The sequence below is a fragment of the Berghia stephanieae genome, chromosome 9 (assembly GCF_034508935.2).
Source record: "Berghia stephanieae isolate SIO BIC M18660-M18661 chromosome 9, UCSD_Bste_1.3, whole genome shotgun sequence".
Classification (NCBI taxonomy): Eukaryota; Metazoa; Mollusca; class Gastropoda; order Nudibranchia; family Aeolidiidae; genus Berghia; species Berghia stephanieae.
In genome coordinates, this window is record NC_088368.1 from 2331061 (window position 1) to 2393452 (window position 62392).

The following is a 62392-nucleotide window of genomic DNA, read 5'->3' on the forward strand; positions in this document are numbered from 1 at the left end:
TGCATGTTAATGGTTGTTGAATAACACTATATCTATGTACATGCTTATTTTTAATACATTTTCCCCCCCATTTTGGAAAGTAGCAAAAAACCCTCTAGGATTGAATGAGTTAAGGCCGTGCAATGTGGATTCGTTTAATTCTTACCAGAATGAGATCTTGTCGTTTTCTTACTACCTACTTAGCCCTTCACTCCAACTGGATCAAAGGCCATCAACGAATCCCCTCCATCTTGTCCGCTTTGTGCCATCTTCTCAGCTTCTCTCCATGTTCAACCTTCAGTTTTTGTGCGGCTATGTGGTCTAGTGGTATGACACTCGCTTTTCGGATCGGTTCGAGTCTCGCTCGGCGCATAGTTGAGTCCTTGGAGAAGGGTCTTTACTCACATTCTCTCGCCGTACTCAGCTGGATAATGAGTATTTGGCCATTAACAGCGTTGTCTCTGTCCGAAAAAAAATGTAATATCGCCTAACAGACGTCACGTCCCGTCCTATAATATGTTAAATATTGCTGATGGCCAGGGACCCCTTATAAATGGCTGTGGCGTAGTTGCACACATATTATGTATTGGCTTATGATCGTATAGTGGCTTTTGGTAGATGGTAATGATATTCCTATGCATTGTGTTGTAGATGTTAATAATGACAAAAGAGTTCAAGGGCCAATGATAATAATTGAATGTACAACATCAAGACAGTCAAATTAAATAAAATTCCCGATTTCAAGTTTCATTTCTTACTGCTTTATTAGTTGTGATAAATTCCAAATCCAAATCAAATAGCATGGTCATAGTTCAATCAGTTTCATAAATTCCAAATCCAAATCAAATAGCATGGTCATAATTCAATCAGTTTCATAAATTCCAAATTCAAATCAAATAGAATGGTCATAATTCAATCAGTTTCATAAATTCCAAATCAAATAGCATGGTCATAATTCAATCAGTTTCATAAATTCCAAATCCAAATCAAATAGCATGGTCATAGTTCAATCAGTTTCATAAATTCCAAATCCAAATCAAATTGCATGGTTATAATTCAATCCGTTTCATAAATTCCAAATTCGTAAAATCAATCCAAATGTAAAGCCATTTTTGCCTAAATAACCATTTTCAATATAAGTGAAATATTTCTAAGTCCGTAAAAGCAAATAAATGATGGTGAGCCCAAAGGGTTTAATGGGCGGTTTGGGTCAAATTATTAGGAAAATCCTTCGAAAAATTGATTTTGAGATTTTGGTGGAAAATGATATTTTATTACCCTAGATATAATATAATTGAAGTCCAAATTCTTAAAGTAGACTATAAAGGCACGAAAAATACAGTCGAAAATGGTACAGGTAGTAAGAAAAGTGTGAAAAACGGGAAGCTACGAGTATTATGCTATTTTCTCAATATGTCATTTTTCTAAGGGTATGGGATACTGTGTCAAACGTTTATCAGAATCTATTCAATGAAATTGTCTGAAAATTTCCACAGTTATCACAGAGATAATGTATTATATCCCTTCTCTCTCTCTCTCTCTCTCTCTCTCTCTCTCTCTCTCTCTCTCTCTCTCTCTCTCTCCCTCTTCACGCAAACACCCACACACACACGCACACACACACACACACACACAGATCAATAAATTGCACCCATTGAATTAATTTTCATGTTCACCTTCCTGAACTTGCCAATAATAGCTAATCACAAATATTTTAGCCTCGTTAGTTTTTCAAGTTCATGTTGCCCTAGATGCACTTTTAGCAAACACACACACACACACATACACAAACACACACTCTCTCTCTCTCTCACACACACACACACACACATTACAACCACCACCACCACATTTTCATCATGACCACTACTACTACAACCACCACCACCACCACATCATCACTACCACTACTACTTCAACCACCACCACCACATCATCATCATCATCATTACCACCACTATTCCTACAACCACCACCGCCACATCATCATTACTAATACAACCACCACCACTACATCATCACTACTACTACTACAACCACCCACACCACATCATCACTACTACTACAACCGCAGCCACTACTACAACAACCACCACCACCACCACCACATCATCATCACTGTCATGGTCTCAAGTGAGTAAAGAGCTACTCGACTATGCATAAAGATCTATGTAGAATGAGGCCCCAGAATTTACTAGTTACTATAAATGAAAAACAATTAACGATTTGTTTACAATGAAATAAAAATAATGATGAAATTTAATTAAAAGAGATAAACAGTGATCGTGGCAGTTACAAATAGAGATATGAATATTTTACGTAACTTATGATAATATGTCAGGTTCATAAGTTTACGTTTCCAGGCAGTTGATGGGCTTGGATGATCTATTCCTCTGATAACAGGATTGGACTCGTAAAATTCCACTTCCAGGCAATTGGAAAGAGGTTATAGTGTAGTACAGCGGGCTTGGGTTTGATCCTTGAAGATTATACAATCAAAGTTAAAAGCTCCGGCGTCTTAATGGTGTAGATATAATATCTACAAAGTCCCAAAAGATAAAAATCTTCCAGTATATATATAGGAATAGAGCGACTGGCCGTCCGGCATAGATTGTGGAGAGAAAGTGAGTGTCAAATGTTAGACCTATCAGCTTTTCTAATAAGTGGCTACGTGACAGAATGTAGAACGAAAAGTATTCACTAATTAGAAATTAATTCGAGGGAAGGCTATAAAAGGAAAGACGATCTAATATTAGAAGGTAAAGTTTATCTAAGCCTACCGAAATATAACTGGAGTGAGATGAATTCAGTTCTTAATAAAATAAAATTTAATAAGATAATTGTGAACAATCTTTACTGTGACACCCCCCACCCACGTTTAAAATATACTCTTTAACCATTATGGGAAAGATAGATTTTACAAACGGAAGTAAATTTACTATCATGATACTCTAGCATTAATCCATTGTTATGATTTGTGCTACAATTAAATTATTTATTAACTAGACATGGAAATGTTTATATTAACGTAGGTATATGAATGGGTGACAATAACAATGAAAGATTGTGATTACAAATCATTGTGATGAACAACATGATGGCAATGTGATTACAAATCATTGTGATAAACAATAGTGATGGCAATGAAGCATGATTTAAGTCGATGATATGAAGGTAATTTACTAAATGAAATGAATGAAAATGTAAATGGAATATTGACATTTCAATTATTAATTATAAATGAGTGAACATTCATAACAATAATAGTAAAGAGAAGATTTCCCAAATCATGAATGGGTATGGTATATATATCCAAACAATACTCAATGTTACATTAAGTTGGGTCATCATGTTTACAAATAAAATTATCGAAATTGTGCGTTCTGATTTGGCATAATTTGCGAGGTAACTAACAGTATGCATGGGAGGTTAAGTTATACCCTTCTCACGTGTTTACACTAATCGAGAAAGTAGGTCGGCGTGAATATTTTCACAGCCTGGTATGTGAGAGATACTGAAAGTGTAATTTTGCAAAAATAGACTCCACCTTAGTACTCTACTATTATTCATTTTGTTATTTCTTATGTACGTGAGTGGTTTATGGTCCGTTTCGACCACAAACTCTTTTAGCAGTAGATATCTGCTGAATGTCTTTAAAGCAAAGACGATGGCCAGTCCTTCACGCTCTATTACAGAGTATCGTGATTCTCTGTCCAATAATTTTCTGCTTGCATATAAGCAAGGCATTAGAGTTCCCTCATGTTCCTGTAATAGTACACCTGCGATGCCCTTATCAGACGCGTCAGTTCTTACAACAAATTCTTTTGATATGTCGGGTAATTTAAGAATTGGTTCTGAACAGAGTAATGCCTTTAACTGGTTAAAGCTATTCTGACACGCTTCTGTCCAAACAATTTTGTTCGGTGACCCATTCTTTGTCAGATTTGTTAGCGGTGTCGCGATGTGCGCGAAGTTGTAAATGTATTTCCTGTAAAAATTTAGGAGCCCAAGTACTTTGCGTACTTCTTTTTTTGTCTTAGGTGGTTGCAATTGTGCGATTTTTGTTTGTTTTTCTGTCTCGGTGTCTGTGTCCCATGACCAACGGTATGATTGATCCTGCATTTGAAGCTTCGATATTAGTAAACATAGGTTGCGACACTGTGTCTCTATCAAAATACTTTTTTAGCATATTTGCATGGAATGTCTTTGTTGTGTTGTAAATTTTAATCTCGTAATTAACATTAGATTTTACTGCTGTTATTTTGAATGGTCCTTTCCATGTAGCTAAAAGTTTACTCGAGTCATCGGGTAAGAGTATTAGTACTTTGTCACCAATCTCAAATTTTCTTGATTTGCTTTTTCGATCGGAGTATTCCTTGTATTTCTCTGCTTTTTTAGTGACGGATTCCTGTGCTAGCTTACATGTATCCTCTATTCTGTCTTTCAGGTTTCTTACATATTCGTAAGCAAACATAATTTCGTTATTGTCCTCCTCATTCCCTTTACAAATGTCGGCTACTATATTGATCGGGCCGCGAGGTGATCGTCCATACATCAACTCATTCTATCTGATTTTGTTAAAGGGCCTATAATGTCGATTGCAACTTTTTGAAAAACTTTTTCAATAACTGGGGTTGTCTCTAATGGCAATCTCGGTATTCTGCCTTTTGCGACTCTTCTTTGGCATGTGTCACAAGATTTCACATATTCTCGGACGTCTTTAGTAATTCCAGGCCATGTGAAATTCTCGGATATTCTCTTCAATGTGGAAGAGCTCCCAAGATGTCCAGAAGTTATTGAATCGTGCGCTATTCCAAGGATTTTGTTTCTGTAAATACTCGGCGTGACCAGTTGTTTAGCTATTTTGTTTCTTTTCCTATGTAACCTGAACAGAATATCTTTTTCAATGATGTATTCAACTTTTGATTTCGTCCCTTTGTTTGCGATATTGAAATATGAAGTTAAAGTCGGGTCCTTTTTCTGTTCTTCAATGAACGTGTTCCTGTCAAATTGTTGTGGTTCAAGAGAAATAGTCATTGGCTTCTCTGTTGTGTTAGTCATCTTTCTTGTTTCTGCTAGACAAGCTGTTTCTTGGGTTAATGACCATTCTTTTACATCTGTTGGGTTGTCTTTAAGACCTTTTATATTGCCAACAATAACATCAGCGACGGGGTTGGGAAGTATACAGCATTCCACTATTCCTGTATAGTATGGGGTTTCTATGTACACGTTAGCTGTTTCAAAGGTTTCGACTGTGCCACTGAATGTGATGCATTGTACCCTTTTTCCAGTTTTGTCTTCGTCATTGATCAAAGATGCTTTTATTCCTACTGTACTGCATCCTGTGTCTCTCAATATTTTGCAATCAGTTCCATTAGCTTTGCCTTCACAAAAAAATAGCGATCCTGATTTGTGAGTTTGTGTTAAAAGTGACATACCTTTCACGCAATACACATTTATATTTTCTCCTGACATTACTCGTGTCTGATTATTTACACTGGTTTGGAGTGATGCATTTGCAGTTTCTTTCGGATATCCCACGATTTTGTAACATTTGTCTGCTGTGTGGCCTTTCATTCCACAATATTGACATTTAATTATAGGTTTGTTGGTTTTCTTATACTCAGTATTATTGTCAGTGCTATTTCTTGTTTTGTTTTGATAGGGTCGGCTATGGTCTCTATTGAACTGTTTGTTCCATGGTTTGTTACTATGGTCATCCTGTTTCACTTGCGTGTTCCGAGTGATTGATCGGCTCGTTCTATTTGAGTACTGAACTTTAGGTGTACCTGGACTCTGAGCAGCGGCAGCGTAGTATGGTTCCTTCAATGTTCTGCTAAGGGGTGTCAATGGATGTGCGCTGTTAAAGTTTTCTGCGTAGATTTTTAATTTGTCCAAGTTTTCTGGCTTTCTCTCTTTAAAGAATGCGACTAAATCGGGGTTGCAAGCTTGATAGATTCGATTCTTCAGCGTGAGATAGTAAAGGCCTGCAAAGTCGTCTTGTTTTACGTTTGCCAACTCAAGCCACCGATTTAGAAATTGAGTAATTCGGTTCACGAATGTATTAAAGTCTTCTCCACTTTCCGGTTTTGCAGTGTGAAACCTTTCCTGGTAACCATCTTCCGTTAATCTAAATCTTTTTAGTAGAGCGTCTTTAATTTTTCCATAGTCATCTGCATCTTCAGTTGTTAAGGTATAGAAAACTTTTAGCGGTTCTCCAGATAAGCAGTTAATCAAGGCTGTGGCCCATTTGCTTTCTGGCCAACGATAACCTTTAGCCTGAACTTCGAATCGGTGTAAGAAGGATTCTAGACAGTCTGAGCGTTCATCGTATGTTGGCATGCGTGGAAGTTTCACGAAAAATTCATCACTATTATTATGTTTTCTTTCATGACCGGTTTTTGTTTTTTCAATTTCCAGCATCATTTGGGTCCTTTTGGTTTCTTCTTCTGCTAAAGCTATTTGTCTTTTTAGTTCCCTTTCTTGGACTCTTTCTTCTCGTTCTTCTCTACGTATTCTTTCTTCATTTTCTTCTCTACGAATTCTTTCTTCATTTTCTTCTCTACGAATTCTTTCTTCATTTTCTTCTCTACGAATTCTTTCTTCGTGTTCTTTTTCTTCTTTACGAATTCTTTCTTCATTTTCTTCTCTACGAATTCTTTCTTCATGTTCTTTTTCTTCTTTTACTTTCTCTTCGCACCATGAAAATATTCTTTCCTGGGTATTTCTAAGTCCTTTGCGAGACTTAAGTATCTTTTATATGCTTCCATGTTGCAATAAATTAGTTACGATATTTTATATATATTATATTGACAGGATACTGTTACTGACTGTTTTATTTATTTACACTTACTGGAATGAACTGTTCTATTTTTAGAAATCTCTCTCTCTCTCTCTTATTTCAACTTATTATGTATGTTGAATTTGATGCCTTTTATCGTTATATCTTATAAAGCAATGTGTCAATACAATGCGCAGTTATTATGACTTGTGTCAATAACAATGTGTCAATCGCGTGTACTCTAAACTATGTTACTACGAAAAATGTATCACCAATGTGTGTGACTCGTCGTTAGTTTGTGTACAATTATTCGCAATGACGCTAATATACTAGAGTGTGATAACAATAATAGGATGCCAAAGTAATCCCAAGTTATCTATCACTAAATATAACACGACGGCTAGTAGACTCCTTTTATTATTATTTAGTTTTTAAAGACTCACTTTTCAGAACATAATATATAAGTGGTTTTCGGTAACAGTAATATGCCAAAAATGCATTTAAAACAAATCACTATGCAAAACAAATTACGATGTCTATAGTTACTATGTGATGCCCAACTCATGTAAAAGAGAATAATGAAGGATATATTTACCAACTCAGTTCGTGGCTGGGACCTCTCTCTTGTTCAATGGTTGTTCAACAATTGTAATTAGGCATTGAAGAGTGTTTAACAGTGATGTCTGAAATACAAAACAATAAAATATCGTAAGATTTACAATAGTTACAAAATGTGTTCACAACACTGAGTGATTGGATGATAGGTGAATGAATCGTTATGGAATGTAAACATATTGAAAACAATTCATGAATGAGGCAAACAACAAAATGAAATGAGTGATATAATAACAAAGTGGACAAGGAATGAATGAATGAATGAAAAACTGAGTGAATAGATGAATGAATGAATGGATAATGTATGAATGAAAGAATGAATGGAGGAATATATGTATGAATGATTGGATAAATTAGTGAATAAACGAATGAATGGATGAATGAATGAATGAATGAATAAATGAATGAACAATGAATGAATGAATAATTTATAAATGAATAAATGAATGAAGGAATGAATCAATAAAATGCTATTCAATTTGAATGAAAGAATGAATGGATAAATTGCTATTCCATTTAAATGAAGAAATGAAAAAGAAAAAAAAATTAATCCTGTAAATAGGGAGTTCAATTAAAATATGATCAAGTGGGGCAATTAAGAGTTTTACAATTTAAACTTTAAGGTTAGATGAAATAGATATAAGTAACTAAATAAATTCAATTCTTTATATGTGTCCCCTCCAAAATGTCATGGTCTCAAGTGAGTAAAGAGCTACTCGACTATGCATAAAGATCTATGTAGAATGAGGCCCCAGAATTTACTAGTTACTATAAATGAAAAACAATTAACGATTTGTTTACAATGAAATAAAAATAATGATGAAATTTAATTAAAAGAGATAAACAGTGATCGTGGCAGTTACAAATAGAGATATGAATATTTTACGTAACTTATGATAATATGTCAGGTTCATAAGTTTACGTTTCCAGGCAGTTGATGGGCTTGGATGATCTATTCCTCTGATAACAGGATTGGACTCGTAAAATTCCACTTCCAGGCAATTGGAAAGAGGTTATAGTGTAGTACAGCGGGCTTGGGTTTGATCCTTGAAGATTATACAATCAAAGTTAAAAGCTCCGGCGTCTTAATGGTGTAGATATAATATCTACAAAGTCCCAAAAGATAAAAATCTTCCAGTATATATATAGGAATAGAGCGACTGGCCGTCCGGCATAGATTGTGGAGAGAAAGTGAGTGTCAAATGTTAGACCTATCAACTTTTATAATAAGTGGCTACGTGACAGAATGTAGAACGAAAAGTATTCACTAATTAGAAATTAATTCGAGGAAGGCTATAAAAGGAAAGACGATCTAATATTAGAAGGTAAAGTTTATCTAAGCCTACCGAAATATAACTGGAGTGAGATGAATTCAGTTCTTAATAAAATAAAATTTAATAAGATAATTGTGAACAATCTTTACTGTGACAATCACTACTACTACTACTACTACTACTACTACTACTACTACTACTACTACTACTACTACTACTACTACTACTACTACTACTACTACTACTACAGCAATTATCACATCGTCATCACTACTACTACTACTACTACTACTACTACTACTACTACTACTACTACTACTACTACTACTACTACTACTACTACTATTACGACGACGACGACGACAACAACAACAACCACCAACACAACATCATCCTCACTACCATCATTACTACAATCACTACCTTTAGGATTTGGAGCTTTACTTCATTTGAAATAAGGAAACTTTGGGGTTGCATTTGGCAATGTGTTTATATATCATAATATAATTCTAATCAGTTATCTATTTAGATCTATACAATATTTAAGCACGATATCAAATATCATCCAAATCCCCTTTTTTGTGTGTGCGGAAATTCCTCTTTCGGCATTGAAATTCCTCCGAGCTGTGCCTGAAATTCCTGTGAGTCAAATTGAAAATTGACGTCTCTGGAAATTTTACTATTCTCGTCAAATTTTCCAATGCCCGGATCTAAGGAGTTATCTTTGCCAAGTGATTTGACTGCGCGTGAAAACGGTGCCTCACTTCAAAGTCGATTTTCTCAAAACTTGTTTTTACACTGTCCCTACTTTAAACGGTTATATCTCGGCAATGAATGATCAGAATTTTATAAATTTGGTATCAAATTTTAAAGCATAAAAGAAGCTAATTGGGTACCAAAAACCCAAAATTGAAAAATCCGACTTTATACCGTTTCGAGGCGGAGGCTCACAAATACCGTAGATGCCCAAATAATAAATACCAACTATAATTTGACGCTTTTATCCCCAAATACCAAGTAACACCAATCAAAGAATGTAATTTTCTAGTATTAAATATAATGACCAAGTTTAATTGATATACAAATATTGTGAACTCATTAAACCCACCTGCTCTCTTACAGCGCTTTGAGCGCGTTTAGTGGATATTGCGCTATATAAAAGCTCAATGTTTTAAAATGTCATCCATCAATGCCCTTCTCCCGCTATTTCTTGTCCGCCTTCTCTTCCTCGTTCCCTGCGTGAGATCTTGTCGTTTGAAAGTAAAACAAAAGGGATAAATGTGTGGCGGGTTCATAAAGTGATGCTATGCGTTTAGTTAAAAAAACTCACATCATCCGACAGGCAGATATAACGTACCAACACACAAAACTATGTGTAACCTTAACACAATGAATTTAGTGACAACTACTCGTAAAAATGACTGGCTAAAAAAAACAATACAAGGAGCTGAGTGACGTCAATTTCGTTCCTTCTAAAACCCAGTATTCATCAGAATTCTTTATTTTATCTCCAGCAGGCTATATGGAATCACATTTCGATTTGGCTTCCTGTTTATGAATCTCTCTTATTCTTATAATATTCATCGCTGCCTGTTGCTAGGTACACATTCCCGCCTGAATCGATTGAGGCAAATTATATAGAGTGTCTTACCCAAGGACAACGCTTGAAACAAAAATAAAAATGACGCCCTTACGGCACCTGGTAGATGGTAAGATGCCGTAGCCTCAGAATTCCACGAAAGACAATGGATGATAATCCATGAAATGTCTGAAATCCACAGGAATCAGCCATGCTGTTTTATTTAAGTGAGCAAACCATAATGTAATTAGGTCTCTGTCAGAAAGTTAGAATCCCCCCCCCCCCCCCTAACCATACAAAACAAAGAGGTCTATTAATAATCTCCCCCATCCCACCGTATCAACGCCCCTCCCCCTCCCCCCTCATACAAAACTAAAGATTTCATTAGACCTCTTTAATTAGTTAAGAATCCCCCCACCCTATTTTTTAAAAAAAAACCCCTCCCCCACCCAATCACATAAAACAAACAAAGATTTCATAAGACCTTTTTCATTAGTTAAGAATCCCCCCCACCCCCACCCTCACCTTTTCACCTTTCCAACTTCCCCCCCCCCCCCCCACCCAACATACAAAACAAACTTCATTAGACCTCTTTCAATACTGAACCACCCCCCCCCCCCCCCTCTCTCTCCCCACCCCACCATACAAAACAAAGATTTCATTAGATCTCTTTCAGTAGTTAAGAATCCCCCCCCCCCCTTCCCCTCCCAATCTTTTCAACACCCTCAACCTCCACACCCCACAAAACAGCTACAAAACTTACTTACTTACTTATCCGAACCAGCGACCACCTGAGCTCTAGCCCTTCGGTTTTGTGCCATGACGTAGAAGTTAGACGTCTTTTGTAGTTGTTCCAGGTGACTATAAAGTGTGTTACTGATGCTTGGATTTGGTGGGGGGAATGTGCATCTCAGGTCTTCAGGACGTTGACATTCAAGCAAGTGGTGTGTTACTGTTTCATTGGGGTGTTGACATAGGGGGCAGGAAGGGGGTGTGTCTTTTGTAATTTTGATTAAATGGTTGTTGAGCGGTATGTGTTGTGTTCTTAGCTCCAAAACATAGATGTCATTAAATCTCAGTCAGTAGGCTAGAGTTTGTGGCCAAAATTAAAATGACAAGATGTATCTGGATTATGTCAAGTCATTGTGATGTCGGTGACAATAAAATAGGTGTGAAATTGCCCCATTGCTGCCAAATTCTGGAAAAAATACGTAATTAACATTTTGGCCATTTAAGCTTGTTCTTCAAATATCGATCGATTAAATGGCCCTCGTCTCGTCAAACGTTCTCAAACCTGAGACTTCCGTGAAGTCCCAGGTTTGAAAGTTTTGGACAAGATGGGGTCCATTTTAATCGACTGATATAATTTGCGCAACGAGTTTTCTTGCCAAATTTTAAATACGTTTTTTAAAAAAACCCAGAGTTTGGCGGTTTTGTACTATGGCCCATTTTGTTACCTACTAAATCAGGATTGCCAGTTTGCATGTTTTATGCCAAATAGGGAAGGCAAGTCATGACATCAAATAGGAACATCGAATATGAAATAGGAACCAGTTTTTTGGCATCTCACTGGTCCTTCCCCTATAGATTAAATGAATACCCAGTCATCAACACATTAGATACAGCAGGATCGCCATGCACAATGCTTTGATCTATTCATTCAGCTTGCAACAAGGAGTGACATTTCCCCTTTATTCAGTACAAGTCACCTGCAAAGCATCATTTTTGTACTTACTTCATTCTCCATGGCCTGCGCTTGATGCACGTTGCCTATCGTACGCCTCCACGACGATCTGTCCTCTGCTTCCCTCATGAACTCGGAGTCTGTAGGGATGTTGCTTGTTGACATCCTCAAACTGATCAGAAACGGCAACCCCTGATGACCACGAGCTCTTTTCCCCATCTATGTATGTCACCACTGAGTGTTAGGCTTTCAATGTGTCCTCGTCGCCACACAAGACAAAGAAAGCCCATTTGCCTTTTTCTGATGGTTTTCACAATTTGGATGGGTTTCCCTATTCTATTGTGCGGCTATGTGGTTTAGTGGTATGACACTCGCTTTCGGATCGGAAGGTCCTGGGTTCGAGCCTCGCGCTCGGCGCATAGTTGAGTCCTTTAAAAAGGCTCTTTACTCCCTTTCTCTCACAGTACTCAGGTGTAAAATGAGTACCTGACAGTTAACAGCGTTGTCTTTGTCCGAAAAATGGTAATATCACTTAACAGGCGACATGCCCCGTCCTACATGTTAAATGTTGCTGTTGACCAGGGACCACTTGTAAAGCGCTTTGAGCACATTTAGTGGATATTGCGCTATATATAGCTCAATTTGTAAAAACAATTATGCAAAAACTTGTACGTTTGTTATTCTATCTGACCATTTGATGTTCAGCTATCTTTTGTCCAACCACATTTCGAAAGATTCTAGTCGGTTTTTTGTACTAGCAGTCTTAAAATACAAGTCCAAGTTTTGAGAGTTCTTTTTCGCCAAGATGAATTCAATCCCTCGTGGGGGCGGGGACGTACACTCCTCTAAGCTTGGTGAGAAGTTGCCAGGCTTTGATACCAGTAAGAGGAGACATTGGGTGGCTGCGAATCGGCTTCGACCGAGGAGCTGCCTAACAGCAAGTGCGCTTCATCAGTGGGGACTTTCCACCTGTCCTACATGTACCCGATGTGGGCAAGAACTCGAAACGGCAGAGCATCTAGTCGAACGGTGTGTTGTGACGATGCTACCAGGCGGGTTCGCGACGGTGACGAATGCGGACCGGACTTTGCTGATTGGGTCGATCGTCATAACATAATAGTGTGAGAACCATAAGAGGCTGCTGCCAAGATGAGGGTCATTTAAATCGATCGATACTTGAAGGACGAGTTTTCTGGCCAAATGTTTAAATATGGGTTTTTCCAGAGTACGGCAGTGTTGCCAGATATTAATTCACATTTGAGTCGACTTGGATGACGTGTGTAAAGTACATCAAAGTTTGTTTTACAACGGGTTCCAAGCCAACAGCAACACTTAACGTCTAGGACAGACATGGCCACAAGGCGATAATATTTTTTTAAAATGTCTCCGACCGAGACACCGCTGTTAATGGCCAAGTACTCATTTTACACCTGAGCATGATGAGACAATGAGAATATAGTGCCATTTTCCAAGGACTCAACTATGCGCAGTTGAGATCAGTACTCGAACCGTAGATTGTTCGACCCCTAGTCGAGTGTCATACCACAAGACAATATAGCCGCGTATCTAACACTAAATATTTATGTGACACGCGGAAGGCTCGGGTTTGAACGTTTGTTTTTGTTTTGTTTTTTTTGACACGGGGGGGGGGGGGGGGGGGGGGGGGGGGGGAGGGGTGTACAGTAAAATTTTCTGTGACTATTTTGGCATATTTTGCTAAAACATCCTGGCAACCAGGACCGAGATGACAAATCGGATGATTGTTTCAAAGCAAATCTGTGCCATAGATATAACACAAAATGTGACACAGGTACTATCTATACGTAAGTTGACTTGTATTAATACATCATGATAGAACTTTGATTTACTTCAATGTTGTTATTTTGAAATATTTTTTTTTTTAAACTGTGTTTGGTTCGGTTTTCCCCTTATCTGCTCGGAAATTACAATAAAAATGTTACTATTGTGATATTGTAAAAAATGGTTATCAATGATTCATAAAAAATTTACCTCTAAACAGCCGTACTCTGGAAATACTCGAACTCGTATTATAAAATTTGGCCAGAAAACTCGTCCTTCAAATATCGATCAATTTTAATGATTCTCATCTCGGCAAAAACTCTCAAACCTGGGACTCAAAGAAGGCTTCACGAAGTCCAAGGTTTGAGAGTTTTTGTTTGTTTGTTTTTTTGCCAAGATGAGGGTCATTTAAATCGATCGATATTTGAAGGACGAGTTTTCTGGCCAAATTTCTAACCATAAGATTTTTCGGACTATGACAGTTAATTGGTGATATGAATTCATCGAAGCGTAACTGAAATTGAAATGGTTGAATACCGGGTTATCACACCTCCCTGTGTGATTCCATTGGCTAGTGAGAGTTGTCAAATCCTTTATTCATGTCTTCGTTTATTTGGATTATTGATTGTCGGTACCTAGGGGTATATATTAGCAGGTCTGAGAACCGAACCCAATTATGGGCCTTATTTAACATTGTTGTTATGGACAATATTTGGTATCGGTTTGAGAGTATTTCCTTTATAAAAATAAGCCCAATTTTTAGCTACGAGTTTTTTTTGTTTTTTTTTTGTTTGTTTTTTGTTTTTTTTTGCTAAATTTTAAAATACGAGATTTCCAGCCAAATTTTAAAATACAAGTTTCCCTAACCATCATCATCATCATCATCATCATCATCATCGTCATCATCATCATTATCATTTTCCCCAATTCCCCAGCACAATGACAACGATCTACAACAAATTGGAGGGCCCAGGTGTCTACCATCGAGAAGTTCCATTCCTGGAGACGAGAGGTACCTTCTATCAAGTCGGTTTTCACATCGGCAAAACATTTTCAGATAGGATTCAAGGGTGAGCCAATATTTGTTTGACAAATCAATGATAAGATGTGAGCAACCCTGACAAATTCAGTCGGATGAAAAACTACCCAAATTGCTTCATATCGAAAACTAAATTTAACAAATTCAGTCCCATGAAAAACTACCCAATTTGCTTCATATCAAAAACTAAATTTAACTAATTCCGTCTCATGAAAAACTACCCAATTTGCTTCATATCAAAAACTAATTTTAACAAATTCAGTCGCATGAAAAACTACCCAATTTGCTTCATATTAAAAACGAAATTTAACACATTCAGTCGCATGAAAAACTACCCAATTTGCTCATATAAAAAACAAAATTTAACAAATTCAGTCGCATGAAAAACTACCCAATTTGCTCATATAAAAAACGAAATTTAACAATTCAGTCGCATGAAAAACTACCCAATTTGCTTCATATTAAAAACGAAATTTAACAAATTCAGTCGCATGAAAAACTACCCAATTTGCTTCATATTAAAAACGAAATTTAACAAATTCAGTCGCATGAAAAACTACCCAATTTGCTTCATATCGAAAACTAAATTTAACAAATTCAGTCACATGAAAAACTACCCAATTTGCTTCATATCGAAAACTAAATTTAACAAATTCAGTCGCATGAAAAACTACCCAATTTGCTTCATATCGAAAACTAAATTTAACAAATTCAGTCGCATGAAAAACTACCCAATTTGCTTCATATCGAAAACTAAATTTAACAAATTCAGTCGCATGAAAAACTACCCAATTTGCTTCATATCGAAAACTAAATTTAACAAATTCAGTCACATGAAAAACTACCCAATTTGCTTCATATCAAAAACTAAATTTAAAAATGGAGAATTTATAGAACGCAATATTATTCACTAAACGCGCTCAAAGCGCCATACAATATGTAACAAGCCAGCAGTAACACTTAACATGTAGGACGAGACACGTGCACTGTAAATTCATAATCTATTTATTAATTTATTTACTTACTGATTTATTTGTTTCATTTTATTTATTTATTTAATTTTATGTAGTTATTAAATGTTATTTATTTATCTAATTTTTATTATTTATTTATTTTTCTGTGTATTTATCCATGTATTTCTTTATCTATTTATTTATTTGTTAATCATATAATTATTTATTTATTGAATTCAATTATGCATTTATCTTTATTCAATGATTTAAACATTGATTAAGTTATTCATTTATTCATTATATATTTTTACGTATATATATATATATATTATATATATATATATATATATATATATATATATATATATATATATATATATATATATATATATATATATATATATATCCATTTTGAAATGTCCCCCAGACACTGGAGGGAGTCCGAAGTTGTACAAGATGTTCTGATTCCCTATGCAGCGACAGCCAGAGGACAGGACTATCTCAAGGCTTGTCTGGAAGTCTGTAGGGCCGCTTTTCCTCAATATATTGACGAGGTTTGTTGACAAAATAAATAAAATAAATTACATAATTTCCCTTTATTCATCCCAAAGGGGACATTTTCTTTAGGATCGATTCCAAGGGAAGACTGGATTAACCCAGGCGTCAGCCGTAGTGCAGCGTCACAAAATGAGCTGAGGCGAGGTGACTTGCTCAAGGCCACACAGCGCGACGGGTAGTCGATCGAACTCGGTACCTTTCGGGTGCGAAGCAAAGACCGTACTGCTGAGCCACGCTGTCCCATGACACATCCACACCCCCCCCCCCCCCCCCCCCCCACACACACACCCAGAAGTGTTAATCTGAAATTTAATAATAAAAATGCTAAAGATATGAATGCATGTTAAAATGCCCTTGATAGGGAAGTTGTTGCTATAAAATACATTCATAACATAGGGGCCTAGTGATTAAGGCATCAAACTCTGACCTGGAAAGTCCGGGATATGACATTGTTTTCTTTTGTTGCCGCGTTAATCAAACGTGTTTATCAGGAAATGAAATCGATAAAAAATATGTATTATAATCTCTTCCTGAATTTATAACTGAAGGCATGTCGTGTCGTGTCTTGTGAGTTTTCTTCATTTGAAATTTTTATAGACATTTGATTCCCGAGTGAGAAGATATCAGCTATGATATTTGATTCTATCTATCTATCTATCTATCTATCTATCTATCTATCTATCTATCTATCTATCTATCTATCTATCTATCTATCTATCTATCTATCTATCTATCTATCTATCTATCTATCTATCTCTATCTATCTATCTATCTATCTATCTATCTATCTATCTATCTATCTATCTATCTATCTATCTATCTATCTATCTATCCATCTGTCAGTTTATCTATATAATATCCATCTATCTATATATTTATGTATCTATATATCCATTCCATCTATCCATCCGTCCATCTATCTATCCATCTATCTATCTAATTTATATATATATATATATATATATATATATATATATATATATATATATATATATATATTATATATATATCTATCTATCTATCTATCTATCTATCTATCTATCTATCTATCCGTCCTTCAATCCATCTACCAATCTATCTATCTATAATATTTGATTCCTTAATATTCCCTGCTTGGAAGATAAATGTTCAAAGTCTTAAAAGCAATCTACAGTTTTATCGGGCATCTTTCGAGTATTTCATTTTCATGTAGGACATTTTCACACTTGACGTGTCCTAATTTGATATTTATCCACTCGCTATTTCTGTTCTCTAGCTTCAAGGAATGGCAGATGGTAGCGGGGTGCCTTTCGAGAACCTTTTTCTGCTGTCCTCCACAAAGGAAATCAAGAACGTTTTGTACCCGAAGGAAAGGGACACGAGTATCGGATGCACTGATGTGTTGGTCAACAGCCCGCAATGCAAAATCATCGCCCATAATGAAGTAAGTTGGATGTTGGAGAAGAGTGGTTGCAATTGGATTCAGTAGTCTGATGTCACGCCGCCCTGCATAGGCGGCCATCTTGGTTCTAAACAAAGAAAATCATTACTTTTTATTCTTCATGCTGGCTAGAACTTTTCATATGCCTTGTGATCAGAATGTGTAAAAGTAAAAACATGATCAAATTTATGTGTTTTTTTCCCCTCTGGATACGCTTTTATGCTCGCCGGAGAAATATTTCATACCGCGTCCGCCATTGTTCCGATAGTTTAGAGCCAGTGTTACTAAGTTACCATGCGTCAATAGGAAGGAAGTGACGTTACGACTGTTGAAGAGTATTTTCGTATTTTGAAAGATAAAATCGATATTTTGTGGAATTTCAGAGCATGAGAAAAGAAAGACTGTCCATAATAAAATGATCGTTTAAACGTGAGGCTATGTGATCTTGTGAGATGACACTCGCTTTCGGATCGGAAGGTCCTGGGTTCGAGCCTCGCTCGGCGCATAGTTGAGTCCTTGGAAAAGACCACATATCTATATATTCTGATGTTATATTTTCAGGACAACTACCACCTCATCGACAAGTTTGGCTACATCATCAAAGTGACGATTGTTGAAGGCGGTAAAGAACTCGAGACCTTCACGTCCTACTGCTTCCCTGGTTGTTTGGCCGGCAATAATACAAGCTTTAACAGGTCAGGAAAACTTGTTGTCATCTAGACACAAAAACCCATAAGCTTATCCCTGTTTCTATAGCGGGCAAAAACAATAGACACTTAGATTACCACGCCTCTCGGAAGTCGTCATTAATGTAAACAATGGCAGTGATTGGTTGACATGGCAAGCTACACAGGTTTTACTATCGATGGTATGTGTCTAAGTAAAATACCCACTGTTGCTTGATCAATAGATAGTATGCAGATGACGTCACTCAGGCCTTTGTTATTGTTTTTGCCATCCGCGTTTGTGAGTTGTTCTCACTAAACTGTATTAACCAGACTATAAAAGTTCATGGTTACACAGAGTTTGTGTGTTGGTCCGTTATACTTCCGGATGGCAATGTTGTGAACTCCTTGGCCAAGCGCATTCTATCTATACGTTTTTATTGTGATCGAGAAAATCGTCTGATATTTAGTCACCGATTTGGCGGTATAAAAACAATAACACTGATAATAGAGATGTCAATTTCTTTCATGTTATTGTTTATAAACAACCAACCATGCTTGTCCGAGCACGTGTGAAGGTGTGTCACAAATTCCATGTTTTGATTGGTCAAAAATCGACTGCTACACTTTGGATAGGATACTTGTCAATCGAAAATACTTTTCGCCAGGTCTTATAGACCCAGCTACCCAAAAATAACTGAGTGACTAAAATGGACATAAACAATTGTCTGCTACTCTTCGGATACGATGCTATTCATTCGATAATACTTTCAGCCATATCTAATAGATCCAGCGACCCAACCACAGCTGGGTGAAAACGTAAAGGAGTCAGAAATAATTTCGCCTGTGACCGGGATCGATACCAGCCTGTTTTTTTTTAAAGGAAGGAAGGAAGGAAGGAAGGAAGGAAGAAAGAAGAAGAAGAAGAAGAAGAAGAAGAAGAAGAAGAAGAAGAAGAAGAAGAAGAAGAAGAAGAAGAAGAGGAAGAAGAGGAAGAAGGAAGAAGAAGAAGAAGAAGAAGAAGAAGATGAAGAAGAAGAAGAAGAAGAAGAAGAAGAAGAAGAAGAAGAAGAAGAAGAAGAAGAAGAAGAAGAAGAAGAAGAAGAAGGAAGAAAGGAAGAAAGGAAGGAATGAATGAGGAAGGTTTAAAAAAAAATCTTTTTTTTATTTCAATGTTATTATCCATATAATTCCAGACATGGCATGGTGTTCACTTCTGATGCTTTGTACCCTAATATAGTTGTGGAAAACACTCCTCCAAGGTAAGTACCGGTTTTTATACCATGCTTACACTCTTGGTTTTTGGAATTGGATTCAATAGTCTGATGTCGCGTCGCCCAGCAACGGCGGCCATATTGGTTCTAAACAAAGAAAATCTGTACTTTTTATTCTTCATGCTGGCTCGACCTTTTCATATGTCTTGTGATCAGAATGTATAAAAGTCAAAACATGATCAGATTTATAATGTTTTTTCCCTCTGGATACGCTTTTATGCTCGCCAGGGAAATATTTCATAAGGGCGTCCGCCATTGTTCCAATAGTTTAGAGCCAGTTACTAAGTTGCTATGCGTCATTACAAGGGAAGTGACGTTACGACTGTTGAAGAGGGACGTGTTTCCAACCACTGCACGAGCTTGTGAGTACACGTTGGGAACAAAGTTCGAATTCCAAAACCCAAGAGTGTAAGAAATCGTTTATTCCACCCCTCCATCGATTACTATTTCGTCATCTTCGAATAAAAGACATCTTCAAAAACACTAAAATGACAGATACCTCTTTTTAAAAGAATCAGATTTTAAAAAGTGAAATTAAGGTTTTCTAATCTGACGTCACACATTATTACCGTAAACATGATATCATTACACCTTACTATTTATGGTGCGGGGCAGAATAATATATTATATTACATTTTAAAACAATTGCATTTCGTAATCAGAACTGTTTGAAATTTCAGGGACTTTCTTAGTCGATCTGTCATCAAAGCTAAAAGTTTTGACGAAGCCATAGCGCTGGCAAAGAGTGCAGGAGTGGGCGTGGCTTATGGATTCACTTTGAACATGGCCGACGTCAAGAATCCCTCAACGATGTACTCCATGGAGGTAAGGAGGAAATAATATATCATCTTTTATAGGGAATGAGATTAGCGGAAGAGTAGCGTCCCTTGATTGGACATCACCTTACAGAGAGAACGTCAACATGGTTTTGCGCATGCGTCTCTCTCGTCCTCGTTTTCAGTGAAGTGTCTCCGGAAGCGAGGACTAGAGACGCATGCGCACAACCAACATGCCGTTCTCTCTCTAATAACTTTTCCGCCGGTGACGTCCAATCAAGGGACGCTACTCTTCCGCTAATCTTATTCCCTATAGATTGAATGAAGCTGACGTCACTCAGCTCTTTGTTTTTGTTTTAGCCAGCCATTTATATGAGTAGCTCTCCCTAAATTCTATCAATCAGATTACAGAAGGAACAAAATTGACGTTACTCAACTCTTTGTTATTGTTTTTAGCCAGCCATTGTTATGAGTTGTTCTCACTAAACCCTCAAACCTGGGACTTCGCGAAGTCTTCTTTGAACCCTGCATTTGGGAGTTTTTGCCAAAATGAGGAATATTTACATCGATCGATAAATAATGTATTTTTGTTTTCATTGTTTTCTTGTGGGTTTTTTGTTTTGTTTGTTGTTGTTGGCCGAAGAAGAATTGTGTGTCCGAAACATTCCGTGTTTGGTATTTTGTATGTTTTTGAAGCTGTTATATTCCTTCTGCGACTTCATGTTGAATCTATCCTCTGTCAGATCGGACCACAGAGAGGCGAATCCAACACAGCGGTCCACACACTACACGAGGAGGCGGATGGTTCGAAACCGTGTCATTTCATTCACGTCAACAGCATCGAATTCCTGGCCGGATACACCGAGATTCACAACAACACAAGTTCTGCCACCAGGAGAGAAAGATCTCATCAGGTAATTGATGTGTCGCCCGTTACTAAGCATTCATCATCATCATCATCATTGCCATTTTCACCCTGGGTCAGGGTATAGGCCACAGACAAACAGTTTCCATCCTTCTCTATCCTGGTCTAACTTTTTTTTATCTCGTTGATGTCTTTCCTTGGCAACTTGTCAATGACTTGTTGTAGCAGACTATAAAATGTATCTTTGTCCTCATCTGTTGCATCATTTGTTGGGCCATAGATCTGTACAATGTTCATGTTGATCTTACTCCATGTTGTAAAGGACGCCATGATGATCCTCTCAGCGACTTCTGGGCAAACTTGCTTAGAATTATTCCTACTCCCTGTGTATGAATCCCGTCTCTTCTCCCTGAATATAAAATCTTCTCCCCAGACTTGAGGTGTTTCTGTACGGAGTGTATCCAGTGGGTTTCACTTACTCCAAGTATATGCAGCCTGTATCTTCTCATCTCAGTCACAACTTGAGAGCTTTTTCCTGCTTCATACATGGTGCAAACTTTCCACGACGCAATTCGAAGCTGCTTGTTTGGCGAAGACGTCATCGGGTCAGCAGAGTCCTTTCGGGTTTGTCTGTTGTCCTTCATGAATTCTGTCATTGCAGAAACTCTTCGCTCACCCAAGCTTAAAAAAAAGGATTTGGTTTGTCCGTCTGCGTTTCTGTAACGGTTTGAGTTTTACGGAAAGGGTTGTTAACCCTTCGACAACTCCCAACCTGGAGGACCAGGTGACTCAAAGATGGGGGAATCACACACCATTAGTCGCCTTTTACGACACGCTGGCTTGGCGTTGGGATATTATTGACCCTCTATGTTGAGGGACCCCGGACACCACACGGGGTGACTAAGCATTAACCAATCAAAATATTTCCTGCCATTCACTCCGTTTCGTCCCCTTGATTATTTATTTCCTGTATGAAAAGGCCTGAGATACCCTTAGTACATGTCAAACACACAAATAGGTCAGGCCCAGTTAGTGAGTATTGCTCACAATATTGTGACACACTGATAAAGGAATTGCATCGCAAAACCTGACGACACCAATAATCTGTTTTAAAATTGTGAGTGATGCTCAGGATATGTGGGCTGTTTAGCTACTCGAGGCGACAGACAAGCACTTAAGGTGGCTATGAGTCTTCGGTTCACCCCCAGCGGTTGATTTCAGGGCCAAAATATACTTTATTTTAAATTATCGAGTAAAAAATAAAATAACTTGAGTTTTTATTCGACTAGTTTTAATAAAATGTACGATAACTGACGTAATTTTCAAAAGTGTATGAACTGTATGTTGATTGAAGAACTAGTTAAGATACTAGTTAAAAAGGCAACCATGTCTATAGCTTGACAGACATAGCAACAGGTCACCATCAATTAACCAATAGATTTTGACCAATCAGAATATGGAATGTGTGACACACCTTTACACGGGCTCAGACAAACATAGTTGTTTGTTTATAAACAATAACATCATTGTTATTGTTTTTATACCACCGAATGGGTGACTAGTTATCACACGATTTTCTCGATGATATTATAACTTTTAAGTTTATAGTTTTGTTGGTTTTATTGATCAAGTGGTAGGATAGTGGGTATTTTACTTAGACACCTACCATTGATAGTAAAATCTGTGAAGTTCGCCATGTTTGCCAATCCCTGTCATTGGGCCATGGTTATGGTCCCTTCCGTTTGGGCAGAACTCGTGAGCATTTTACCTAAACGCAAAACAGTAATTAACCAGACACGCAGACTGTAATGGGAAGGGAAGTAACCATGCAAATTGTTATCAATTGTGTAATGGGTTGTCTTTCTTGATTGTTATGCAGTTTGTCGTCGCCACACAAGAATAAAAGTGAAGTAAAATAAAGAAATTGATAATAATAATAATAAAATTAATAATAATAATAATAATAATAATAATAATAATAAAATAATAATAATAATAATAATAATAATATAATAATAATAACAATGATATAAAAATAATAATAACAATATAATAAAATAAAACAATGATGATAAATATAATAATAATGATGATAAATATAATAAAATATGATAAATATAATAAAATGATATAATATATAATAACAATGATGATATATATTATCAACATGATGATAATATATAATAACAATGATGATAATTATAAATGATGATAATATTAATAACAATGAATGATAATATAATAACAATGATGATAATATAATAACAATGATATAAATATAATAACATGATAATATAATACATATATAAATAATAACAAATATAATAACATATAATAACAATGATGAAAATAACAGAGATATACACATGATGATAAATATAATAACAATGATGATAAATATAATAACAATGATGATAAATATAATAACAATGATGATAAATATAATGATGATAAATATAATGATGATAAATATAATAATGATAAATATAATAATGATGATGATGATGATGATGATGATTATGCCTATGATGATGATGATGATGATGATGGTGACTATGATGATGACGACGATGATGATGATGATAATGCTGTTGATGATGATGATGATGATGCCTATGATGATGACGACGATGATGATGATAATGCTGTTGATGATGATGATGATGATGATGATGATGATGATGATGATGATGATCATCATCATCATCATCATCATCATCATCACCACCACCACCACCACTATTAATAATAACAAACCTATCAATAACCATCAACCCTGTTTGTTTTTTTTCTCCCACCAGATGGAAGCCCCGAGAACCAGAGAATCAGCCCTGACCATTCTGGGCGACACGGCCCGACAAGATTATCCAATCTACCGAGAACCAACGACAGCCACAGACGGAATCTCCACAATCTTCATCACAGTCGCCGACATCTTGAATAACCGGGTTGAATTCTACCACGGGAACCCAGTCTCACAGGGGTTCAAACCTTCCTTTCACTTTCAAATAACAGACGAGAAACTTTGATTGATTCAGCAATGCATGTCGTAAATCTTTGAGCGTTGTGGTGTGTAAAAGTCATGAGAACAAACTTGAAACAGCTTTAAAAAGAGAACAAAATACCAAACACGGGACGTTTCGGGCTCAATACCGGATCGAAGGTCTTGAGTTCAAGCCTCGCTCGATGCATAGTTGAGTCCTTGGAAAAAGGCTTTTTTTTGCTCACGTTCTCTCACCGTACTCGGGTGTAAAATGAGTTCCTGGCCGTTAACAGCGTTGTCTGAAAAAAATGTACTATCGCCTAACAGGCGTCATGTCTAATCCTACATGTTAAGTGTTGCAGTTGGCTCGGGACCCCTTGTAAATCGCTTTGAGCACGTTTAGTGGATATTGCGCTATATAAATGCTCAAAAGAAAGGAATTTTTCACGAGGTTTTGGGCTAGTCAGATTGTTATATGAAATGCCTTTGTATTGTTTTGTTATACATTCCCTTTCATCATCATCATCATCACGATCTGATGATCGTCAGGGGGATACACCGGATGCAGATCTCACCACTTTCCGCCATTCTTCTCTAATGTTGGCCTTCTCCAAGAGTTCCTTCATCTTCCTTCCTGTCCATTCCTTGATATTGTCCACCATTCCCGTCCCATCATTCTCTATCATAGCCGATGGCTATTATCGTTGATGATTGTAAACGGATGTGTACATATCTGTGCAGGTCTGATAACCCAAATTGTTAAGGCCCCTTGTAATGGAAATACTCTCAAACCAGCGCATCACAACAATGTGAAATAAAACCCATACTTGTGTCCGGCTATCAGACCTAAAATATGTGCACGTTGTTAACCCAAATTTCACGGCTTTCATAAAGCTTATATTTTGACGTTTTACAATTTCAATTGTTTGTTTTTGTTTTGGGAGTTTTACGGCGCTTGCAACACATTTTGGTCATAGCGCCAGTAAAAAGAAGCAAATAAGATGGTAAAAGGTTCTAGAATTACAATAAAAGCACTCAAGAAACAGTAAGACAAAGAGGAATTGTTTCAAATAGTTTCCAAGAATATACCACACCATCAATGTACTTAATTTGAGATTACCTAAACGTCTCATTCAGACACAAGCACGGGTCCCCACTAAGAGGAATACACTCAAATGTTTACAAATTTGTTTTTGTTTTTAAGGGTTTTACGGCGCTTGCAACACATTAAGGTCATATCAGCACCAGTAAAAAGGAAGAAAATGAAATAGTAAAAAGTTCTAGAATTACAATTAAAGCATCCAAGAGAAAGTGAGACATAGGGGAACTGGGAACAAATAGGGATCAGATGTAGATTCCAAGAGCATACCACCAATGTACTTAGTTTGAGATCTATAAGTCTCATCCGGACACAAGCACACAATCCAACAAAGAGGAATACACTCAAATGCTTACATTATACATTCAAAATAAATATAATAATACATAACAGAGAGATGATTTAAAAGGAAAATAAATATCATCTGCCCAAACAACTTTGCATTTGACTCCCCTCTCAGCCAGGGTATACGGCCAGGGCCAGGACAAAACCAAGTAATCTCAATCCAAGACAAAGACAGAAAGCAAATTGGAAAACAACTATAGGGGGATAGGAGAGACGGTAAGTGCCACCCTGCCAACTATGGGAGGCCAGGAACACCACCCAGTTATTGGAAGCTATAAATTATAAAGAAACTATTCTTATCAGGCACTGGTCAGCAACACAGTTAAAACCAAAATTCATTTCTGGTCAGCAACACAGTAAAAACCAAAATTCATTTCTGGTCAGCAACACAGTAAAAACCAAAATTCATTTCTGGTCAGCAACACAGTAAAAACCAAAATTCATTTCTGGTCAGCAACACAGTAAAAACCAAAATTCATTTCTGTCAGCAACACAGTAAAAACCAAAATTCATTTCTGGTCAGCAACACAGTAAAAACCAAAATTCATTTCTGGTCAGCAACACAGTAAAAACCAAAATTCATTTCTGGTCAGCAACACAGTAAAAACCAAAATTCATTTCTGGTCAGCAACACAGTAAAAACCAAAATTCATTTCTGGTCAGCAACACAGTAAAAACCAAAATTCATTTCTGGTCAGCAACACAGTAAAAACCAAAATTCATTTCTGGTCAGCAACACAGTAAAAACCAAAATTCATTTCTGGTCAGCAACACAGTAAAAACCAAAATTCATTTCTGGTCAGCAACACAGTAAAAACCAAAATTCATTTCTGGTCAGCAACACAGTAAAAACCAAAATTCATTTCTGGTCAGCAACACAGTAAAAACCAAAATTCATTTCTGGTCAGCAACACAGTAAAACCAAAATTCATTTCTGGTCAGCAACACAGTAAAAACCAAAATTCATTTCTGGTCAGCAACACAGTAAAAACCAAATTCATTTCTGGTCAGCAACACAGTAAAAACCAAAATTCATTTCTGGTCAGCAACACAGTTAAAACCAAAATTCATTTCAAAGCTTTTATTTGATCAAACATCGTTTTCTGTCACGTGTCCTGTAATGGTTCATTTCAAACATCGTTTTCTGTCACGTGTCCTGTAATGGTTCATTTCAAACATCGTTTTCTGTCACGTGTCCTGTAATGGTTCATTGACAAATATTTCGTTTTTCATAAAACCAACACAAATCTAAAAATGAGAATTCGTTTTTGAATTTCGACAAAAAATAATTTATTTTTACATTTTTGAGGCGTTTAAAAGCATTTGTAACATTTGATTACTTTGTTTTAGCCTTGTATCTCGATAGTGTGAAACGGTTTTAATCAGAATAATCACTGCCTGGTTTGTTTTTAAGGGTTTTACGGCGCTTGCAACACATTAAGGTCATGTCAGCGCCAGTAAAAACGAAGAAATGGGATAGTCAAAAAATATAAATTTACAGTTAAAAGTATACGAGAAAGGCAAGACAAAGGGGAAAGGATGTATTTAGTGTGAGGTCACCTTGAAAGCCTCATCCAGACACAAACACAGACTAAGAGAAATAAACTCGAATGTTTATAAATCATGATATTCGAACCAAAAATAACTCATCTAGATCTTTGCCGGAATAGATAATACGTTTATATTTGTAGTACAGCTGTCTACTGACCTTTTCTAACATCAAATCTGTCATTGTCACAAACGAAAATAAAATGGGGTTATCAAATAGTAGTTCTGGTTTTAATATTTCTGTTGTTTTAGGAAAGTAAGGGCCAATATTTTCTTTTTATTCTTTCTTATTATAATATACAATGAATTAGTGAGCAACCGACTTGGCCAGGTAAACAGTGTACAGTAAAATGTTATTTTAAAGCTTTCAGGTGAGATACAGACAAAAATACACATACCTATACACTAATTTACAAAGACGAAAACAGAGGTCAAAGAATGTAAACTTTTTTGTTTTTGTTTTTAAGGGTTTTACGGCGCTTGTTTTGTTTTTAAGGGTTTTACGGCGCTTGCAATACATTTAAGTCATATCAGCGCCAGTAAAAATGAGAAAATGGGATAGTAAAAAGTTTTAGAATTACAATTAAAGCACCCAAGAGAAAGTAAGACACGGTGAAGAAAGAGGGATAAAGATTGTATGACATATCTTTGATGTCTTGTAAATCATGAATAAAAAACATACATAAACTCGGACTTGGAGGAACAAAATGTTTAAACACATCTTGTATGTAGCTCTGTGTACACGGGTTTTACAAGACGTCAACGGGGGATAAAGAATGTATGGAACATCTTTGATGATGTCGAGTAAATCACGTGTACAAACACAGCAAGTATGCAGGTTTACAATAAATCAATTGGCCAAAACTATCAAACGGATTTTTCATATAGTTATGCATACACGAATTTGCTAACAAAAACGGGGAATTTAGACTTTATGAAACATCTTTGATGTCGTCGAGTAAACAGCAACAAATGTACAAGTTTACTAGACTGGGGGAAAAACTTCGAGAACTTTATATAGCGATGTAAACATGATTTTACAAGACAACAACGGGGGATAAAGAATGCATAAAACATCTTTGATGTTGTCGAGTAAACCACGTGTACTACGACAAACACGCAGGTTTACTTGATATCAATGGACGACAATTGTAAAACAGATTTTTCATATAGTATACAGAAATTTACAAATTCGTGGGATAAAGAAGGTGTTAAATTATCTATGATGTCGGATTAATCACATGTACAGCAGCAACAAAATATACACAGAAAATGATATTGGAACAAACGTGTGTATACACGAATCTACTAAACATCAGGGGATAAAGACTGTAGTATGAAACCTTTGTTTTGTTTGTTTTGAAGGGTTTTACGGCGCTTGCACACATTAAGGTCATATCAGCGCCAGTAAAAAGGAAGAAAATGGGATAGTAATAAGTTCTAGAATTACAATTCAAATTATGAGAGACAAAAACTGTAAAACGTGTGTAGTAATGTAAACACGAATTTACAAGACAACAACGGGGGATAAAGACGGGATAAACCATCTTTGATGTTGTCTGGTAAATTGCGTATACAGTAACAACAAAAATCAATTCAAGATGATATGATCGAACTTTTACATACACGTTTACAAGACAACAACGGGTAAGCGATAACATCTTGATGTGTCGAATTGTATACGCAAAAAAGAAATTCAAGATATTGAGTCGAACCATGTTTACCTATACACGAATTTACAAGACAACAACGGGGGATAAAGACGGGATAAACCATCTTTGATGATGTCGAGTATATCACGTGTACAGCAAGAAATATAAGATTTGTAAATACAGGTTTACTAGAAATTACTGAACTTAAACTGTAAAGTGCATATTTTATGTGGTATTGGTAAACTCGAATTTACACAAAGGGGAATAAAATCTATTGTTTGTTTTTGTTTTTAAGGGTTTTACGGCGCTTGCAACACATTAAGGTCATATCAGCGCCAGTAAAAAGGAAGAAAATGGGATAGTAAAAAGCTATAATTAAATTGGCCAAGAAAAGGGGAGACAAAAGAGGAACTGATAACATCTATAAATACTATAAAACATTTTGATTAGTGTTAATCCGTGTACAACAGATGTAAAGAGGTTTACTAGACAATGGGCAAAAATTGTAAAACACCTTTTATGAAGACCGGGTCTAGTATAAATTGTATTCACAAATTTACAAAACAAGGGGTATAAAGAATAAAGTATTCGATAGCATGTGTACAACAAAAGTATTGAGAGGAAAAATCCTGAAAAACGAATATTTTATGTAAACGCGAATTTACAAAGCAGCAAAGGGGAATAAAAAAATGTAAGAAACGTCTTTTGATGATGCCAGTAAATGACGTGTAAACAAATCTACCAACGACAACATTTACTAGACAGAGGCAAAATCTGTAAAACGTTATGGAGTTGTGTAAACACGGATTTACAAGGCCACGGTGGATAAAGTATTATGAAACATCTTTGATGATGTCGAATAAATCACGTAGTATTGTAAACACGAATTTACAAGACAACAACGGGGGATAAAGAATGTATGAAACATCGTTGATGATGTCGGGTAAATCACGTGGTGATAGCAGCAAAAAGTGTACAAAATTTCTAGACAACAAAGCCAAAAACTATAAAACTTGATATAGTATTGTATACATGAATTTACAAGACAACAACGGGGGTAAAGAATGTATGAAACATCTTTGAAGTTGCCTGGTAAATCATTTGCATGACAAAAGATACACAAATGCAAGAAATGATATTGAGCCAAAAAAATCAAACACCAAAAAAACCCCGAAAGACGCACCTTGAGTAATTTAATCACGAATTTACAAGACGTCAACGGGGGATAAAGAATATGATGATAGTAAATAGTAACAAGTACTTTGATAGATTGTTTACAGTAGATCACGGTTAATATCAACAACAACAAAAATTTTTCAATGCACAAATGTACTAAATGGCATAATCGGAAAAACGCATCTTTTTTGTTTTTTTGAAGTACTGTAAACACGAATTTACAAGACACCGAGGAATACAGAATGTACGGTCTTCAGTAAATCAGGTGTAAATAACAACAAATGCACAAACTGACAAGACAAATGTGAAAGGCAAAAAAAAAAATGTAAACCCTTGTGCAGTTGTGTAAACATTAATATACAAGACAACAACGGGAGATAAAGAATGTAAAACATCTTTGATGTCTGGTGACTCTTGTTTACAATAAATATGCAAATTAGGCACTTTATGGCGAAAGGACAAAAACTGTGAAGCATCGTTTATGTAGTACTTATATTTATATACACGGATTTACAAGACTACAACGGGGGATAAAGACAAAGTCTTTGATGTCGTCGAGTAAATCACGTGTACACCAACAAATATTCAAATCTCAAATTATTATGGGGGACACAAAATATTTGATAATTTATTCAAACAAAACTAATTCGATCGTATAAGTGTCGTAAAAAAATGTAATAGTCAAAATTCTATGATACAGAATCCACATTTTCTAACAGGAGGCAAGATCTAGTTCTGACAGAAGGAATAAATCCTATAGGGAATGAGATTAGCGGAAGAGTAGCGTCCTTTGATTGGACGTCACCCATAGTCTGTGACGTCAAGGGGGGAAAAGTTATTAGAGAGAGAACGTCATGTTGGTCGTGCGCATGCGTCTCTCGTCCTCGCGGAATAAAGTACAGTGTGACAATTTTCTCGGGTGTGTAATATGTGTTTTTGTGTGCTCTTGCGCGTTCATTTTGAGTGTCTATATCTTATTTATAGCAATATTATTATAAGTTTATTTCTCAAACGCCTAAATTGAAAAGACAGGCACACACCTTGACAGACAGACAGACAAATGCACACGCTTTTAAAAGCTTTATGTTTCAAATACGTAGCTTTCTGGTATTCTATCAATGAACCCAAAGTAAGCCTGACGGAAAATGATATTTGATAATCGATATATTTACATTAGTAAGCTTTTGTAAAATAAAATCATAGTTACTAATAGCAACGATTTGTATATACTTTGTCATGAATTCGACGGGCGATGTCGATGAATCTAGTATAATCGATTTACATTCGATATCCATCCTATAATATAGTGTCATAGACATCGATATTTTATCACATATGTTGATATATTTTAACGGCAATATATTATTATATAGTAAGTAAAAAGATAGTCGATCCGATATTTAAAATATAAAATCGTTATTCGCAATATTAAAATGTTTATTTTTACAATCACAATTTTTACTCACAGGTAATGAAAGCATAAGCGTATTTTCTTCACTTTATCTTTTGAAATTTGCTTTATGGATAAAGTGAAGGAAGACGGGAAGGATAAAAAATTCACAATACATTTATCAAAAGATTCGCGAATATTGTTGAAGGGTGTAATGCGTCACAACATCAGTGACAAACGTAGCTAATATGAAATCACAACCTGGCGTTTGTTTAACAATTGTCATAATAAGCTACGTGTCGTTTCTTGTTTTGACTAAAGAACAGGCATTGATATTAGAAATGGTATTGTTGACTTTTTAGATCGACGGGCATCCGATATGTAATATTGTAATATAAACGCCAGATTAATGACCCCGACTAGAAGACTACGACAAAAAACTAACAATAAATCCTTCCCCATTGACAAACAGAGTAAAGACAGGAAAAAATTATATTTCTAAAAAAAATTGAGTAACACTCATTACACTGATGTCTGTTCAAAGCCTTAATATACAAGAGGCAATGAAATATTGTACAACCAAACTGAATTCAGTAAAGAACTGAATATTGTAAATGTTAACCAAAGTGACTAGATCACAGCAAGTGAAATGGTCCCTCTAGATGCTGCATGCTAATGAGGTTCACGGATTATCGAAAGGAGACGAAAGAGTATTACTGTAATTCAGAAATGCGTATGACTAAAATACACACACCGACTTGCATCACTAAAAGACCCGTCCCATGTCATTTCTGGTTCGGTTCGGTTCTTGGAATAGCTTGGTCTTCTAGTAATCAAGTCGGTGAATAATTAGAAATAAATAAATAACGAAGAGGTAGTTTTTTTTGGTATTTTACGGCGATATCTACACTTTTAGATTGTGTGCGCTCAAATAAATACATCCACCTGTCCAGGCGACAATACAACAATGTTTCACATAGACATAGACAGACACCCATCCAGATGATAAAAACACAAGCAATTACACTAAAGATACTACATTCAACATGGACCCCCGGAAACCCTGTATGAGAATTGGATTCGAACCCATTTCAGTCTTTACTATCATATCAATCTCTTGACGGCCTGCCACTGTATTTTAAAACAAATCTATGCTATTTTTCAAATTCTATTTTTCCAGAAGATGGAAATATGTGATTGTCTAGAAATCTTTTTTTTTCTCCAGAAAATCACGTGACTTCGTAGACCAATCACCACCAATTGTTTGTGGTTTGTAAGATTTCCTTAACTGTTAGATACGCTTATGCTAAAATCACTGCGATTCAAAAGCTAAAACATTCCTATAAATCTTGCATCCATTTCCTATTACATCAAACGAGCGATATTTTGCAATTATTTAAAAATATCCTAAGTAAAATATCCGATGCATTTTATTAACTAGTCCAATCTGTAAATAGGAGACTCTACAAGTTCTACAGAAATTATTTCTGGCAGATTTTGTCAAGCATTGTCGTGTCCTCTATCATCGCTCTTCTACAAAATGTAACCTATGAAATGTAACAATTTTTTCCGACTTTTTCGATAATTTCCTTTATGATTGATATAATCCTCGTTTCTGATGACATAGAATAGTGTTCAATATTTTTGGATAAATCCAATATCATGCATTAGCAAATATCGTGAGTCTGTTACTGTTTACATAATATAACATAATATAGGAAAAAATCATTCACAATACAATTACTTTATCGACGACATCGGGAGTCAAAGAACTGACCATCATATCTGACGTCATATCAACCTACATCAATCGTTCATGCGTTACAGTCTGGCAGAAATCCAAAGAGCGCCAACGTCCCGGATGTTTGAGCGGCCGGAAGCAGACTTGTAGAGGTCTCCGTAGATGGCGTGCAAGCAGAACGGGGAATTTCCGTTTGGCGTTGCGATGGCAACCCACTTAGCGTCTGATGGAGCGTCTTGAATCCCGTGGGCCCTGATACACCGCCCGGTGTTGGTCACTATCTCGACATTGTGCAGTGCTGGAAAAAATCAGAACCAAATATTGATAAGATTTGAAGATCAATGTAGAGTTATAAAGATATTTTAAAACTTGACCTTGAAAAAAAATTGGAGCTTTTATATAGCGCAATGTCCACTAAACATACTCAAAGCGCTTTACAAATGATCCCTGGCCACCAACAACACTTAATATGTAGGACGTGACATGACGCCTGTTAGGTAATATTACAATATTTTTTTTCGGACAGAGACAAAGCTGCTAACGGCCATGTAGTAATTTTACACCTGAGTAAGGTGAGAGAATATGAGTAAAGAGAGGAAACAACTATGCGTCGAGCGAGGCTCGAATCGAACCCAGGACCTTCCGATCCGAAAGCGAGTGTCATACCACAAGACAACATAGTCTCTTTTTTAATCGAATGCCTGTTCCGTAAAAAATATGATGGGCATGATCTATATTACATTTCAATGTGCTCGAGGTCATTGGTCACTTTGCAATATGTGCTCAAAGTGACCCACATAGTGAAAAGTGTTCAGTTTTTGAAATATCTAAAATCCTGCTTGGTCATTTTGTTCAGCTTGACACATGTATGTTTACAACATTCATAAACAAAGCAGCGTGTTTACATTTCTGAAGAAATATCCAATCGTTGGACAGCAACAAATCATGTGATTGATGACTTGGCTGGACGAAAACATGAATATAGATCGCTCCCATTACTGGGTGCCTATGTGCACATCATGTGAATAAGCGCAAAAGACGTCTAACTTCTACGTAATGGCACAAAACCGAAGGGCTAGAGCTCAGGTGGTCGCTGTTTCGGATAAGTAAGTAAGTTAGTATGTGAATAAGCGCATGTCGTTTGGGGCCTTTTGCAAAATATTTATATCAAGAATTCGAAGAATTTCAATATCTATATACCTATTGATTGGAGATAATGGTGCATGTTGCTTTCAGGATTTATATCTGCTTTTTGGGGGAACACAAAACTGTTCTAATAGGTGACAGCTAAACCCCAACCTCACAGAAATGCAGCGTGGCTCAGCGGTACGATCTAAGCTTCGTATCCGAAAGGTACCGAGTTCGACTACCCGCCTCGTCATGTGGCTTAGAGCAAATCACCTCGCCCTGGCTCATTTTGCGGCGCCGCACTGCGGCTGACGCCTGGGTTATTCCGGTCTTCCCTTTGAATAGACCCTAAAGACAAATTTCCCCTTTGGGATGAATAAACGGAATTTTATATATTTTCTATTTCTTTATAATATGCGACAGGAAAATCCCAACCTCACAGAAATGGCCAGTAGTAAATTTTTATGAAAAGAAAAATCTACAGCCTCGAATCACAATCATGTCGGGTTGACCCAAATGCTCAATGTTAAAATGGCTAGAAAGTACTGATTCAATTTTATCTTACTTGAGTCAACTTTATATTTTGTCCTTAATGAATTAAATATTCAATATTGTGACTATAAAATAATTTTTTAGCTTTTAAACTACCGGATACGATGACGTTTTGGGCGGTGTGTCACCAATGTACAAGGGTTCCTGGTTCAAGTCCCACCATCGGCGGCGCACAGTTGGAGGGAAGGACTTACTTTATATTCTGGCGCCGTACTTAGGTGTAAAATGGGTACCTGACCGATCGCACATAGCGTCGTCTTTGGCTTCAACGCATTGCTTTGCAGGATTATGTCTCGTAGGAATTTACTCGAAGATGGCGATTTCGTTATTTATTTACGATGATAGTGTTGGATTTCGTTATTTATTTACGATGATAGTGTTGATTTCGTTATTTATTTACGAAGATAGTGTTGATTTCGTTATTTATTTACGGTGGTAGTGTTAATTTCGTTATCTATTTACGATGATAGTGTTAATTTCGTTATTTATTTACGTGGATAGTGTTAATTTTTGTTATTATTTACGATGATAGTGTTGATTTCGTTATTTATTTACGATGATAGTGATTAATCTTGTTATTTATTTACGATGATAGTGTTAATTTCGTTATTTATTTACGATGATAGTGTTGGATTTCGTTATTTATTTACGATGATAGTGTTGATTTCGTTATTTATTTACGATGATAGTGTTGATTTCGTTATTTATTTACGATGATAGTGTTGATTTCGTTATTTATTTACGATGATAGTGTAATTTGTTATTTATTTACGATGATAGTGTAATTTCGTTATTTATTTACGATGATAGTGTTGATTTGTTATTTATTTACGATGATAGTGTTAGATTTCGTTATTTATTTACGATGATAGTGTTAATTTCGTTATTTATTTACGATGATAGTGTTAATTTCGTTATTTATTTACGATGATAGTGTTAATTTCGTTATTTATTTACGATAATGGTGTTAATTTCGTTATTTATTTACGGTGGTAGTGTTAATTTCGTTATTTATTTACGATGATAGTGTTAATTTCGTTATTTATTTACGATGATAGTGTTAATTTCGTTATTTATTTACGATGATAGTGTTAATTTCGTTATTTATTTACGATGATAGTGTTGGATTTCGTTATTTATTTACGATGATAGTGTTAATTTCGTTATTATTACGATTGTGTTAATTTCGTTATTTATTTACGGTGGTAGTGTTAATTTCGTTATTTATTTACGATGATAGTGTTGATTTCGTTATTTATTTACGATGATAGTGTTGATTTCGTTATTTATTTACGATGATAGTGATGACGACTTTGTTATTTATTTACGATGATGATGATGACGATTTCGTAATTTACAAAAAAAAAAAACCATCTTGATAGATTATCTTATGGAAAGGACATGCAGGGAATAAAACTTACCTCGTTGTCCCAGGACGGAGAGAGATGTTATGTGTTCACCAGTCTTCAGTATCACAGCCGCCTTTTTCACCACGGTCTCCTCAATCGACACACCTTTCATAGAGTGACGGATCAAACCCGCATCAGCCCAATCACCAGAGGTATTCCTTGTATCTGCGCCCATATCCATAATTGGCGATATGTGAGGTTTCAGCTTTAGGTCTTGTCTATCGTTCTTGCTCAGATCGTTTTCGAATACAGGGTCGTTTGGCAAAGCGTTCATTGGTTCGGATTTTGTGATGAACAGCGTTTTCTTATTTCCTTTGTGCGAGTATTGCATCCCGATCTTTGTAACGTACGGCACGTTGGTCGTGTGGCATCGTCGGTAAGAGAAATACAATTTTCTGAGAACGTAATCCTCATTGGTTATTTCATCCATGGAAATCAGTGAAGCTTTTTCGTTGAAAGTTCCTTTTGAACATCCAATCTCGTCAAGGCTTTGGATGCTGGATGATATAAAAGGCTGAAAGAGATAATGTTGGAATTTGTTGCTTCCGTGAGAAGAGCTTGAAATTGTGAATTTCATGCTGTGCGCTTTACGCGGTGGCGGTGGCTTTTTGGAAATGGCTTGACGGTGGGAATTGCCGTTTTCTGGTTGTGATTGACTGCAGCTGCTACCCGCATCAGACAACTGGGATTCTTTGAGTAGCCTTTTATCTGCCACAGACGCGTTGGTGACGAGGACACGAGGATCTGCCACGATTGAGAGTAAGTTTTTGACACGATTAACCGAAGTCGTGGACATGCCTCGTGTTTTTTTCTGTAGAGATTCAACGTATTTCACCACAGCCTTCAACACTTCCTTTTCACATTGCAAATACGGCAGAAAAAATCCCTGGTTGTTTTTGACGATGGTGCGTTTGTTGCATAGCAACAACATGATTACTTCCGGTGCGAGGTTGGATAGATGCGAGTGTTTTTGAACCACACGAGGAAGATTCTCAAAGACAAAATCCAAACTGGCTGAAATTCTTTCGAGATCTTGAACGAGAAACGACATGAAGACAACGTCAATACAATTGTCAATCGTCAAGCTGGACAAAATACGTCTTGAATCGTTTTTAATCTTTTCTTTTAAATGGGAAACCCGGATTATCAGTTTCGATTTGAACAGGTCGGATTTCATAATCTTGCCAAATTCACTATTGACGTTTTCCATCAAAGCCGGTACATCTACCCAGGAATGGATAAACTCTCGATTCGGACATCTCATGACAATATTTTCGGCGATTCTTTTCAGCAGAACGTAGTCTCCAGATATTGGGAGATGGACATTTGGAATGCTAGTGTCCGATATTTTTCCATTGTCTTTCTCTTTCAGTTTATCAGTCACATCTTTTCCGTCGAAATTCAAACGCGTTCTGGCCGATTTTCGTTTAACAAGTCTTTTCCGTCTCTCAGAATTGGAACGCTCATCTTTGTCTGTTTTGTTCTCTCTCATTTTATTTGGAGTTTTCTTTGGACGGAATGACGGAGATGCCAATTTCTTGCAATTAATTTGAACCGGTGAAAAGGGAGATAATTCTAAACTTGCTTGCCTGTTCAATGGCGTATTGATATTATTGGCAGATGACGTGCGGTTAGTTGTAATGATAGCAGAAGCGGTTTGGCGTTTATTTATTTTGGAAACGTATTTGTTTGGAAGCGGGGAACTCGTACAAATTGGACGCATTGTCTTTCCGAAAGGGGAGGTAACGACCATTTCATTTAGAAAATCCGCTATTGTTGGGGCTCGTGGCGCGGGTGTTTGTGACGCATCGATTGGAGTCGACGGAGAGGGTTGGTGGGAAAGAGGCGGAAGGTCTCGGGGTGGCGGGGAAACTGGTAGGCTAGATAAAGAACCGAGGTGTTGGTTCTCCCCTGTACAAATTGGTTTTCTAGGATTCTGGTCCAGGTCAACTATGCTGACGGATACGTTCAAATTGATATTTACCGGGTTCGATTTGATAGTTTTATCATCAGAAATTACATTGTCTCTATCAACATTTACGTCTATTTTTAGCCTTTGCTGTAATGTTTCGTCTGTGTTGACCCTCGTAATTTTTGCTCTGGCAGATGGCTCTGCATTCGTTTTTGATTCTGATCTTGTGCTTTCGTCACAGGCCGCAAGTAAATCGAGTTCTGGGACGGTTTTGAAATCTGAAGCAGTTCTAGCTAACAAGGTGCCTGGGGACGTCGGAGAGAAAATGTATTTTGGTTTGAGAGTTCGCCTTGGAGTTGGGCGTGGCTTTTTAGAGTCAGCAGTGATGATGCCGTCTAGAGCGTTACGTGAATACGGGGATAGAGGCTTTCCAGAGTGGAGTTTGTGCAGGGGTGTCACGTGATTATTCATTGCCGGCACTGAACGCGAGCTAGATTTGCATTTTTGAACGGGCGTGGTGAGGTTTCTTGTAGACCGAGATGCCAGACTGCTCGTTTGGAAATTTGGAAATTGTTCAAAAGACGGAATTGAAAACGGAGAAGGCGCATCGGGTGTTTGTTGAGAGGGCGCATCGTTCAATTGTAGAAAAGGCGCATCATGAATAGTTGGGGATATTGGATTGGATGTGGACGAGGCCCTGCTTGATGTCACGTACCCAGACTCAAGACTTCCATGGCTAGAATGGCGACGACCTGTGTGATGGATGACGTTTTCATTTTCGTCACGTGGCATCGCTGTGTTAGACTGGACTAATATTTCCGATGACAAGAATGGAAACTGATTTGATTGTGATTGAAATCTGACATCAGTTGGAGGGTTTGATGATCGTTGAGTTTCTAAATTTACTAGAGATTTAAATTTTGTATCGAAAAACGAAGCTGTATTTTCTGGTGTGCTATTTGTCAACTCTGTAGATTTACATTCTGCTTGAACTGTAGGGGTTGGATTATCGCAAATAGTGCTTTTGGAGCCTAAATTTGACACGGGTGATTCCCCCTGTACTGGTAAATTTGTTTTGATATGCTCGTGCCATTCGTTCGAGATTGGTATTTTGTTTATAGAATTGGGTGGTTGTGATCCTAAGAGACGTTCGTGTGTAGCACCCTTTGATTCCTTTACAATGTCTGAATAACGTTCTAGATTTACAGCTTTTTCATCACATCTCAATGCCGTGTTTTCACCACAAGACTTTAATCTTCTCGTCTCCCTTTTGTTCCTTGACAACTCTTTGCATGTACAGACATTGCAATTCAAGTCCATCAAATTTACTCGTGACAGATCACAAGGCATCGAGTAGCGTCGATATCTATTGCTTTTACTTTCGAAATCTTTATCGGGAAATTCCGGAAAAACTGGCTTTATCATGCATTCTGGGATAATCTTATTGTAATCTTTATCGGTGGACTCGAGTGAGTTGAGATTGTTGTGATAAGGGTAGAAGATGTCCATGCCGTCATCGAAAGCCTGGTCAAAGAAAGCTTCCGGTTCGTCACAACATCTGTAGACATCACCGTATCCACCACTACTGGTACTTCCGCTGTAATCCTCTGTATAGTCGTCTTCGAAATAACTGTCGTTGAAAAACACGTCGTCATCGTCAGCAATATCATTATTCAAGTCATTGATACCAGATTGGCCATTCTCAGTACAACATCCATCCGTCTTGTTGACGTTTTCAGATTTATCGTGTACATTGTGGGCTAATTTGGAATTCACCACCACGTCCTTTTTCAAACCGGCGTCATTTTTATTGTGTGCCCATAGCTTAAAACGACTCCAACTTCGTGAGATCCGTTTTTTACCTAGCAAATCGAGGTTAGACTCACTGTGCTGCGTGCTGATGATGGAGTTACCAGATTGTTCATTATCATCATTATCGTGTGAATGGTCCGATTTTTTCTTGCCAGGTTTTTGAATCAATTTGATAAAAGCTCTAAGAGCTTCGGAAGTTTTTGCTTTCTTGCTATTTGCCTTTTTATTTCCGTCTACGCATGTTTTATTCATCTCCATTTTGGGCTATTTTTGTGTAAAATGTCTGTGAAAACAAGAATTCAAATTCAACATTTATTTTCTCTATTATCAGGAAAGACCAGAAAGGTTTAGAGAAAAACTGTTCATAAATACAAAATCTAAGATTTTTAAATTTAAGTTTTAAAATAAAATAAAAATTCGTTCCACAATCTAAAATTTACAAATGACAGCACACGAGAAACAGTAATACAAAGGGGAATAGTAGATATAGATATTTCGAAGATGACGCCATTCAAGTCTTTGTTATTGCCATCCGCGTTTATGAGTAATGCTCACTGATTTGTATTAACCCGACTATAAACGTTCATGGATACAGTTTTGTGTGTTGGTCCGTTATACTTCCGGATGGCAATGTTATGAGCTTCTTAGCCAAGCGCATACTATCTATAGGAAACAGATGTATATTCCAAGAGCACTCTATCAGATTACTTAATTTGAGATCATCTATAAATGTTTCATCCATAGACATGCATAGGATCCCAAAAGTGAGTTTTTAAATAGCGCAATATCAACTAAATCTGCTCAAAGCGCTTTATAAAGGGTCTCTGACCACATCAACATGTAACATAGAAAACGAGACATGACGCCTGTTAGGAGATATTACAATTTTTCAGATAAAGACAACGCTGTTAATGGCCAGTTACTCATTTTACACCTGAGTACGGTGAGAGAAAGGGAGTAAAGAGCCTTTTCTAAGGACTCGAACTATGCGCCGAGCGCGAGGCTCGAACCCAGGACCTTCCAATCCGAAAGCGAGTGTCATACCACAAGACCACATAGCCGCACAAGACAAAGACGAAGAAACAAGTTGGAAAACACATATAGGGGTGTATAGAAGACGTCTTTGGCCTTTCTGAACTCTGTGAGAGATCAATTACCCCAGTCAGAAATGGCAAGGTTCGCAACTACTAATTATAAACTTATAACGAGCTTTTATATAAGAGCAATATCCGCTAAACGTGCTCAAATCTATTTTCAAAGGGTCCAAGACCAGCAGCAACACGAAACCTGTAGAAAGGCGATATTACAATCTTTTTCAGAGACAACGCTGTTGACGGCGGCCATGTACTCATTTTTCACCTGAGTGAGGTGAGAGAATGTAAGTAAAGAGCCTTTTCCAAGGACTCAACTATGCGCCGAGAGAGGTTCGAATCCTGGACCTTCCGATCCGAAAGCAAGTGTTATACCGTAAGACCACATAGCCGCATAATTGTGACGTAAGTGGCGGACGCATCTGGAAATTCTCCCATGAAATAAGTAATCGTATACTAATCAACTGGCTAATAATGTAAACCATCAAAATGAAACATTTGGCACTTTCATCTAGATATGTCAGATTAGAAAATCACGAATTATAAGCAAAACTAAGTGTACGTTTCCCTGTTTCCTTGGCCTTTCTATTATTTTTTTTGGTTGCTTTTAAAGGTTTTATGGCGCTTGCAACACATTAAGGTCATAGCGCCAGTAAAAATGGAGAAAATGGGAAAGTAAAACATTCTAGAATTACAATTAAAGCACCCAAGAAAAGGTGAGACAAAGGGGAACTGGTTCAAATAGGAAACAGATGTAGATTCCAAGAGCACACTATCAAAGTACTTAGTTTAAGATCACCTAAAAGTCTCATCCAGACACAAGCACAGGTCCCAACTAAGAGGAATACACTCTCATATTTACAAATCACAATATAATACGTAATCAAAACATAATACAGTGCATAACAGAGAGGTGCTTTAGAAGACAAAAAATATCTTCCAAAACTCTAAAATAAAAAGTTGATTGTTTCCCTCAGCCAGGGTATCCGGCCAGGGGCAGGAGAAAACCAAGTAATCTCATTCCAAGACAAAGCAAGTTGGGAAGATAGATGTAGGGGGATAAAAGACGCAGGATGTACCTGCCTGCCCACTATGGGAGGAGGTCGGGAAGCCCACCCAGAGAGTATTTTCAATACACAACAATGAGACCATAATTAGAGTCTGGCAATCACGGTAGTTACTACAAGTATGTCAGAGCATAATGAGGTCTTATTGGCTAGGTCGAGCATTCGCTTTGCAAGTAAAGGGTCCGAGATCAATCCTGGGCGAGGTCGAGATTTTTTTTCTGACCCCTCATTATGTCCACCCAAAAGTGATTGGGTTGCTGGGTCTGATCTGGCGGAAAGTATTTTGAGATAGACTAGATCAGAGTCCTATCCAAATGGTAGCAAGCAATTGCTATTGTCCTTTTCACGCTTTTAAACCGGGATAACGTCCGGATCCATGGTCGTAATGACTCTGAAGGGCTAAGAAGCAAAATTAATAGTTTAAAAAGCAGACGTACAAAAATATTGGACAAGGGAACACCGTAACACAGGGGTAGACAACCAACAGGTAGACAGACTACAGTAGATTTCAGAGACCTTCCTGTGTAAGAGGCCACGAAATGGAACACGTTCAATGTACCGTAAGTTCTTGTGTGTAAAACTGAAAGATCAGAAATGAATTCCAATTTACGTCAAGCTAGTTGTGGTGCTAAAAATATCAAATTGAGAATGGGGGGGGGGGGGGGGGGCAGGCACTGGTGGAGTGTAAGATAAAGATATGAAAAAGGGGAGTCTTTCTGTAAGTTCCTAGCGGTGAAGGGCAAAAGTACCGTCGGAAAGAAAAAAAAAGTACTTCCCCCCTCTCTCCCAAACCACCAGCCTTTAAATTGATATAAATATAATAAATATTTTTTAACCTAATAGATACAATTAATAAAGCGAAGCCAGTGCTAGGAACTTGCGGAAAAACAGTCGGAAAAAAGTCGGAAAAACACGAAAAAAGTCGGAAAAACACGAAAAAAGTATAAAAAAACATCTCAAAAAATCAGGACGTCTTCCTCGACTGGGGACGAGAGGCGGAATGGGGGGGGGGGGCGGGGGGTGGAGTCAGACCTGATTTTTTGTGATTTTTTTTCCTTCTTGTATTTTTCTTTGCTTTGGCACCGTTTCTGGCACTTTTTCAGATCTTTATTTGGAAGGACTTCCGTTATTTCACAACACGCTTAAAGAGGGGATTTTTAAAAATTGTTTGAATTAAGATACAAATATTTATTTAAAAAATAGATAAATTGAATAAAGCAAAGCCAGTGCTAGGAAGTTGCGGAAAAAACAACCAATTTCAATTTTGGCAATGTTGCCATTAATTCTTGTGCAACGAATAAATTACAAAATATTATGGTACTTACCAAAACTGTCGGTTTCCGAATTAAAACCAACGAAACATAAAATATAAACGAAATATAAAATCTAGATGTTTTTAAAACCATTTAAAATTGACTTGAGAAGCCTGGTATCACAACATTTTCGTCACAGATTTCGCTGTTTTACGCATAAAATATGAAAAATGATGTTAAAACAGCGATCCTCATCCGCTGACTTCAAATTGCCAAGTGACGACAAAAGCTTGTCCTTTGCGCAAATGTCTTCACGTGAAATGTGTTCACAGATCTCAGCTTAAATGTGTTGTGAACTATTATGGCTGATGTCCACAATTCAAAATTTCAGACAATAACACTTGCGACTTTTCCCTTTAAAAAAACAAAAGAATGAACAAAAGCCATCACTGAGCTTTTTGTGATTATTTTTAATGATAAGTTCTCACTAAATTGGATTCAGTAGTCTGATGTCACGCTGCCCGGCAACGGCGGCCATCTTGGTTCTAAACAATGAAAATCATTACTTTTTATTCTTCATGCTTGCTAGAACTTTTCATATGCCCTGTGATCAGAATGTGTAAAAGTCAAAACATGATCAAATTTATGTGGGTTTTTTTCCTATGGAAACGCTTCTATGCTCGCTGGAGAAATATTTCATACGGGCGTCCGCCATTGTTCCGATAGTTTAGAGCCAGTGTTACTAAGTTACCATGCGTCATTTGGAAGGAAGTGACGTTACGACTATTGAAGAGTATTAAATCAATCAGACTGTAAAGGTTAAAGGTTACACACAGTATGTTTAATTTGGCTGGCGGGTGGTGTAAGTATGTTATCTAAACACCAAATATTAATACAGTAGCTCTTTTTTAAGTTTGTTATTTTTTATGCTTACAACTCATACCCACACATCAAAACGTTTCGATTGAAATTCCATATTCAGCTAATTTCTATTCAATCTTAGACACCACCGCCCTTTTAAGATTAATCAAATTTGAGGTCATGACAAAAAAAAAAAAAAAAGAAAAAAGAAAGGAAAAGATCATTGTGTTAAAATAGATTTAGCAGAGGTAACACCTAATAGGCACATAGAGAACGGGAACATGACCACGCCCATCGGACAGTCGTCTGAATGTAAAACTTAGCAAATCACACGGTGTGACCATCGATTGTGTGCTATTAAGTGAAATACGCACTAGGATAGTCCCTCACAGAAAACTATGTGCAACCGTTCACATTTATATTCTGATTGATCGAATCTAGTGATAATAGACTGGTAGATAACCACGCCTCTCGGAAAATCGTCATAATGTAAACAATGGAAGTGATTGGTATACACAGCAAACTACACAGGTTTTACTATCAATGGTATGTGTTAAAGTAAAATACCCACTGTTCTACCGATTGATCAATAGAACTAACACAGAAATCTATGTGTAAATTTAAACGTTTATAATCTGATCAAGGAAATCGTGTGATAACTAGTCACCCATTTGGCAGTATAAAGACAATAACAATCATCAGTGATTGGTCGATTTCATTCACGTTTCTGTTTATAAACAAACAACTATGTTTGTCCGAGCACGTGTGAGGGTGTGCCACAAATTCCATGTTTTGATTGGTCAAAAATCTACTGGTTAATTAATCACACAACAAGCTCTCGAAACAAAAATAGCGTGTGATACCAAATTCCATCACTCTAATGTTTGTAAACAACCAGTTGTATATTTGTCCGAGCGAGGAAGTGGGTGTGTCATAAATTCCGCGTTTTGATTGGTCAAAAATCTACAGGCGAATTCCACAGGAAAGTCATTTATTTGGTCAACAGCTTGGCAAGGCTGTTGCTTCGGGACTCGGTAGTAAACGTCTTGTCTTCTGATAAATGTCTCATTCTTCAATTTGTGGACACATTGACTAAGATCAAGGGCGAAATCACCAATGTGGGTTTGTATTTGAATTATGAGTTGATATCACCAAAGTGAAAAATCTTCATCATTGATGAATGCGTTTTCATGGATTATGTCCCTTGGTTGTGTCTAGCACAGTGAACACTGTTAAGAGGACATCACACATGAAAACACCCGTTTTTTTCGGGATCGAATACTGGGTGGGGTTCCTGATCTCCCGTTGTGGGCAGGGAGGTACTTGCTGTGTCTTCTATAGATAGTATGCGCTTGGCTAAGAAGCTCATAACATTGCCATCCGGAAGTATGACGGACCAACACATGAAACTTTGTGTAATCATGAACTTTTATAGTCTGCTTAATACAGTTTAGTGAGAATTACTCACAAACGCTGATGGCAAAAAACAATAACAGAGACCAGAGTGACGTCAACTTAATTCTATCTATAGATAGTTCGAAGATGACGTCACTCAGGTCTTTGCTATTGTTTTTTGCCATCCTCGTTTATGAGTACTTCCCACTAAACTGTATTAACCCGACTATAAACGTTCAAGGTTACACACAGTTTTGTGTGTTGGTCCGTTATACTTCCGGATGGCAAAGTTCTGAACGTCTTAGCCATGCGCATACTATCTATAAATAGTTTGCGCTTGGCTAAGAAACTCATAACATTGCCATCCGGAAGTATAACGGACCAACACACAAAACTGGTGTAACCTTGAACGTTTATAGTCGGGTTAATACAGTTTAGTGAGAATCATTCACAAACGCGGATGGCAAAATACAATAACAAAGGCCTGAGTGACGTCATCTTCGAACTATCTATAGATAGTGTGAATTGATGTCACTCAGGCCTTTGTTATTGGTTTTTTATTTTTGGTCCGTGTTTATGAGTAATTCTCACTAAACTGCATCATCATCATCATCGCTTCCCAATGTTTACCGAGAAGAAAAGATAAACAACAAACAGATAACAACCAAAAACAACAAGAACAACCAAACCAAACCCGACAGCTAATGATAAATAGATGAATTTTACTTGATCCATAGAATAGTAATACTGATAATCGTAATCACAAAGCATAGCAGTCAATTAAACAATTCAACCACAACAACAATAACAACCACCACAACAACAACAACAACAACAATAAAACAACAACAACAACCACAGCAACAACGGAGGATAAGGAAGGAGGGGAGAAGGAGGAGGAAGAGGAAGAAAAGGAAGAAGAAGAAGAAGAAGAAGAAGAAGAAGAAGAAGAAGAAGAAGAAGAAGAAGAAGAAGAAGAAGAAGAAGAAGAAGAAGAAGAAGAAGAAGAAAGAAGAAGAAGAAGAAGAAGAAGAAGAAGAAGAAAGAAGATGAATAATATATATAATAATAGTCTAATAATATAATAATAATAATCATAATAATCATCATATAAAAATCAGTAAAGAAGAAGAAGAAAAGAAGAAAAAAGAAAGAAAAAGAAAAAGAAGAAGAAGAAAAAAGAAGACAGCTAATGATAAAAATAGATAATTAATTATAATAATAATAAATAATAATATATAATATAATAAAAATAATAATAAAATAATAACATAACAAAATAAAAAGAAAAGAAAAGAAGAAAAAACAGAAAAGAGAAAAAAAACAAGAAGAAGAGAAGAGAGAAGAAGAAGAAGGAAGAAGAGAAGAAGAAGAAAGAAGAAGAGAGAAGAAGAGAAGAAGAAGGAAGAAAGAGAAGAAGAAGAAGAAGAAGAAGAAGAAGAAGAAGAAGAAGAAGAAGAAGAGAAGATGAAGAAGAGAGAAGAAGAAGAAGAAGAAGATAATAATAATAATAATAATAATAATAATAATAATAATAATAATAATAATAATAAATAATAATAAATAATAAAAAAGAAAGAAGAAGAAGAAGAAGAAGAAGAAGAAGAAGAAGAAGAAGAAGAAGAAGAAGAAGAAGAAGAAGAATATAAAGAAGAGGAGGATGAGGAGGAGATAAATATTGCAAATAAAGTATTTAGAAGAAACAAGTCATAAATGGCCACTTTAAATGGTACGATGTTGTTGTTGATGTTGATGATATGATGATGATGATGACGATGATGATGATGATGATGATGATGATGATGATGATGATGATGATGATGATGACGATGATGATGATGATGATGATGATCATTGTGATGATGATGATGATGATGATGATCATTGTGATGATGAAGATGATGGTGATGATGACGAAGATTGAATTAGACAATAAATTAAGAAAGCCAATTCATAACGATATCATTACCCTAAATAATTATAACACAGCATTTAACCTAGAAGCGTTATCGGCGACCCATGCATCAAAAGATCGAAGTCCCTCGTTCAGCTCCTTGGTCGTCGCCAAGTTGTACTTTTGGTCGACTCTTTGTTGGAACTGGAACATGTTGGCCCAATCAGAGCAGCCTTTCAAGTCTCCGTGAGTGTGGACCCATTCATGGGCAGTGATCTGGGAGAGTATATATATAGATAGTTCGAAGATGACGTCACTCAGGACTTTGTTATTGTTTTTTGCCATCCGTGTTTATGAGTAATGCTCACTGACTGTATTAACCCGACTATAAACGTTCATTGATACACACATTTTTGTGTGTTGGTTCGTTATACTTCCGGATGGCAATGTTATGAGCTTCTAAGCCAAGCACATACTATCTATACAAGATTACAAAAACCACCTGGTACAAGAGGCACCTCAAGCTTCTATAAAACTGACCAAATCTAACTGCGAGAGTGGAAAGACAAGGTCATAATTTAAAAGATAAAAACTTTTTAAAAAGTGAGCTTTTATATAGGGCAATATCCACTAAACGTGCTCAAAGCGCTTTATACGGGGTCCCTGATCAACAGCAACACGTAACATGTAGAACGAGACATGACGCCTGTTAGGCGATATTACAATTATTTTTTTTCCGACAAAGACAACGCTGTTAGCGGTCAAGCACTCATTTTACACTTGAGTACGGTGAGAGAATGTGAGTGAAGAGCCTTTTCCAAGGACTCAACTATGCGGCGAGAGAGGCTCGAACCCAGGACCTTCCTATCCGAAAGTGAGTGTCATACCACAAGACCACATAGCCGCACTAAGATCAGGATACAATCGACTGAAACACCCATATCACACATGTCATTCATATGACAAGACCTACGCCATGAGACAGTGTGGCTCAGTGGTACGGTCTTTGTTTCATACCCAAAAGGTACTGAGTTCGACAACCCGCCTCGTTGTGTGGCCTTGAGCAAGTCACCTCGCCTTAGCTCACTTTGTGATGCTGTACTGCGGCTGACGCCTGGGTTATTCCAGTCTTCCCTTGGAATAGACCCTAATGACAAATTTGCCCCTTTGGGATGAATAAAGGGAATTTATTTTTTAGCATTTATTTTATTTACATTTATAACAAAAGTTAACGAAAAATGTTGAGACTTCGAGAATCCCCCCAAAAAAGTTACCTGTTTGTCTTTGAAGACTTTTGGACGGAGATATCTGGTAAAGACCTGAGCTATTTCCCTGGTGGTCAGTTTGTCTCCACAGACGGTGATAGTTTTGTTCAGGAAACGATCTCTCTGCTGCACGGCCCGTAACACGGCTGTACCTACGTCATCCACACTCATGGTGTCCAGGGGGGTCGTCCCCATGGGAAGCTCTGAAAGAAACATCAATAGGGTTCAACAGTCGTGACGTCATTTCCTTCATAATGACGCATAGTAACTTAGTTACTGGTTCTAAACTATCGGAACAATGGCGCACGCCCTTATGAAATATTTATCCGACGAGCATAAAAGTGTATCCAGAAGAGAAAAACATTCTTAATCTGATCATGTTTTGACTTTTATACATTCTGATCACATGACGTGTGAAAAAGTTATTGCCAGCATAACGAATAAAAAGTAGCGATTTTCTTTGTTTAGAACCAAGCTGCTGGTTGCTGAGCGGACGTGACATCAGACTATTTAATCCATAAATTATAGATAGTTCGAAATCAATGATAGAATGCGCTTGGCCAAGGAGTTCACAACATTGCCATCCGGAAGTATAACGGACCAAAACACAAACTCTGTGTAACCATGAACTTTTATAGTCTGGTTAATACAGTTTAGTGAGAACAACTCACAAAAGCGGATGGCAAAAACAATAACAAAGGCCTGAGTGACGTCATCTGCATACTATCTATATCTGGGGTGAGTAATATTTATATAAAACTAAACCTTGCTTTTTTTTTTTTTAAAAAAAAGGTCCAAGTGTGAATCGATGCTATCTGTTAGCATAAAATATTCACCACAACCGCCAGCCGGATATACGAGCATACCAACACACAAAACTATATGTAACAGTGAACGTTTCGAGTCTGTTTGAATTAAGTGAGAACTACTCATAGCAATGGCTCAACAATCAATCAGACTACAGATAGTATGCAGATGACGTCACTCGGGTCTTTGTTATTGTTTTTTGCCATCCGCGTTTATGAGTAATGCTCACTGAACTGAATTGACCCGACTATAAACGTTCATGGATACACACAGTTTTGTGTGTTGGTCCGTTATACTTCCGGATGGCAATGTTATGAGCTTCTTAGCCAAGCGCATACTTATAGATAGTATGCAGATGACGTCACTCAGGCCTTTGTTATTGTTTTTGCCATCCGCGTTTGTGAGTTGTTCTCACTAAACCGCATTAACCAAACTATAAAAGTTCATGGTTACACAGAGTTTGTGTGTTGGTCCGTTATACTTCCGGATGGCAATGTTGTGAACTCCTTGGCCAAGCGCATTCTATCTATAAACGTTTAAAGTAACACATAGTTTTATTGTGTCAGTACGACTGATGAGGCGGATAGAACTGGTGAGTATAATAGTCCAAGGCATACCATTGACAGTAATACTTGTGTTGCTCGCTCCGTTTGGCAATCATTTCCATTATTTCCCGACTGTTCAGATTGTTGGATCGTTGTCATAAAGGGAGTTAAAGACCCAGGGGCGTGGCTATGTCCAGGGGCGTGGCTATGTCCAATTCCATTACCATTTCATAGTGGTTCCACTCCGGGGCATTTGTTTGTTTTTGTTTTTAAGGGTTTTACGGCGCTTGCAACACATTTAGGTTATATAAGCGCCAATAAAAAGGACGAAAATAGGATAGTAAAAAGTTCTAGAATTATAATTAAAGCACTAAAGAAAAAGTAAGACAAAGGGGAACTGGGAACAAATAGGGATCAGATGTAGATTCCAAGAGCATACCACCAATGTACTTAGTTTGAGACCACCTATAAGTCTCATCCAGACACAAGCAAAAAATCCAACAAAGAGGAATACACTCAAATGCTTACATTATACCTTAAAAATAACAAATATGATAATACATAACAGAGAGATGATTTACAAGGAAAAAAAATATCATCTCCCAAAACAATAACTATGCATTGGACTGTTTCAGTCAGGACTCCAACCAGGGCCAGGACAAAACCAAGTCATCTCATTCCAAGACAAAGACAGAAAGCATGTTGGAAAACAGATATAAGGGAATAGAAGACACAGTGTGTACCCCCCTGCCCGCTATGGAAGGTCAGGGACCCCAACTCCGGGGCATTCTTGCGTAGACTGACTGAGCACTTAGAGCGTATAGTAAATGGCGACAAACTTCAGTTCTTATAAGGATTAACTAAAATTCAAGTCTAAGCCATACTTTGACCTCTGACCTAATACCTTTGCTAGAAACGTTAGCAACCATCCAGTCAGATGCTCGTTTCTCCAAAATATTCCCATCGTCAAAAATAGGGAATGAGATTAGCGGAAGAGTAGTGTCCCTTGATTGGACGTCACCCATAGTCTGTGACGTCACCGGCGGAAAAGTTATGAGAGACAGAACGTCATGTTGGTTGTGCGCATGCGTCTATCGTCCCGAGGCGTTCTGTCTCTAATAACTTTTCCGCCGGTGACGTCACAGCCTATGGGTGACGTCCACTCGAGGGACGCTATTCTTCCGCTAATCTCATTCCCTATGCTCTCTCTCTCTCTCTCTCTCTCTCTCTCTCTCTCTCTCTCTCTCTCTCTCTCTCTCTCTCTCTCCCCCATCCCTGATTCGTCTTTAGTGTTCGATTCATCTTGTTTTGTTGATAAAGGGAGAAACCCCAAACATCCACATCATCTGTCTTCGTATACAAATTAAAGTTTCCATTTTTTTAAATTGAGCTTTTATATAGCGCAATATCCACTAAACGTGCTCAAAGCGCTTTACAAGGGGTCCCTGGCCAACAGCAACACTTAACACGTAAGACAAGACACGACGCATGTCAGGCGATATTGCAAAATTTTCGGACAAAGACAACGCTGTTAACGGCCACGTACTACTCATTTTACATCAGAGTACGGTGAGAGAATGTGAGTAAAGAGCCTTTTCCACGGACTCAACTACTTACCAACTTCGTACGTTCTCCCGTCCCTGGTGGTTGGTTTGAAAATGTTGAGGAAATCCTCGAAGTAGATGGGCATGATGAGGGCCGTGAGGGGAAGGCCGATGCTTCTCATGTAGTTTTCAATCTCTGCCTTGGCCACCAGATGCCTGGCCATCACACCGCAGATTTTGTAGCAGTTGAGCTGGGAACTGAACACAACATGGCCGACCCCCTCCTGGAAGGTTGATGATAAAATTGGAATCTAAAGACATTTTTTAATTTACACCAATTTCTTCTATCAAAATGTATAAAAGCATATATAATATATATATGTAAATTGTCACTCACATTATATGGCCAAGACGTTCGTTTCTGTGGTTTTCGTCCACGTCTTCAGTCGGCATAATCTTATGCCATCTTATGTCATTATGCCGACTGAAGACGTGGACGAAAGCCACAGAAACGAACGTCTTGGCCATATAATGTGAGTGACAATTTATATTCTATATTAGCTCTAACCATCATTATCGAGCACTTTCGTACCTACGAGTACCCACCAACACTCATATATATATATATATATATATATATATATATATATATATATATATATATTATATATATATATATTTGGTGTATTTATTCGTTGGATATTGTTGACTTTCGATTGCTTTCGGAATCATGGATTATTGATAACATACAAGAAAAATTAAAGGGATAGACAACGTCTAGTTATGAAAAGTTGAGCCTTGAAACATTAGGAGTTGTAGATGTCTTGAAGTTGTGTCAGACTGCACTGTGATTGAATGGTTGTCATAGTGGACTTGACAAGATGAGTAGGAGTATGAGTCTAGGACTATAGATGTCACTAGTATGAGTTCATCGTAGAGGGCCGGTGGTCCGTTGACGATCTTTGGATCGGTCTCCGCCTACTAACTTGTGGAGGTCGAAAGGCTGGTGGCTTCAATGGGAAATCGGTGCTGTATTTTAGATCCTGCAGGAAACTGTCAATTTGGTAAGATGGTTTTTGAATTCCCTCATAGAATAAAACTGTTATTTTGTCTTATCAATTCAATTATCAAAGTGTTGAAGGCTTGATGTGCTTTTGTGACCGGAAATTTAATTTATCTTGTGTGTGTGTGTGTGTGGGGGGGGGGGGGAACGAAAGATTCGACGTCAGATGCAGTGGCGAATCGGGATGACTGGACTTCGTTGGTCTGTCGATGTCGACTTTCTTGAATCTGTTATAAAACACTTTCATCTTTCCTGCAATCATCTATCAATCACATGTTTTACAGTAATCTACTTTCAAACACTCACATGTTTACAGTAATCTGCTATTAAACAGCCCTGTGCAATTTCAGTCTCTAGACAGTTGGGATCATCAAAGTCTGTAGCTGTGTTGACGAAGCACACGTCAGCACCATTCATGACCAGGCTGAGCCCGGATCTGGAAAGGAGAACATGGGTTGGCGTACGTGGGGAAGATTTTCATCGTCGTTGTCCTCATTATTGGAAATATAATCACTACAAACACCATTGCTACGACTACGAAAATCAAGACCGCCACTAGTACTATCATCACTAACTACCACCACTACAACTATCATCATCATCATCATCATCATCATCATCATCATCATTATCATGATCATATCATCATCATCATCATCATCATCATCATATCATCATCATCATCATCATCATCATCATCATCATCATCATCATCATATCATATCATCATCATCATCATCATCATCTATCATCATCATCATCATCATCATCATCATCATCATCATCATCATCATCATCATCATCATCATCTCATCATCATCATCATCATCATCATCATCATCATCATCAATCATATCATATCATCATAAATCATCATCATCATCATCATCATCATCATCATCATCATCAACGAATTCAACACCAACTTGTTGTAACTCATGGTGTAACCGTAGTCTAAATAACATATATATATATATATAACAGCGCCTCACAATGAACTTGTACTGTATGAATGAAAACTAAATCAACTACAATTCATCTACCTGTTATTTAAATCCAAGTCCATCAAATCGACTCCATCTCGGATCAACTCTTTGGCCCTCTGACTGTCAAGATCTCTGGATACGCCTCGTACACGGAACTGCCCCGACCAGGCAAGCGCTCTGGCTACTGAACCGCCTTGATTCCCCGTGGCCCCGAATACAACGGCAACTCGTTTGCCGCTGGACATGGTGGTTGGTTTTTGGTCCGGCTGCTGTTGATGTAGATGTTGCTTGTTGTTTTGGAACTTGTCTCTGAATTAAATGGAAAAAGATCATTTTTAAATATTTGAGATTTTAAGGGGCGGTTCGGGTCTAATTATTAGGAAAATCCTTCAAAAACTTCATTTTGAGATTTTGGTGGAAAATGATATTTTATTATCTTAGAAATAATTTAATTGAAGTCCAAATTCTTAAAGTAGACTATAAAGGCACGAAAAACACAGTCGAAAATGGTACAGGTAGTAAGAAATGTGTGACAAACGGGAAGCCATTTTGCTATTTTCCCAATATGTCATTTTTCTAAGGGTATGGGAAACTGTGTCAAACGTTTCTCAGAATCTATTCAATGAAATTGTCTGAAAATTTCCACAGTTATCACAGAGATAATGTATTATGCCACCATAGAGAGATTTTATTGATGAGATTTGTGAATTTTAAATTATAATCCTAAATCTGAATTTTTTACATCAATTTTGTTATAACATTTTGATTCTCAACTTTGTAATGATCTAATAAAGATTCCATAAGCTAAAGCCGTAAAATCACTCTATGGTGACACACTATGGTACAATGTTGACAAGAGGGAAGAATATGGAGGTCATTCCTTCATTAGTTTTTGTGGAACGTTTGCCACGAGATTGTTATATTTTTTGATGTCAGACCCCCAAATTAGATCGCAAAATGGGTATCAACACAGATAATTAAATTTTTCACCATAAATGTTGTTTTTTAACCTATATTGATGATACAGAATGATTAAAACCGCCCAATATAGGTAATTAATTTTTTTTTAGAAAAGACCCAAACCGCCCCTTAAGCTTTTATAAAGCGCAATATCCACTAAACGTGCTCAAAACGCTTTACAAGGGGTCCCTGGCCAATAGCAACGCTTAACAGTTGGACGGGACATGACGCCTGTTAAGCGATATAAGAGTATTTTTTTTTCTGACAGAGACATCTCATTTTACACCTGAGTACGGTGAGAGAATGTGAGTAAAGAGTCCTTTTCCGAGGACTCAATTATGCGACGAGCTAGGCTCGAACCCAGGACCTTCCGATCCGAAAGCGAGTGTCATACCACAAAACCTATATTATAATCTATAGAATCTTGTATAATCGAATAATCTCAACCAGTAGCTGGTCTCATGACGTAGTCCCCCACTCGACTCAGGTGTAAAAAAGAATCCGATCTGCATAAGTTAAAGTTGATCCACACAATTTTATATAATATTTATTTGATTCCATTTCTTGATGAAATTGTATTTTCACCTTGACCTATAGTACTTTTTAACGTTTAGTATTGATGCTATGGGGTTAGGTAAAATACGACATTCGCCAGCGGATATGACCGTAGCCATCGTTATGTTATAGATAGAATGCGGTTGGTCAAGGAGTTCACAACATTGCCATCCGGAAGTATAACGGACCAACACACAAACACTGTGTAACCATGAACTTTTATAGTCTGGTTAATACAGTTTAGTGAGAACAACTCACAAACGCGGATGGCAAAAACAATAACAAAGGCCTGAGTGACGTCATCTGCATACTATCTATAGCCTGATAATGAAATCCAAAAGGACTGGCAGTTTGACGTCATTATTTGGTTTTTGCACCGCCTAGTGAGTTGTCGTTAGTAGTGCTCATGGAATCAAGTTATTTCATTGGTTGAACTATTGAATACAACTCACGATTTGTTTTCTTTTGTGGCAAAAGACTGGCATTTTGACGTCATTTTTTGGTCAGTATCAGGCTATAACATAACGATGGCTACGATCTAACCCACTAACATACAAAATTGCGTGTCACGTTTATAGTCTGATTTATATAATTTGGTGAGAAGTAATCACCAAAATTGCTGTCTAAAAACAATAACAAAGGCCTGAGTGACGTCATCTGCATACTATCTATAGCCTGATACTGAAGTAATCACCAAAATTGCTGTCTAAAAACAATAACAAAGGCCTGAGTGACGTCATCTGCATACTATCTATAGCCTGATACTGAAGTAATCACCAAAATTGCTGTCTAAAAACAATAACAAAGGCCTGAGTGACGTCATCTGCATACTATCTATAGCCTGATACTGAAGTAATCACCAAAATTGCTGTCTAAAAACAATAACAAAGGCCTGAGTGACGTCATCTGCATACTATCTATAGCCTGATACTGAAGTAATCACCAAAATTGCTGTCTAAAAACAATAACAAAGGCCTGAGTGACGTCATCTGCATACTATCTATAGCCTGATACTGAAGTAATCACCAAAATTGCTGTCTAAAAACAATAACAAAGGCCTGAGTGACGTCATCTGCATACTATCTATAGCCTGATACTGAAGTAATCACCAAAATTGCTGTCTAAAAACAATAACAAAGTGTCAAGTGGCGTCAGTTTCCTTCGAGTTTAAATAAAAGACTCACAACACCCGCCAGTCGGATATAAAATACCCACACACAAAACTATGTGTAATCTTACCCATTTATAGTCTGGTTGATTTGTTTAGTGAGAACTACTCACTAAAATGGCTCTCTAAAAAACAATAACAAAGAGTTGAATGACGTCAATGTTGTTCCTTCTTTTCGTATTATTGTGCGGCTATGTGGTCTTGTAGTATGACTCTCGCTTTCGGGTCGGGAGGTCCTGGGTTCGAGCCTCGCTCGGCGCATAGTTGAATCCTTGGAAAAGGCTCTTTACTCACTTTACAATCTCAACGTACTCAGGTGTAAAATGAGTACATGGTCGTTAACAGCGTTGTCTCTGTCGGAAAAATAATTATAATAATATCGCCTAATAGGCGTCATGTCACGTCCTACATGTTACGCGCTGCTGTTGGATTGGGACCCTTTGTAAAGCCCATTGAGCACGTTTAGTGAATACTGTTCTATATAGATAGTATACGCTTGGCGGAGAAGCTCACAACATTGCCACCCGGAAGTATAACGGACCAACACACAAAACTGTGTATCCATGAACGTCTATAGTCAGGTTAATACAGTTCAGTGAGCATTACTCATCAACGCGGACGGCAAAAAACAATAACAAAGACCTGAGTGACGTCATCTTCGAACTATCTATAAAAGCTTTTTATTTTGTTATTGTAACAAGCGCCAAGAGCTGCCACTGAGCGGGAATGGGCACAAAAGAAATTCCCATATCAAGTGTAGATCTTTGAGAAAACGTTATTTGAAAACACTAGACCAGGCCTATATTAGCGTCACCCTCATACACAACAATATTTGGCAACGGTTATATCATGTATTGATTGTATTGACTCCACCAGGCCCATATATTACATTGGCGATATAAATCAAATATACCCAGGGCCTTTATCGATCTATTGATCCGTGTCAAAATATTGATTTTGGCGATTAGGATAACACGGTGATCAAATAATATAACGTGAATATTTTGTCTGCACACATTGTGTGTTGTCTGCTGGAGTCACCGACAATTTGACACGCTCGACGCTTCAACAAGTTTTTAAAATAATAACTGAGTTTTTTTAAAAATTGAACTTTTACAGAGTGCAAAATCCAATAAACGTGCTCAAAGCGCTTTACAAAATGTCCCTGGCTAACAGCAAAACTTAACAGTAGGACAGGACATGATGCCTAACTGTTAGACGATATTACCATTTTTTTTTTCGGGCAGAGTCAACACTGTTAACGGCCAGGTACTCATTTTAAACCTGAGTGCGGTGAAAGAATGTGAATAAAGTGCCTTTTTCAAGGACTCAACTCAACAGTGCGCCGAGCGAGGCTCGAACCCAGGACTTTCCGATCCGAAAGCGAGTGTCATACCACAAGACCACATAGCCGCAATTGATTAATACAGGAGCAGGCACTGGTGTGAGATGCCGATCTGACAAATTCAGCCCTCCTACTTGAAAATAAACAATAAAAAATCGTAATTTTGGGGGAATACAAATTTTAATCGATATAATTAACTTTTGAAAATCAAAATTTTCCCCCCATAATGATTAAATAACAGTTCAAAATCCTTGTGCGGTTATGTGGTCTAGTGGTATGACACTCGCATTCGGATCGGAAGGTCCTGGGTTCGAGCCTCGCGCTAGGCGCATAGTTGAGTCCTTGGAAAAGGCTCTTTACTCATATTCTCTCACCGTACTCAGGTATAAATCGAATACCTGGTCGTTAACAGCGTTGTCTTTGTCCGAAAAAGTGTAATATCGCCTTACAGGCGTCATGTCCCGTCCTACATATTAAATGTTGCTGTTGACCAGGGACCCCTTGTAAAGCGCTTTGAGCACAGTTAGCGGATATTGCGCTATATAAAGCTTAATTTATTTTTTTAATGATGTAGTCTGGCAGCAACTTTCATTTTCAATAAGTTTTAATGCCTTAGAGATGAAGTTCTAAAATTGGAGCCAAAATTCGTAATTTTACGAATGTTTCGTTCTAGTCGGCAGGTTTGTAAATGTATGTGAATCAGCGCCAGACAAAATGGAGGGAGACCTACCGACGTTTTAGGCTGGTTTCTTGTTTCTTGTATTTTTCTCTCTACTGTTTCCCGACATTATTTTATTGTCAATTATTCATTATTCTTGATCTTCCACACCCAGTCTGGGTGCTAGGGGTGCGGCTATGTGGTCTAGTGGTATGACACTCGCTTTCGGATCAGAAGGCCCTGAGTTCTAGCCTCTCGCTAGGCGCATAGTTGAGTCCTTGGAGAAGGCTCTTTACTCACCGTAATCAGGTGTAAAACGAGGACTTGACCGTTAACAACGTTGTCTTTGTCCGAAAAAATGTAATATCGCTGAACAGGCGTCATGTCCCGTCCTACATATTAAATGTTGCTGTTAGCCCTTGTAAAGCGCTTTGAGCACGTTTAGTGGATATTGCGCTATATAAAAGCTCAATTTTTTTATATTAAAAATTTTTTTTAGGGGGAAAAGTAGCTGGCAGAATTGACACGAGGCAAACCAAGGAAGTCCTGGATAGGAACTGTGGAGGCAACAACAACTGGCAAAAAGATAATGGACTGCTCGGAAATGGCCCTTGAGCGTGAGGAATGAATGGCGTTCCATGACATTCAACCACTGTAGGGAGACGGAACGCCTGAAGGCAAGGAAATGGCCCCTGTGAGCGTGAAGAATGGCATTCCATGACATTCAACCTCTGTAGGGAGACGGAACTCCAGTAAGGTAGGGCATCTTACACCAACGCCTGTTCTCTAACTTGTCACTGCGATGATAGACCTACTCTTTGAAAATGGGATAACATATTTTTGTTCTTAAGACAGACCTACATACTAATGCCAAAAAGTCGTAGCATTACGAAATGTGTTGGTTCCAATTTCACAAAACATATGTACGGCTATCTAGTGGTATGACATTCGCTTTCGGATCGGAAGGTCCTGGGTTCGAGCCTCGCGCTCGGCGCAAAGTTGAGTCCTTGGAAAAGGCTCTTTACTCACTTTCTCTCACCGTACTCGGGTATAAAATGAGTACCTGGCCGTTAACAACGTTGTCTTTGTCCGAAAAATTGGAATATCGCCTAAAAGGCGGCATGTCCCGTCCTACATGTTAAATGTTGCTGTTGACCAGGGACCCCTTGTAAAGCGCTTTGAGCACGATTAGTGGATATTGCGCTATATATGGCTCAATTTTATTTATTTTTTATTAAGAAGGAAAGTTGATGCTGGACTACATGATTTTAAGGGTTTTGAAGTGTCAGTTATTTATTCCTTGTGAAAGGAAATTGTTGATCTATAAAGGTAACTATAGCGACCACAATTTTTATATCCTAAAAGCTACGAATTTTTACGTTTTTATGTAGGCAGGTCTGGCCAAGGTGATCCATGCCCAAGACCTAAATCCAGGATAATAGCTAATTGTAAAGCGCCTTGAGCACGTTTAGTGGATATTGCGCGACATAAAAACTCAACCTGTAATTAAGCAACAGACATCGAAAGGCAGTTTGGTGTCTCGTTTTGTAATAAAGCGGAGCGATTTTGGCATTGCATCCCTGGGTAAGATCTTCACACATATTTACTTCAATTGACTCAGACGTGAATGAGTAACTGGGGACTGTAAGAGTGCTAGTACAAAAAACAAAAGATAAACAAGCACAACATCAAAGGAATATATCACCCCTTACGATCAGAGACAATTTTATTGTTACCGGCCAGGTACTTATTTTACAGCTGAGTGCGGTGAGAGAATGCGAGCAAAAAGCCATTTCGAGGGCTTAACTTTGCGCCGCGACATGATGCGTATTTTCTATACCTTTATCTAGCGTATTTCTAATTCTATACTTCTATAACATTATATAACATTGGACAATATGATAACGTACCTTCTTCAAACAGAGTTATTGAACCTACCGTCTTTTATTCCACTAATAGAAAAGAGAATGTTGACCTTTTGATGAAAATCCCACAAGTTAATGAAGTACCAGCCGGTTTACAACCAACAGTCGCCTTTGTCAAATTATAAAAAGGATTTTCTCGTTCCTTCCACTCAACCCATTAATCCTAGGACGACACGGGGGGAAACAATAACACAACTTATATATCGACTTCAATTCAACTAAAGGGGCATTCACATCGTGCGTTAACACACGACGGTTCCAGTTCGTTTACGTAGAGTTGTGTAAAGGCTATGTGGTTTTTGTGGTGTGACACTCGCTTTCTGATCGGAAGGTCTTGGGTTCCAGCCACGCTCGGCGCATAGTTGAGTCCTTGGAAAAGGCCCTTTACTCACATTCTCTCACCGTACTCAGGTGTAAAGTGATTACCTGGCCGTTAACAGCGTTGTCTCTCTCGAAAAAAATTTGTAATATCGCCTAACAGCTGTCATGTCTCGTTCCACATGTTGCGTGTTGCTGTTTGTCACCGACCCCTTGTAAAGCGCTTTGAGCGCGTTTAGTGGATATCGCGCTATATAAAAGGCTCTAGGTATTGGGGTTTTTTTTTTAATACAACACATGTATAGTCGTTATTTGATGGCAATGATGACACTACGTGGAAATGTCACCATTTCATTATTGGCTAAGTCGTCTGTCAGAACATCTAGGTCCATGGAGTCGGGAGTTTATTCCGGTTTCTATACCGTGAAACGAACAATAGCAATTGTTTGCTACCCTTTGGATAGGACGCTAGTCTATCGCAAAGTACTTTCCGCCAGATCTAGCAGACCCAGCTATCCAATCGTACGTAATTTGATACAACATACTCGTTGAATTCTCGCAATGCTGCTCCTTACTCTGTCACTTTGACGTCTTCAGTAAAACACACACACACACATAAACACACACAAAACACACACACAAAACACAAAACACAAAACACAAAACACACACACAAAACACCTAACATTGAAGGGTGGTTTTATGTCAATGAATTCCTACTGGAATGAATACCGAATAGAGGTGATGGCTCACATATCAAAGAAATTGAGAGAGGTAGAGAGAGAGAGAGAGAGAGAGAGAGAGAGAGAGAGAGAGAGAGAGAGAGAGAGAGAGAGAGAGAGAGACTATATAAAGTAATTTTGATACATTTAGAGAATAGAAAGTAGAGCTTTTATATAGAGCAATATCCACTAAACGTGCTCAAAGTGCTTTACAAGGGGTCTCTGACCAACAGCAACACGTAACATATAGGACGATACATGACGCCTGTTAGGCAATATTACATTTTTTTTAGACAGAGACAATGCTGTTAACGTCCTGAGTATGGTGAGAGAATGTGAGTAAAGAGTCTTTTCCAAGGACTCAACTGTGCGACGTGCAAAGCTCGAACCCAGGACCTTCCGATCCGAAAGCGAGTGTTATACCACAAGACCAACATCGCCGCACAAATACTGCTCTTAATCAACATTCAAGTTTTGTTTGCGGATTGTTTGCTTGTTTGTTTCTTTGCTATCGAGTATTTATTTTTGTCTTTTCCGTATTTTTTTTTTTTTTACTTCACAAAAAAAAAATTAAAAAAATAAAAAATTATCCAAGAACTCCGCCCACGTGACAGACACGTCAAAAAGACGTCCAATGTGAATCAATACTAAGGGTATTCAACACAACGACAGCGACAGTCGGCACCGATCCACTGCTCGCGGCAAACCAATAATAATTCTATACCATATACAACCGTATCTACTATGAAATTAAAAAGACCCAAAACAATCAAAAACGCTTTTTTAAAACTTTGGCCAGAAAACTTTCCCTTCACAAATCGATGGATCAAAATGACCCTCGTCTTGTCAAAAACTCTCAAACCCGGGACTTCACCAGAAGTCCCGGGTTTGACAGTTTTTGACAAGATGAGGTTCATTTTAATCCATGGATATTTGAAGGGCGAGTTTTCTGGCCAAAATT

At 37.5% G+C, this 62392-nt stretch overlaps 3 protein-coding genes across 4 annotated transcripts; 1 reads left to right on the plus strand and 2 right to left on the minus strand.

Moving 5' to 3' along the window:
* Nucleotides 1-13628: 13628 nt before the first annotated feature.
* On the plus strand, nucleotides 13629-25167 carry LOC144979485 (beta-alanyl-dopamine/carcinine hydrolase-like). The gene is made up of 9 exons (XM_078926163.1): nucleotides 13629-13735; nucleotides 14648-14782; nucleotides 16132-16258; nucleotides 17518-17685; nucleotides 18244-18377; nucleotides 19544-19609; nucleotides 20302-20446; nucleotides 21141-21311; nucleotides 24064-25167. The coding sequence occupies exons 2-9, from the start codon at nucleotides 14652-14654 to the stop codon at nucleotides 24289-24291; spliced, it is 1170 nt and encodes a 389-aa protein (XP_078782289.1). The 5' UTR covers nucleotides 13629-13735; nucleotides 14648-14651; the 3' UTR covers nucleotides 24292-25167.
* Nucleotides 25168-26755: 1588 nt separating this feature from the next.
* Nucleotides 26756-43773, minus strand: LOC144979486 (uncharacterized). Its single transcript, XM_078926164.1, has 3 exons — nucleotides 43493-43773; nucleotides 36298-40292; nucleotides 26756-33494 (listed from the first exon to the last, which is right to left on the minus strand). The coding sequence occupies exons 2-3, from the start codon at nucleotides 40265-40267 to the stop codon at nucleotides 33277-33279; spliced, it is 4188 nt and encodes a 1395-aa protein (XP_078782290.1). The 5' UTR covers nucleotides 40268-40292; nucleotides 43493-43773; the 3' UTR covers nucleotides 26756-33276.
* A 3687-nt stretch (nucleotides 43774-47460) lies between these two features.
* On the minus strand, nucleotides 47461-60564 carry LOC144979487 (nmrA-like family domain-containing protein 1). Of its 2 annotated transcripts, none has more exons than XM_078926165.1 (6): nucleotides 60405-60564; nucleotides 53838-54089; nucleotides 53101-53230; nucleotides 51805-52015; nucleotides 48845-49038; nucleotides 47461-47846 (listed from the first exon to the last, which is right to left on the minus strand). In XM_078926165.1, exons 2-6 carry the CDS (start codon nucleotides 54023-54025, stop codon nucleotides 47655-47657), a joined length of 915 nt encoding a protein of 304 aa, XP_078782291.1. In that variant the 5' UTR covers nucleotides 54026-54089; nucleotides 60405-60564; the 3' UTR covers nucleotides 47461-47654. The 2 variants fall into 2 exon arrangements, with proteins under 2 accessions (XP_078782291.1, XP_078782292.1); XM_078926166.1 differs by having other exon boundaries at nucleotides 60377-60511.
* Nucleotides 60565-62392: the final 1828 nt, after the last annotated feature.

Coding starts and splice junctions, on each gene's coding strand:
- LOC144979485 (XM_078926163.1), top strand. CDS start 14,652: ATGACAACGATCTACAACAAATTGGAGGGCCCAGGTGTCTACCATCGA. Junction 17,686..18,243: donor AAATCATCGCCCATAATGAA/GTAAGTTGGATG, acceptor TTATATTTTCAG/GACAACTACCACCTCATCGA. Junction 21,312..24,063: donor GGAGAGAAAGATCTCATCAG/GTAATTGATGTG, acceptor TTCTCCCACCAG/ATGGAAGCCCCGAGAACCAG.
- LOC144979486 (XM_078926164.1), bottom strand. CDS start 40,267: ATGGAGATGAATAAAACATGCGTAGACGGAAATAAAAAGGCAAATAGC. Junction 33,495..36,297: donor CTCCGTCCTGGGACAACGAG/GTAAGTTTTATT, acceptor GATTTTTTCCAG/CACTGCACAATGTCGAGATA.
- LOC144979487 (XM_078926165.1), bottom strand. CDS start 54,025: ATGTCCAGCGGCAAACGAGTTGCCGTTGTATTCGGGGCCACGGGGAAT. Junction 49,039..51,804: donor CGGGAGAACGTACGAAGTTG/GTAAGTAGTTGA, acceptor TGTTTCTTTCAG/AGCTTCCCATGGGGACGACC. Junction 47,847..48,844: donor AAGTCTTCAAAGACAAACAG/GTAACTTTTTTG, acceptor ATACTCTCCCAG/ATCACTGCCCATGAATGGGT.